Genomic DNA, 72,089 nt, shown 5'->3' on the forward strand with positions numbered 1-72,089 from the left:
ACTTGACACTCACACGATGTAATTCTTGTTTTCTCTGATTAGAGAAAACACATTCTCTCTGAAGCTACTCTCTGAAGGATTTTAGGCCAAATTGGTGAACTTGTGCTATGTGGAAACGGTTTTGTACCAACTGTTTAAAAATAACCAAAACAGATACTCACCTCTCAAAGTAGGAGATTAACAATAATGTCTCAAACTGATAAGCAAAAATAAGGTTTATTGTTTAGTGAGATGGAAGTATCTTTAACATAAGAAATGAGGTGACCAATTAATAATACATGTTTGTCTGAGACTGTCTTGGTTTTGCCACCAACAGTCCCCAGTCTCAGGAAACCCCTCAGTTCTGGGGAAACAGGAACTTCTGGTCACCTTTGAAATAGGTAGGAAGTTTAAAAGTAGTTTTTCAAGTATTTTTGGAAGACAGAAATCTTAGCATGGCTTATTTGATTTAGGGTAGGTTTGACAGATAAAATGCAGGATACCTAGTTAAATTTGAATTTCAGATAAAGAATCATTATTTAGTATAAGTACATTGCAAACATTGTCCCAACTATTGCATGGAACATGTTTATATTTAAAGGTATTTATTGTTTACCTGCAATTCAAATTTAACTGAGCACCTTGTATCTTTATTTGCCAAATCTGGCTACCCTAATTTAGGTTCCTCAAAAGAACCTAGAGGTGGGGAAAAGGACTAGAGCTTTTCTTTCTAAGCTTTTCAGTACTCTTTGAGTTTTAAATTACCTAAATGTATGGCTTTGACTTAAAATTTACAACTTAAATATAATACAATTTTAGCAGAGAAGAAGGAAGGTAGCTGTATATGGCAGGGAAAGTAACATTGGAGCAGGAAGGAGAAGTGGCGAATGGGGGACAGCAGAAAAAGACAGTAGGTTGAACATTATTTTGTCAAGCTGATTCAGATAATGGAGAGAGCATTACCTTCTAGAGCGTTTGTTTTTTTCTGCCTTCCTCCTTTTCTTCTTTCTTCCTTATTCTTCTTAGGTTTCATTAACTTCATTTCTAGTCATTGATGATTTTCACCTGAGTTCTTCCTGGCTACTCAGGGTTTTTCTTTTCTTTCTTTTTTTTTTATTCTTCCACTTAAGCCAGATTCTAACTTGACACTTTCAAATATTTTTCAGAAGGTAGAAATTTGGCATTGCTTATTTGATTGGACGAGGTGCCAGGTGAAATACAGGATGCCCAGTTAAATTTGAATTTCAGATAAAAATAATTATTTAGTATAAATATGTTGCAAATGTCCCAACTATTGCATGGGACATGTTTATATTTTTAAAGTATTTCTTATTTAACTGAAATTCAAATTTAACTGGGCTTCCTGTAGTTTTATTTGCTAAATCTGGTAACCCTGGTTTAAGTGTCTCTCTCCCTCTCCCCACCCGATTATATTTAGGGTGGGGAAATGATCAGGGACTGGAATCTAGAAGCATTGGGTTTGTTATTTAACTTTCCTGAGCCTTGATTTTCATATTTGAAAAATGAGGGTGTAGATCTAGATGTTCTCTCCATTCATTTCCAACTCTAAAATGTATACATTAAACGTACCTTGTCTGAGAATGTTCTTGACATAGCCAAAGATACCTCATGAGTCACAGTTGAGAGATGCTAATCGGATCTGCCTCTTTTAAGAGAGTGGTAGCAGAGAGGTTGGGCGATGTCCACTCTGAGTCCTGTTTGTGGCCAGATTCTCTGAGGTAACGGAGAGATTCCTTAGAGGCTAAGAGTGCAAATCACATTTTATGGCTGTTTCGGAATTTGGCAGCCAAGAGAATCTGAACTAGACTTAGAAGTTATGAATATTCCCATAGTGTCTGCGTGCGGAGGAAAGACAAATCGAGTATTACATGGCAGCGTCAGCCACAAGATATGCTGGATAAGTCATGTTTACTTCCAGAAACATGCGCCCAGCTTCCATGGCCCAACGGAGATGACTCACCTCATGTGACTGGCTTTGGAGATTTCATATTTTAATACATAGAGCAATTTCCATGCATGAGTTGAATACCACCACTTCAAATTTATAGCTGGGAGGCAGTGCAATGCAGTAGCAAGTTCACAAGCTTTGAAGTCAGTCGGGGTGGAGTGCCAATCCTAATTCCACCCATACTACTATGTGACCTTCAGCAAGTCACTTTATCATTATGTGTAGCACATGGAATGGCTCAGGTTTAATGAGTGCTTACCATGTTCCAGTGCTACATGCTTTTTTTGCTCACCTCAAAAACCCTTACTATGTCTCTAAAAGATAGGTAATATTATAAATTACAATTACAACATAATTTTCTCATATAATTTTATATTTTCAATTATGAATGAGGAAACTCAAGAGAGGTATAAAATCTGGCCAAGGTCACATGGAATGGAGGAGTGAAGCCAGGACTTGAAATCAAGTCTTATCTGTCCAAAATTCTTTCCATTGCACTCATTGTCTCACACCTATAAATTTTCTTTTTCCCATGAGGGTTTTCTATCTCTACATATTCATCTTTTCTGGTGGTGTTGTAAGTACTCAAGGATGTCATATAAATAAAGCAGACAGCATGGTTCTGGCACATGTTAAATTGTTATTTTTATACTCTCTTCATTTGACAATGATTAGTAATCATAGTTAACACTAACTGGAAGACATAAGATGTATGATTCAAGATATTTGCTTTCTTCTCCAAGTCAAATGGTCTGGCCACATAAAACCACTCCAACTTAGGAAGCAAGAATCTCAAGGTTTGAGGAAACTTCTCAACACATCTAAAATAGTACAATGTTGTTATTTTAGATAAGGTGTAGACAGACCATGGCCTCTGAGCCAAACCTGGCCAGCCACCTGTTTTTGGAAATAAGCATTCTTTGGAGAACAGCCATGCTTGCTTGTTCATGTGTTGCCTATGGTTGCTTTCAGGCTACAACAATGGAGTTGAGTGGTTGCAACATGACCCATGAAGCATAAACTATTTACTATGTGGGCCTGTAGAGAAAATATTTTCCAACTCCTGTTGTAGATCATACCAAATCAGCAACTGCAATAATTGGAAAGCTTAGAAAGAAACTGGGCTTCAGCATCAGCTGGGGAGGGAATATCACAGTTATTTAATGCCCTGAGGATCCATATGTAAGTTAAGCATAACTGTGAACTGAGCCAGTACATCCTTATGTGACTAATTTCCAAATGTACATAAATGCTATTGTGATAGATAAAATTAAAAATTACTTAAAGACTTTATTAAATTCATAAGCACTTTGGGTCATTTGACCAACAAATAATAATTTCTGCCATGAAAGGGTCTCTAGAATTATTGTTTTTTTTTTACAAAGAAGGCCTAATGATGTAACAGAATGCATCTTAGCCATCCTAAGAAGTAAACCCAGCAAATTTTCAAACAGTGCTTGAACAGTGTTTCTTGTATTCTAACAATGACTAAAGGTGACAGAAATAATTCTTAGCCATTTGCTTTTTTTAAAAAGGTATAACAAGTTATTTAAGATCTACAGGGTGCCTCCCTTTGCAATTGAATACATTTTTAGAGATTTCTCGAAGTTGATGAAATGGAGTTGCTGTTTTGTTATTTGTCTTGCTGTTTAATAATGTTGGATTCAGTCATTTTGATAATTCAGATTGATCTTCACCCCTTAAGCAGAAATGAATAGTTTGTATCTCTCGTAGATTGTTGTGTGTTTTATTGTTGCTCTTGTTCATTTTTACTTTTCCATAGGTTCAGATTTTTTTTTTTTTTTTTTTGCTGTAAATGACAGGAAAACGAACTCAAAATGGATTAAGGTAAAAAGAGAAATTAATTGGCTCATAAAACTCAAAAGTACACAGGTACAGCTGCCTTCAGGTGTGGCTTGATTCAGGGTTCAAACAGTGACAGTAGCATCTGGCTCTTGGCTTTGCTTCCTGTGGGTTGGTTCCATTTCAAGCTCTGTGAATTTCCATCATGTCCCTCAGAGCTTTAAGGTGGCTACAGATGCAGGCTTCACACTCACACTTTGCTAATTACAATGGTAGAGAAAGAAACCTTCCTTTCCCTAGAAACACCAGCTAACCTCTCATCACACTGACTCTAATCCCCAAACCAATCCAACAGAGAAAACAGCCTGGCTGGTTTAAGGCAATCCAGATGTATCCTTAGAGCAGGACTTGTGTCAACCCATCCAAGCCATGTTGGCTGAAAGTGGAGGAGAGAGAATTACTCAAAGGAATCAGAGTACTATTTCTGGATGCAAAGGGGCAGGGAGGAGAGAGATGACTTGTATGAGGAGGAGGTGAGTAATCTATATTCTCTGTAACTCTGAAGCAGCTTTTGAGCTCCCGGAATTGGTTTAAGTTTTGAATTACACAGAGGAAGCAGAACTTTGTAGTCAAAGATATGCATTTGGGAATCAGACTCCTGAAGTTCAAATTCCAGCTCCCCTTGCTTATTAGCTGTATGATCTTGGGCAATTTAATCTCTCTGTGCTTAGTTTCCTTCTCTATAAAAGGAAGATAAAAATACCTTCTTTATAGGGTTGTCATGAGGACTAAATGAGTAAATATTCATAAAACATTTTGAACAGCAGCCTATAGTAAACACTGGATATGTGTTTTACTATTGTTATCATATTTTGGTTGGAAGTTGAAAGATAAGTCAATTATGGACAGTTGATTTTGTGTTTCTGGTCAGCCTATCTGCAACTATTTCATTTTCTATTGCAATAAATGATATGACAGGACTGCCTCCCCTTAGCATTGGTTCCTTTCATATGAATCAGGATAGATTAGGTTATGCTGTAATAACAAGCAATACCCAAATCCTCAAAGTCTTCAAACAACAAAGGATTATTTCACAATACTAGATGTTTGCCACAGGTCATCTAAGAGCTTTGCTCTACATTGTTGTTATTCTCACTTTGGAGCCCCAGATGACAGAGCAGTCACAATCCGGAGTGCTATTGATCTCCATGGGAGAGGGAAAGATATGTAGCAGAGAAATAGAGTCTTAATGCTTCTTCTGTTAAATAACACACATCACTTCTGATTCACATTCTATTGAAAAAAGCAAGTCACATGGTCATAAGTAGGCGGTACAGTACAGTCGTATCATGTGCCAGAAAAAAAAGAGAATATCTGTGAACAGTCCTAATGCCCACCACACAATGTATTGATATGTATACTTATAAGTGCCATGTCCTCATGGCATGTACAAACTTCATGAGAAATTTAAGTCTTGCGGCTCTTCTCATAGTATCTAGTCCTCTGAACAGTGGGTCTTTAATCAATATTGTTCAACGTTAACCAATCATATTCTGAGTCAATGGACCACTCAGATTCTTTTCTTGTCTAGAAAAGGGAATGAGAGAATAGGAATTCAGGTAAAACAAAACTGTGCTAAAAAAAAAATACAGTTATGTAATCTTTGTTTCTTTATCTTTAAAATTAGAATATAATAATATCTACATACAAAGGTTCTGTAAGAATTAAATGAGACAATGTTTATGAAGTTCTTAGTTCAGTTTCTGGTGCATAGTAAATGCTCAGCATATGATAGCTAGCCTAGACCTTGGGAAATATATCAGCTTTAGACTATTTTCCTTCTTCGTTTCCTATTATTAACCATGGAAACAAAGATCATGGGTATTTGTACAGCCAATCATTCACTGCCCATGAAGTGGTCCTTGTGAATGAGGATGGAGAGATTTTATCCTTTGAGGTATCTGGCTGGTAGGTGAAGGTAGGTTAGAGGGACTATTTTTGAGGAGGCAAGAGAACTTACCACAGCTGAGGAAGTAGGCTAGGTGCCAGAGCCAGCTTCATAGATGTGTGACCCATGTAGTCACACAGGTCTCCACAATTGGTTTGTAAACAAAAAACTCCACATTTTAATTTTGCACGGGGCCCCACAAATTATGTAACCAGGGCTGTCAGGTGCAAATAGTTCCACAGAACCTCTAGTTTCTCCTATCCTTCCCCTGACCCCCCCCTCACTTCCCTGATGGGAACTAGCAGTGATGACAACAGAGGTGGGAAGCCACAGCCTCAAGGAACACCTAAAAGTAGAGAAGAACCAGTACTCACTTGCCCACAGTGAGAATAGGGTCATTTCAGGGATCTTGGGGTCATGGCAGTTGAGAGGGTATGGCTGATTTCAGGCTCATTGCATTGCTACTGAAGCTGTTCCACAATGGCAGGAAGGGAGAAGGGTAGACCTATATGTTACATAGAACAGGTCCATCGTACTTGGGGCCTGAAACAATGAGTTTTGGCTATAAGTTGCTCATCTAGGAGTGAAACTGAGGGATGCCTGTCTTCCTCCCACCTAGGAAAACTATCGCAGGGCTCCATAAAAGCAGCAAGGATCAGGACCAACAGGCTTTCGGTTTAGAGACCTCAGCAGCTGCTAGTCGAGGGTGGGAGGTGAGAACCAAAGAGCCCAGGAAACCTACAGAATGATTGAGGTCAGCACACTTGCAGCTTTAGAGTCTGGCTCCCTCATGTGGGACATTAGACAAACCACTGGAAAATTCTTGGGGTTCTAGAACTTGTCACAGACTGGGGACATCAGAGACAAAAGATATTCTTGAGGTTTTTACCCTTATGAAATAGGTGAAACATTTTAGAGTGTGCAAAATAGAACACAAAACAGAATCATGTACTCATAATCAGATTTGACACATTCTGACATTTTGACATATTTGCTGTAGTCTCTTTTTTTTTTAAGATAAGTATTTCTAAACAGTAGAAGCCTTCTTGTATCCCTCATCTATCTCCTTTCCTTCCTTCTTTTTCTAGATGAAGTGGTAGTATGGCTTCTATGTTTATTACAAATTCAGGTGTTAATAAATAGTATATAGTAGTAGTTTCAAGGTTTTCACATTTACATCAGTGGCAATATACAGTATATTTCCTTTGGCTACTCAGTATTTTAATATATGTTCAACATATATCAGTGTTGATAGGTAAAGATCTAGTGCATTCATTTAACATTTTAATTGATCGATAGCATATCACCAAATGAATGAATATGCTATAATTTATTTGTCTATATTTGTGTATCATATATGTATACAAGTACATATATATAACATGTAATTATATTTTAGTGTATTTATCAGATATAATGGTATCCTCCTTTTGTTTCTTACTTTAAAGATAATATTTCTAAAGTTTCAGCGCTAAGTAATGTTTGCCAGAAGTTTTTCATATATGCTGTCTATTGTGTTGACAAAATTTCCTGAAATTTCTAGTTTGTTAGTAGTTATTGTTTTACTAAATGCTTTTTTTTTGCATCTAATGAGATGGTCATATCAATTTGCTCTTTTAATCTGTTAACATAGTGAATTTCTCTGCTGGGTTTTTAATGCAGACACTACTTGTTGACTATAAAATAGTTATTCTTCCCCATTTCTCTTGCTAACAGAATGTTGATTTTGTTCAGGGCATCAGTGGTGGAAGCTAATTATAATTATATTTTCACTGCTTTTACAACCTCCCTTTCAGCTACAGGTGTCATTCTGGCCAGTCTGGCCGATGATCTGCTAAGTGGAATTCTGCCAGGAAGACTCCAGGAAAAATAAAAGAGAAAAACATGGCAGATGGAACCCTTCACCCATCCTCCTTTTTCCTTTTTCTAACCTTTGTCTAACATCAGAGCTGCCAGCAGTCCCTGTATAAGCATGGGTAAAAGAGTAAAGAATCATCACTCCTGTTACTGGTGAGCCACTGAACCAATACCGGCCACTGACTACCTCCAGATTTCTTTTTATGTGAGTAAAATAAATGCCTACCTGTGCAAGCCATTTTAAACAAGTTTCTTGTTGCTTGAACTTGAACATCTTTCTAACTGACAACATTTCCATGATAACCACGTTTTTATATTGTTGAAATAGATACTACTTGATCACCATGTATTTAAATACAATATTGTATTTATTCTGCTAATATATTATTTAAGTTTTTGCACCTGTATTCATTGGTGAGCGAGGTCCATAATCTTCCTATTAAATGCTTTTTTGTCTAGTTTTGATAGACTCATAACAGTGGATGGGCAGCTTTTCTTCTCTGTCTAATTTCTGGAATAATTCATATAAAGCTTATGTGTCAATGTTAAAGACACCTGTCTGGGTCTGATACTTTCTTTTGGTGAATAAAGTTCTCATTATTAATTTAGGTTCTTCAATTGTTAGACGTACATTGCAATAATCTGTTTCTTCTTGATTTAACTTTGGTAATAACACATGGTTTTTTTTAAAGGAAATTATCTGCTTTATTAAGATTGCAATAGTACTGGAATAGGGTTGCTCATATTTTCTTATGGTCTTACCATCTTCAATGCATCTAAAGTTATCCTCTTTTTTCATTCCTAATGTTGTTTGTCTATGTACTGTTTCTTTTTCCCATGATCAATCTTGTCAGTTTATATATTGCATTAGTCTTTACAAAGACCCAGCTTTTAACGTTCATTTCTTCTCTTCTTTTTTTGTTTTCTATGTTATTATTTTCTGTACTTACTGTTTCTTTCCATTTACTTCAAGTGTGCAATACTGTTTTCATCTACCTCCTTGAGCTGCTTGCTTTACTCATTTTCAATATTTCCTGTTTTAAAATGTATGCATTTAAGACTACAACATTCCCTTTAAGTCCTTTTCTAGCTGCATTCTGACAGTTTAGATATGTAGTGATTTCACTGTTATTCAGTTCCAAGCATGTCACAAATTCCCTTAAGATTTCTATATTAACCCATGAATTATTTACAAGAAGGACTTTGTGTTTCCAACTATTTGGGATTCTTCCTTGTTTTTGTAGTTGATTGTTGATGTTTTTGCATCATACAATGTGGACTACAGGATAATGATTCTTCAGTATCTGTTGAGATTCCTTTGCCAAGGATACTGCTCAATTTTTATATATGCAAGTGGTCTCAAGAAGAAAACATATTCTCTGTTGAGTACAGGGTTATATATGTCAATTAGATCAAAGTTGTTGGTTGTGTTGTTCACATTTTCTATATGCCTAATTGATTTTTGTTCACTCCACTTACCAATTTCTAGAGGGTATAATTCAAACATCTTTATTATGATAGCGTATTTGTCTAGTTCTTTCTTTATGTATTTTGAAACTGCATTTTTAGAGCACTCAGAAACAAGATGGTTCTCTCTATTGTAAAAAAGAATTTAATGATCAAAAAATGATCATCTTCGTTTTCTTCCTGAAAGTCTATTTTATCCAATGATAATATCATAGTACCAGACTGCTTTTTTAAGTGTATTTTTTAAAGTGTATGCTGTAAAAATCCGAACATTTTATTAAAAGATAGTGTGTGCATAATGTAAGTTTCTGCCCTACTCCTGTCCCCTTTCCCTTGGTTTCCCTTCTCAGAAGTGAATTGTTGTGTTTGTATGTACCCTTTTGCAAATATTCTATGAGTTTTTAATTTCAATGAAAATGTAATTATATTGGAGTTTTTGTGAATTTATCTGTTCATTTTTCAGAAGTGCCCATTCTTTTGTTTGCTGCATTTACTGGCTCTATGATACTTTCATTTCATTAAAAAAATTTTATTGTGAGCTCATCTTTTTATGGGATTCTTGTTGCTTGATTTTGTAAGTAGAAATCTGTGAGTACTGTGTGGTAAAAGTGTTTCTAAAGAACTCATCACAAATGACAAGCTATTTGTGACTGCCATGGTCTCAGGAAAGCTCTCTTGGAAATCTTTTCCTTCAACAGGCATTTTCTACTAGAATGTTGCTGTTCTCAACTTCTAACCCTCGACCTGCCACTTTGATCTTGCCAAAAAAGCAGGGTCTTAAATTCTTCGTAAATGATAATTAAACTGGGCATAGAGTTCTAGGTTCATAGCTATTTTCCTTTAGCACTTTGAATATATTATTCCACTGTCCCCTATGGAATTTACCCTTCAGAAACTTTTTTTTTTTTTGGAAAAACAAAATTCTCCTAATTTCCCTGTGATTTTTTTTTTTTTTTTTTTTGACAGGGTCTTCCTCTGTCACCCAGGCTGCAGTGCAGTGGCACAATCTTGGCTCACTGCAGTCTCGACCTCCTGGGCTCAAGTGATCCTCCCACCTCAGCCTTCCAAGTAGCTGGGACTACAGGTGCACACAACCATGCCTGGCTAATTTTTTGTATTTTTGGTAGAGTTGGGGTTGGCCAGGCTGGTCTTGAACTCCTGAGCTCAGGCGATCCACCCTCCTTAGCCTCCCAAAGTGCTGAGATTACAGGAGTCTATGTTATCTTTTCTGAATCTCAGAGTCTCTCAAAATCCTCTAAATGCTAAGATCTTTGAGTCTATGATTGACAAAACTATATTTTTAACAGATGTACAAAATTAGTTGGGAAGCAATAATATTATCATTTTCCAAGCCAGTTTAGAGACTCCACTTTCAGCACCTAGGGACTGTATCTCACTTTTTAAAAAAAGTAGTAATGGTGCCAACATCTTGGTCTTTTTAGAAGTTTTTCAAGTTGCAGTCAGGAAAAGCTCTTATCAATGAGATAGATGGTCAAGTTGTGTTCAAAGATGACTGCAAAGTACTGAAACATTATTTTGTGAGCTCCATAAATAGCCTCCAAGGACATGACTTAAAGATAACTTCAAAAAATATTCTAAGCAATGGCATAACTATTAGAAGAAGCATATAAATTCTCATTTGGTGAGCTAGTTCTTTGTTAGGCAAGCATTGTCCTATAGTAACAGGGTTTGATAACATTAGTTTCAACATTGATAACAAGCTATGAACAGTTAGACAGTTTATACTCCAACTTCATCATATGTATGTCCTTGGGCAGATCATTAAACTTGTTGATATTAGTTTCTTATATAGTAAAATGAGAATAATTATACTTAGAGTTTGTGCCTGAAAATACCTTAAAGAATTAATTATGAGAAATAAGTGGAATCCCTAAAAATTTCAAAAAATTAAATTTTATGTATTCTGAATGCTAACATTGACTTATCCCAAAAGAACACCAAAATCCATAATAATGGACATCATTTCTTCAATAGTTAATATTGATTAGCATTATACAACTAACAAGTTATTGCTTTCATTAATTGTTTTAAAATTTTGCCATTTTTTCTAGTTAAATTCTTTCATAGCCATTGTACACTATATTTATAAGATTACACTCATACAAAACACACATAGTAATGTTTAAGTAATTCACATTTAGTGCATAAAAAATAAAGGCATAGCTGTACAAAAAGAAATCATGAACCAAATTATGTTTATGGGTTTATGGAATTGCCTGGTATACTAAGCCAGAGCTTTCTGGAAGGAGAACTTCATGTGATCCAACTTTAGAAGAGTACAGATGTGATGGTAGTTTCCCTTCCATCCCTCAGCACTTTGTGGGCTACACAGCATTCAGGTCAGTCTTTGTCAATGCAAATAACATACATACTTCACATACTAGAGCAAGGATATTAAATGAAATGGATCCAGAAGTTGAGATATTATTATACATCCCAAATGGGCTTATCTCTGGGTATACCCGTAATGAGATAAATACTGTATTTAGCTACTATATTTAGCACACGCCTAACACATTGAAAGTGTTCAGTAAATAACAATGGTGTTATCATATTGCCATGCTTTTACTAACACATCTTTCCTATTATTCTAGTCAAGTTTTTATATTTGATTCTGTAAAAGATAAAACACCTCTTTTTTTATACCTTGTCACTTACAATTGAGTTCATGTTTAAATGGTTCTTATTCTGTTTTCCCAATGAATTTTTAATTTTATTTCTATCTTCTTCTACATGTTCCCATCCTCATCACTCCATGAAAAAAAATCTATTTGGAAAGATAAGTAATTGGCTTGTGGCTTCAGCAAGAGTCAATATGTCATTAAGTGCTTACATTTCCAAAAGAAGATAAATCAGTAAGAAGTTAAAAGACAGTATTTTGTGGAATGAAAGTTTACTGGTTAAGAAATTTTCTTTAATGGCTTGAGTTTTTGTCTAGAGAAAAAGTAGTCAAAACTCATTATATTTACAACAGATTTATAGTTGTTGCCATATTCAAATTTTCTTTCCAAGCTTTCTTTAACATGATTTTCTCTTCTTTAAGTGACCTTTGTCCCAAAACTCAGAGCCAGCATATAATGAGCATGAGACCCTGTTGTCAGTGGAAAGTATGACAAAGCAGCATCAGAGATTTTAATGAGAAGAGAAAATACCAGGAGAAAAAAAATAAGGGTAGAGTCCAATGTTCATTTAGATCAAATTAAGTAAAAATATTTACCTTATGAGCAGTGCAGGATCAAATCTTCATTTCCCTGGTACAAGAGCTACCCTTTAAACATGCCTGAGTCAAATCACATGGAAATGAGAACAATAACTCTTTTTATTCTTCTGCCTCTCCAATCTACCAAACAGAATAATGAATAAGCCACCAAGTGCCACCAACGGTGCATGCTTCGTGATTTTTACATACAGGCACCATTCTTCTTGAAGGAAGCAAATTCAGGCTGATTCACTGGTAAATCACATGTTGATGATTTTGGCTTTGCATGCTGGGTTTTAACATTTGGGTGCTGCCACCAGACACATGCTGTCTGATATAGAGCAGCCACAGGTGTCACAAGGTGAACTAAAAGCATATGAGCGTCACTAAGAAAACATGCATGTGTCTTTGCTTTCTTATGGAACCCCTCTGCAAAACTTTACTCTTCAATTTTCCCTTTTGCTCAGCGGTGAGAACATAGGCACTAGAATCTTTCTAAAACAATCTTCAGAATATAACTTTCCCCCAGGGACAAGTGGCCCTGGATATTAACCAGAGATTTAGATTAAATATAATTGATGATTGTAGTGAATAGGAAAAAATACAGATTTGCCTATAAAGAACAAATAATATTCCTGTTTTCAAACACCCCAAGTTTTTAAAAAGAACCATTCCTTACTGTATCTTATTCATATGTGTGGAAAGCTTTTTTTAAGTTTAAAATAAGGGAATAATACATATTTTATTATTGTGTTGGTTTAGATGATTTATGTTCAAAATACGTTAAAATGATGTTTTTAAAGCTGCTGGTAATTTCTAAAAGGTCACAGAGAGATATATACAAAAAGATACAATTTGCCATTAGGGAATTAGTACATCAAAAAGGAAACTGTATACATTCAGTTATTTTTAAGACACAATCACCGTCTCAATTGAATTACCTGGTGATTAACAGAGAAATATTTTAGAGGGCAGATAAGGCAGTCTTGAAACTGATTGCATCAAGCAGATTGTTAGAGAGGTGGGAGATAAAAGTGAATATGGAGTTTCAACATTGTGACCCTAACGTTTGATAGTCAGATAAGACTGTCCACTCTACAGGAAGTGAAATACAACAAAGAATGATTAGATCACAATGTTCAAGGAGAGATCTCACTTTTGTTTTTTTTTATGATGCAAGAATAAAAGCACTGTTTGCTCTCTCAGATGATAGGTACTTCACTAAGTGTGAAAATAAAGAACTAAAGCTGAGTCTACTTCTATGTCTTACCTAATTTGTTCCATGGAATATCAAAACAAATCAAGAGAGACTGAAAAAGCTATAACTTTACTCATGTAATTTTGTAAACACTTGTAATTTACAAAATCTTTTTATGTTCATCATCTGGTTTGATTCTCATCACAACCCTAATAGATAAACTGGCTAAGATTTTTATTATTTCCACTTTATAAAATGAGGAAAGCTGCTTAAAGAGGTTAGGTGATTTGTCCAAAATCAAATTATCAGTGTTTGAGCCAAGACTCTGACTTTGTCTTGTAAATGTGCAGCAAGGACATTTTCTCCCCCAACTCACATTCTCTTTTCTTTCTCTTCTTCACTTGACTCAGTTTTTTTTTTCTTTTTTTTTTTGCTGTTTTTGTTTTTGTTTTTTTTTTTCTTTTTTGAGATGGAGTCCTGCTCTGTCGCCCAGGATAAGGCTAAAGTGCAGTGGCACAATCTCGGCTCACAGCAACCTCCACCTGCTAGGTTCAAGCGATTCTCCTGCCTCAGCCTCTCGAGTAGCTGGGATTATAGGCGCCCGCCACTGTGGCAGGCTGATTTTTTTTTTTTTTTTTTTTTTTTTTTTTTAGTAGAAACAGGATTTCACCATCTTGGCCAGGCTGGTCTCGAACTCCTGACCTTGTGATCCACCTGCTTCAGCCTCCCAAAGTGCTAGGATTACAGGCGTGAGCCACCGTGCCCAGCCTTGACTCAGTTTTTCACTCAGTCACTGTGGTGAGCATCAGGTCCTATGTTAGCAAACAATTTTTTTATTGCAGCAGATTCAGGAAGCTTTTAGCCAATATAACTAATGTCAGTCTGGTTTAAGATTTACATCAAAGGAATAGTAAAAACTTCTCTTTCCCATTTCTATTTTTGTCTCGGACACGGATATATCCAATGTATGTGATAATTTGTGATATGTACGTATGGTCTGGCAAGAAAAGCATCAAATGTGCTGTCATTTGTGCATATAGAAAAACAATTTGAAATACTTATGATAGTCCTTTGCAAAATGCAGCAAATTCCTTATTTCCTGATGAAGTCTGCTTTAGAGTAACAACTTGACTATGCTATAGGCCTAATAACCACACAGCCAAAAAGATAAGAGAGAGGAAAGGAGGATCTCTGAATTTCTCTATGCTCTAATTATCATGTTGGGAAATCAGGATGTCGCTTTCTTGTTTTGTTTTCTTTGTTTGTTTTAGCTTAACAATGCATTTAAATGAAAATCCATTAAATAAACCAATTTTCATAGCAGAAATAATAGCATTTTTTCAGCAGAGTGCATGATCTTACTAGTCAAGACACACAAGATTTCACTCTTTAAAAACAAACTGTGTGTCACCCTGCAGAAAGATAGAAATGAATGATGCAAATTCATAGCACATAGTTGTGGGAGAATAGTTAAGGGCAATTTATTCCCACAGTTTCTTGTCAAATAAATTCCCATTCTTTATGTAAACACCCAAGAGGCAAGGTTAATTGATAAGTTACAGAAAGGGAACCACTTCTCCTCCAATCAAAATGGGAAGGCATTTCTGAAGCCCTGAATGATATGGGGTTGCATTAGGTAATTGAAGAATTGATAAGCAGAGAGCCCTGGCAGATAAATTGTAAAGGTTTGGTGCACTTTCATTTGTTTCTTATAAAGTCTAAAGCAAAGATATTGTGGAAATGGAAATAATCAAGATAACAATAATGAAAATAGCTAATGTGTACAGAGCACCTGCTCTGGGTCAGAAACAGCTTTCAGAGGAAGCACCTATATGAATTACATAATTATTCACTGCATGGATTAGGGTATTGAGGCTTAGCAAGGTGAGGTGACTTTCAAGATCGCAGTGGTAAATAACTTAGCTCAAGCTTGTCCAACCCATAGCCAGCAGGCCACATGCAGCCCAGGACAGCTTTGAATGTGGCCCAATAGAAATTTGTAAACTTTTCTTGAAGCATTATGAGATTTTTCATTTTTTGCAATTTTTTAAGCTTAACAGCTATTGTTAGTGTTAGTGTATTTTATGTGTGACACAAGGCAAATCTTCTTCTCCTAATGTAGCCCAGGGAAGCCAAAAGATTGGACACCCTTAGTTTAGCTGTAGTCCCAACCCAGCTCAGGAAAGAGCTTTAGCAGAAAAATCGGGTGCTCTGGCTCCAGTTTTAGCTTCTTTGCTAATTCTATGGTTTGGATAATTCACATGACTTTCATGCACTTTAGTTTCCTCACTGCTAATATTACAAGCTCAGTAATTCCTAATCTGTAGTAGACAAACTCCTGAAGTGGGGAAGGAGCAAGCAATGTGCTTGGAGTTCATTGCAAGTGATCCACTGACTAAATACATGACGTATTTTGCTTTTATATGTGTTCCTATTTTATAGGTGTGTAGGTTTGTTTTGGGGATATCAAAATAAGCTTAAAAATTATTTCTGGATTCATAGATTCATTGTCATGATTATGTTCTCAAACAATAAACTAAAAAAGTTTATTATTAAGTTGGGACTCTCAAAAATATTTTTACATCAAAATTGGGCCTCTGTTTCTTCAAAGGTAAGAAATCATAAGTCAAGATGATATCTCAAAACCCTTCCAGCTGTAAATGTCAATGATTACAAGAGACAATTTAAATGACTTATTAACTTTTACAAGTTGCAGGAGCAATGCATTTCGATTACCTTTTCCCCAGTCATACAACATATTTATGTGTTGCTTTTTTTTTTTCCCTGGCAAAAATGGTGACTGCCCTGAATGTTTTGTTGAGATAGTCATTGAAAAGCAGAAGCTGGTAGATTTAGCAATGGCTGTTCCTTTGAAGTCTGAAGTCTCAGTGATTTTTCGCATAAATTGTCCATTTCCTATTGAAATTGGTGATCAGTTTGGTAAACCTTAGGAACTCTTAGATTTTTTTCTAGGTTAGATGCTTGAAGACCATTGATAGTTAAATCAGAAATCAGCCATGTCATGTTTCAGTAGATGGAAATCCTCTCATTCTGCCCACTGAGAATAGTGTGGATGATTTTTAACTACTTCAAATGGGTAAGGGCTTCACCTATAGTCCTGATGATTGTAGAAACAACTGCTACTGGAATGTTGTCCTTGAAGTTTTCAGATGGCTGTTCCAACCAAGTTGGTGGACTTTCTTGGGAATAAGTTGCACGATTCTCCTTTTGTTCATATGATACAAAACAAGCTAATTCTAATTAGGCATCTAACCTCCACTTGCTCATGGTGGGATAGTAAATGGTTACAAACCTTCTCAGGACAAATAGGTCATGTGGATGAAAAATATTTGACTCAGCAGTTTTTCTCCTAAGAATTTGTCACACATGCCAAAAAATCATGTATTTACAAAGTATTTACAGTTAAAGATGTTTACCTTCCTGTTACTTATGAGAAATTGAAAATGATATAAACGGGCAAAAATAGAGGTTTGATTACCTAAACTATATTACATCTATGTAGAAATACTATATAGCTATTACAAATTTTTGTAGAACAACTTTAATGACAATAAAAGATATCAAGTTAATAAAGGCAAGTAGGTTACAGATATGTATGTAAAGTATGATTTCCCTGAAATTTCAAACTTGTTTAAAAACATATTGATGATTTTACTGGCTTTGATTTTTTTACAATATAAAACCTGACATGGCATTGGAAAATAGAGCCTAAGGTATATCATAGGCTTCTTCTTCTTTTTTTTTTTTTTTTTTTTTTTTTTTGAGACGAAGTCTCGCTCTGTTGCCCAGGCTGGAGTGCAATGGTGCCATCTCAGCTCACTGCAACCTCTGCCTCCTGGGTTCAAGCGATTCTCTTGTCTCAGCCTCCCGAGTAACTGGGATTACAGGTGCCTGCCACTATGTTTGGTTAATTTTTTTGTATTTTTAGTAGGGACGGGTTTTCACCATGTTGGCCAGGCTGGTCTCAAACTCCTGACTTCACGTGATCCACCTGCCTTGGCCTCCCAAAGTGCTGGGATCACAGGCGTGAGCCACCACACCCGGCCTAGGCTTCTTTTTTCCTTCCTTCCTTCCTTCCTTCCTTCCTTCCTTCCTTCCTTCCTTCCCTCCCTCCCTCCCTCCCTCCCTCCTTCCCTGCCTTCTCTTTCTTTCTTTCTTTCTTTCTTTCTTTCTTTCTTTCTTTCTTTCTTTCTTTCTTTCTTTCTTTTTCTTTCTTTCTTTCTTTCTTCTTTCTTTCTTTCTTCTTTCTTTCTTTCTTTTTCTTTCTTTCTTTCTTTCTTTCTTTCTTTCTTTCTTTCTTTCTTTCTTTCTTTCCTTCCTTCCTTCCTTCCTTCCTTCCTTCCTTCCTTCCTTCCTTCCTTCTCTTTCTTTCTTTCTCTTTCTTTCTTTCTTTCTTTCTTTCTTTCTTTCTTTCTTTCATTTCAACTCTGGGACTTGTAGTTAGAGTGTCTGCCTGAAAAGTTTTCTCTCCTGTTATTATGTTACTGGTTAATAGATCTCTTCTCTAAGCACCTTTCAGAGACCCCCACTCAGACTCAATCAGGTTATCCTGTTTTATTGTGGTCACAGCTATGTGAAGTTACCTTATTCACTTTTTTGTACATTTAATTATCATTTGTTTCTCTCAAAAGAATGTAATATCCATGAGAATTGTGGCCTGTCCACCCTATTTCCTGCTATGTCTCTGACACTTGGAACCATGACACATAATAGGTGCTCAGTATTTGTCAAATGAATGATTTCATAAGTGTATGAATAATATTTCTGTCTTTTCTGGTGGGCCTTTGGGATTCTTTGATTCTAACTTAGAGAGAAATCATGATATCTTGATATTCATCAGAAATAAGTCTATCTACCAATAACTGTCAAACACTTCCAGTCACCTCTGTTATCTCTGTTATTCACTTGACAATCATTAATTGAGTCTCTACCATGTGCTTATGATTATGCTAGGAGGAGACAGAGATATCACATAAGAATTAGATGAGTTTTTGGCTCTCAGGAGGCCCGTGGTTAATGAGACATAGAGACATACAACATATGGTGGGACGGATCACTAACATATGGTGAGATAAGAAGAAAGAAAGGGGTCAGCAGGATGCTATGAGAACAAAGTAGGGGAAGTGATGAAACACCTCGTTCATATGGAAGCCTCCATGGAGGTGAGCTGGAAAGATATTCCAGGCACAGGGAAGGGGATGTGTTTTGTCATCATGCCATGTTCCCAGAAGAATGAGCAGCTCAGCGTGATAGTTGTAGGTGAAGAGATGAGGCTGGCTGTTCAGGCAAAAGACTTATTGAGGCCATCCCTGTGTCAAGCTAAGTAGCATAGCCATTATAATAGGGAATGACAAAGAGTTCTAAGCTTGAAGATTTCACAATGGATAAAGCTCATTTAAAATTAATAGGAGTTTCAATTACGTAGGAAAGAATATTCTGCATTTAGTGGGCATTATCCTTGATTCTTTCTTTTTTCTTACTCCTATACCCCACATATAATGACTAAGCCCTATAACTTGAGCTCCAACATATATCTCTAATAGTCTATCTATTTCCTTTCATCTTAATTCCCTCTATTAAGGCAATAATATCTCTTGCTTGGACTATTGCAGTAGTCTCCTAGTTGGTCTTCTCATTTAAATCTTGTTTCTCTTCAATCTATTGTCCACATGGCAGCCAGGGTCATCTTCCAAAATCACAAAAAAAGGCATGCCATTCCCCTGCTTAAAACACCACCTACTGCCCTTTGTATAAAATTCAAACTCCCTCAAATGGGGAGGGATCCGGCCTCTGGTGATAATTCCAGTCTATTTTGAATCTCTCTCTCCTTTACCCAACAGAGAATAGCCAAGTTTGGCCTCCTTCCCATGCCTCAAACACACCAAACTTTTCTTGGCCGTAAAGTCTTTACAAGGTGTTTCATCTGCCTGAAATGCTTTTTCACCTACTTCACCTAGTTGGCTCTTCATCATTTTCAGTAATCAGCTTAAACTTTATCACATTCCCTAATTACTCCATCAAAGTAAGTTCCCCCTCCTGTGGTAGCCAGCCTCCAAGATGGTCCTCAGTGATCCCCACCTCCTGGTATTCATGCCATTATTTAGTCCCCGTATCAGTGTCCAAGGGCTGCCATAACAAGTTACCACAAACCAAATGGCTCAAAACAACAGAAATTTATTTTATCACAGTTCTGGAAGCTAGAAGCGCAAAATAAAAGTGTTGGCAAGACCATACTTCCTCCAATGGCTCTAGGGAAGTGTCCTTCCTTGCTGCTTGTAGCTAATGGCCGCCTATAATCCTTGACACTCTTTGGCTGGTAGATGCATGACTGTAGTCTCTGCCTCTGTCTTCACATGGCTCTCTTCCCTGTGTGTCTGTCTCCAAGTCTCTCTCTTCTTATAAGAAAACCAACCATTGGACTTAAGGCCCACCATATCCAGTATGACCTCATCTTAACTTGATTACGTCTGCAAACACTTTGTTTCCAAATAAGATCATATTCACAGGTCCTGGGGAGAAACCTCCTGTCAACATCTGGCACCAACTTGCTAGTCACATAAGTGAGCCACCCAAGCTGATCCTCCAGTTTCAGTTAAGCCTTCAGTTGATGGTAGCTCAAACCAGCATCTTCACTGCAACTTCATAATAGATCTTGAGCCAGAATCATCAACCAAAGCAAGTTCTGAATTCCTGGCCCATAGAAATTTTGATATAATAAATGCTTATTCTTTTAAGCCAGTGGAAAATTAATACACCTCTTATTCTCTGTTTTATGCTTGTTATAAAACATGTATTTAATAAATATTGGTTATTATTGTTAAATTATTTAGAAAAAATTATGTTAAGTATCATATCATTTAAATCTATTTATGATTCATCCTTCCTCAGTTATAACTGCAAAATACGACAATGTCTAAAGGCCCCTAGAAAGAAATAACTTTCTTGCTAGATTAGTGAAAGAAGACCTACCACTTATTACAAAAAACAAACCACAGATACACACAAAAACATGAATGAATCTCAAAAATGCTCAGCAACACAAGCCAGACACAAAAGAGCACATGCTACATGAGTCTATATAAAACTCTAGAAAGAGACACATCTAGAGTGACAGATGGCAGATCAGTGCTTACTTGGAGCTGGGGGTGAAGGGGTAGATTGGCTGCAAGGAGGTACAAGAGAACCTTTCAAGGTGACAGAGATGTTCTATACATTGATTGGTGTGGTCATATGGGTGTACACATTTTCCAAAACTCATCAAATTGTGTCCTTAAAATGCATGCATTTATAATATGTAAATTATATCTCAATTCAGTTGATGAAAAAAATGTACAATTTTTTGATCATTCATTGAGCCAAGTGCTTTACATAATTTTCTATAGTAAAAAAGCAACAGCCTCATTTTTGGAAAATGGAAATTGATCCTCAGATTAAATGACTTCTTCAAAGCCACACAGTCTTAGGTCCAAACATTTTGCTTCTTTAAAAATGCTTTGTTAAAGTTAAAAAAATTATATGTTATCTAATTCAGGAATGGCAAACCCTAATATTTTCAGGAGTTTAGTATTAAAAGTATATAGGAGGGGGCCAGAGAAAAAGTAATAGTGGAAAGTTGGGACTTTTTTTCCTTGGAAGTTGAGGGACTAGCCAAATAAATCATGTCCCAGAGTCACAGTCAAACTTTGAACATTCTACAGGTATGGAACCTGAAACTAAAGAGACTAGTTAACTTGCCTATGGTCACCCAGCTACCAAGTAGCAGATCTCTTGGGAAGAGAACCAAGTTGATGTAGGTGAAATAGGAAAAAAGATGAAAAGTAGAAAGTCAAATACTTAAAACCCCACTATGTAAGAGATGATTATACTTATGTATTTATTTAATTCAAAAATTTGGTAGAATACGTAGTGTAGCTCATCTGAGTTTTCATGACTGACTCATTTTCCTGTTCATTTCTCATTTCTCAAAGTATTTATTGAGCCATCACTGCACGCAGAATAGTAGGCTTGGAGACCTGCCATCCTGTGTGCTAAGTGTACCATCCTCCTTGAGTTATCCACCTCAGCTCCCACGAGCGTCTGCAAGTCAAGCAACCGTTTTTATGACTTTTGTCCCGACTGTACATGTAGAACCCTGTTCCACTTTCCTTGTCTTCAATTATCTATAATACACACTTTAGACTTTATTATATCCCTGTATAATGCTGTCTGGTCCACTAATTGTTTTAAATGTGTATGTCTTATCTTCCAACGTAATTTATAAAGAACTTATCCATGTAACCAAATACCACCTGTACCCCAACAACCATTGAAATAGAAATTAACAAAATGAGAAATTTCTGAGCAGTGTAAATGTAAATATTTTAAATGCCTTAATAGTCCCATAGTGCATAGCACAAGCTTAGGCACATAGAAAACTTTCTATCAGTTCTTATCAATTCATTATCCTGGTGTCAGAAGATGTCTTAGGTTGTATTCCCCAAAAGCCCAACCTGAGATAAGGATTTGAGTGCAAGTAGTTAATTTGGGATGTGATCCCTGGAAGTGCTGATGGGGACACGAGGAAGTGAGACAAGGAAGGAAAGAAAGTGAAGACCAGGACTGTTCATTCCTCTATGGGTAAATGGAGTTCAGTTCCACTGGGGGCTTCTGGAAAAAGTCTGTTGAATACCCCATTGAGTTGTCTGGCCTGAGGGATATTTATCTACCAATTTCCATTCGTCACTGGTTGAGAGCTGTTCTTTGGGCATTAATTTCCCAGGGCCCCCTGTGCAAGTGGAGCCTGCTGTAGTGGTCAGGGAAAGCACCTTCAGTAAGTACCAGGTGCCTCAGTCAGACTTCACTGGTGTGCACGGGAGCGAGGAGTTCTAACACGACATGTCAGGGCACTAACAGCTTCTGCTACATAGCACATTTCCATCAAAGGAAAGTTTTTTTCATGGAAACATTTATTTAGTGCCAACATTGTGATATACTCTGGAATACAAAAATAAATGAAACATGTTCCTTGTCTGCTAGAAACTTAGATCTGTTACTTCTCATTGAAGAATAAGGACAAAAGAAGAGTAAGAAGAAGGAAGAAGGAAGGGAAAATAGCCCAGCCTCCATTCCCATTCACTCTATACTCTTTGATGAAAATTTGATGCTGCTCTGCCTACCAATTAATTATAGTCATCATTACTAAATAGCCATCATGTTTAATGGCTGATAGTCACTATGAGAGTGGCATGGAGTCAGACAAGAGTTTAGAAGAGCGAGGAGGTATCTTTGTTCACCTCTGGTCCCTAGTGTGTTCCAGGCCTGCTTCATTGAAATTTCTGCATCAATATTTCATTAACTCATACCAAGCATGCAACATGACTTTCTGTGCAAATTAAAATAATATTTGAAATGAAGAAAAACAATCATGGGAGGGGTAGTCACTTACCACAAGGACTCTGCAAAGGAGTGACACAGAAAAGGCAGCTGTATTTTTGTGCTTTTGCCATAAAATGGAGCAGGCAGTCTGTTCTGTAAAGTACTATAATTATAAAGCAATTTGCCACCTCTAATGGGAGGACTTTCTTTCATAAAATATTAACTAAATATAATATCGGTGCAATAGGTTAGAAACAGTCTTAGTTTCTCCATAAAAAGTCAATTTGTAACCACTGTGAATGTCTTCTTCAAGATGATGGTAACCAGAAACATCCTCTGTGCCCATCGTCACTTGGCCTTGAATTAAGCACAACACATTTCTCCCGTCCTCCCTCGCTAATTTGAGGCTAAGTGCTTTTCCCTGTAAACATGTTAATTTGCAATGCTGTTCTGTCTTTTTGCCGAGTACTTCTAAACGGAATGCACTGCTGTTGCCGGGGCAGTTTTGTTGTGATGATGGTGGCCCCCAAAGTCTAAACTGTCAACAAATGAAAAAACTCAAAGCTAAGTTGAAGACACAAGTTTGCAAAACTCAAACCTCTTTGTACTGTTGAATTACTTGTGCCTTTTGAAATCATGGAAAGAGATAGTTCTTGTGAGATTGATATTCTCCAGGCAGGGTTGTTGTCCAGACTGCAAATTTAGGCAGAGATGCCTGGAGTTACCAACGCAGATTTTGCAGGCAAAGGCAAAGGCTCTGGTTGCAAGGAGACAAACAAACAAACACACAAAAACAGTTGTTGTTTTTTTTTCTATTTATATATTTCCTTATATTCAGGAACTGTTTTTCCAATGCAACTTGGTTATTATCCTTTTCCATCCGGAGGCAGCAAACACTCTCTAACTATTAGCCAATTTGTTTTCTAGGGAAAAGAGGCAATCCAAAGTGAAAAGTGAAGATGTTTGTCTCCCAGTATTATTTCAAGCCACTGTGCTATTTTTCACTGACTTCTCAAATTACAGAGAGAAAAAAAAAAAAAAAAAACCAAAACAAAACAAAACAAAAATAAAATCCCCAAACACTATTGTTTTTAAAACCATCTTCATTAGACCTAATGTATAGAAAAATCCATATTTGCTTATTTGGAAATTGCCTAAGGGCTGCATCCATTTCCATACATTCCTTTGTTGATCTACAAGTCTTAAATGGATCATCAAACTCTATTAATTGTAATCAGCAAAATCCTTTTAGTTTTCTCATTCTTAGGAGTCTTGAAATTTAGCCAGAAAGTTTTCAAAGAGGATATTTGTTATAGTAAGACCCAGGAACAGAAACATTTATTAGATAAATTCTGAATGAAAGCTGGAAGTAGAACTCTGGCCCTATGTTCCCCTCCAGGAATGTGAATATTTTGCTATAGGTTGGTTGACAGTTGCTATATGTTCTGAATGAATGAATGAATGAATGAATGGGTCCATGAATTTAATCAAATATTCATATTTAAATCTTGGAATTTTTTAAAGCATGTTGCAAACTGGTATTATAGCATAATCTAATATTTAATATATATTTTATGTATTCAATTATTATTATATTGAATATATTTTTCTTTACTATATATGCCACAAGTGTTTATTTGTGTCTATATATGTGTGTGTGCATGTGTGTGTGTGTGTGTGTGTATATATATATAGTGAAAAAATAATCTAGAGGGATATACAGAAATACACAACATGATAAAAGTGATTCTTTCTGAGAGATAGGATTCAGTGGTGGGCTTCCTTTTAGATGTGAAAATGGAAAAAACATTTAGTTGTGAACTATTTCAGATTGCCAGGAATAGAATACAGACCACCATAAGAAACACAGAACCACCTCTCAGCTTTATCAAATTTTAACATTATGCCATATTTTGTGTCATGTCATTTTAAAAGGAAATTAACATTTTAGACATAATAGAGAAGCTTTTCATTTTTTCATATCATGTGTTTCTATAATATTTGAATTTTAAGTGATAAACATATTTATGATCAGCAAAAAAGCAGTAACAACTTTAAAATACATGTCAGCCAAGTCAAACTGAAGAGAAGAGGTTCTCTCTCTTTCCAAAAAGTTTTTCCAAATCCGTTAACAAGAAATAAGTGATCTTGTTTCCATCTGTCTTTCAGCTCACAGCTGTCTGGCAATTGTAAGTGGCAGGTTGGGACTGAAGAAACACAATGTCATCGTAGGTGTTGGTGGGTTGGCAAGCCACATGTTCCGATTTATCCCTGTCAGCCACAGGCCCTATTAACTATTTTTAATGAATCACCACTGCTTTTACTTTTGCCATCAGCCATGACCTTCACCATTTAGAAACACATGGTCTCTCATAAACGATAGCCCATGACATATAAACTTGAGAAGGATTCTATCACAGCTCAAACTACAATATCTATCACTAAAACAAACGGCTCATTCTAGCTGAAGAGACACTCATATATATCACGGAACCAACCTTCCATATTTCGAAATTTACTGCCCCATGTTGGCTGATTTTTTTTTAAGGAGGCCAGGCAACCTTGCTCACTTAATACTTTTGATAAACTTCTGCTGACAAGGAGTGTGATTAATGATGGTTAAAAGAATTGAATCAAGAGTAGGAAAGACAGAGCCAAAAAAGCAGACTGCTGGGCTGATGGAAACTAACGTCTCTACAGAAATATATGATGGACCCTCCTTTTTTACCATGCCAAGTAATTACTTGCACAGGCCTGTTGTAATAATTCCTATTACAGCCAAAACGGAAAAGTCAGTAACTCACCGCCCTGGGACAAGGTGAAGGCAAGGCCAGAGTAGCATGGATCAATATTTCATTTACTCACTGAGGTTAGCTTCTATCCCTGTATCAAATTCTTTTACAGAAAGCCATGAAAGAAATGAGGTTTGCTGCAAAACACCAATACAGAGGCCTTGTTTCCTTGGGGTGCTTATGAAGGAAGCAGAGCAACAAACCCTTTCAGGAAAACAATATGCACTCAAGGTCACTCATTACTTGCTACTGTTGGAAAATAAAGTGCCATTAGCCTGATATGAGTAATGTACATCAATCAGCTGCAGACCAGAAAAAGTATGTTTTCAACTTGGTGGTGCTGCTAATAATGAATGATCCATTTGAACACTCTCTACACAATTTGACAATTGTGAAAAAATTTTCTCTTGACAGTGCATCATTTGCTTAAAAAAAAATCCCATTAACATTTATCCCTGATTACCTTCTGCCTTAAAAAAAAAAAAAAAAAAAAAAGAACAGGGAAAAAAAACGCCATAACAATTCCTCTGCCACCGAGAAGTTTTGTACTTTTCTTGCACTTAAATTATAGTTCAACTACAAAATACCCTATAAAACAAAAAAATGAAATATATCTTATTGTTTCTTGACAGGTTTCCTTTTACAGAGTTTAAAATGCATGTATCCCATTCTAAGTATCCTATGTTGCTTTCTTGGGAAAGGATTCAGTACTAACCAATTTTAGATCATATATGGATATACTGAACTAGGTTGTCCTTGATACTGAATTCTTTCAATTTCACCCTAAAATCAAATTTAAATAGTCCCAACATCTGTGAATCCTATGCTGAATGCAAAATCTAAATGTTTTTTTCTCACTACATTTATTGTTTAGTGTTTTGGGTTAGAATAGACCACAATGTTGCACTGATCTCTTTCTTAAGATTTTATAGGAACCTCTATTTACAAAGAATATTTTCACTATGCCACATGTTTCCATGCAGAATGGTCTTCGGGAAATATTCTTGTATTTGCTTTTTTCCCCACATCTATATAGTTTCCAAGTTGCTTTTCTTATAATTCCAGGAAGGAAGAAAACACAGAAAGACTGATTTGCTTGCTTAAAAACATAGTCTACTGGCAATAATAACTGGTAACCTTGAACATTTCTTATGGTTTGTGTTTTCAAAGCCATTCTCTACCAGATCTCCCTATTTTCGCGCCATGGAATGAAGTTTAGATCAAGGGTAGGGAAGTCCTTGACTGTTATATGGGCCTTAGATCCATCCTCATCTCCAGAAAGCAAAGGTCAGCTGGGCTCAGCATTGATTCAGGCCAGCAGGACTTGCAGCATAGCCAGTCAACATCTTGGAATTATTTTCAAGCATTTGGGGACTGCAGATTTTCCTAAGAATTTTCGCCCCTCCTCCACTCCACCCCTTAAACTTGGACCCCAGGAGTATTTCAAGGGAAATTCAATCCATATGTGCCTGATACGTGTTCACTTAACTCATTGACATGTTGTTTTCCAAGAGCTGATTGATGTACAAGGAGTCTTCTGACCTTTTTTCCTGAACCTTGCAGAACTGCCATTCTTTGAGCTAGAAAATTGCCTTTTACTTGGGGTAAGTAGCACTTTTGAGAGTTGAAAGTTTTAAACTCAGCTTGAAACATAGTTCCCAAATCTGCGTGGGATTCTGGGTTTGACAAATGTGGCCTCAATACCTTTGTATAAAGTCCTTTCTTGCCTCATATTTTTTTTTCATGTGTGACACCCGTAGCTAGAGAAAAAAAAATACAAAGATTATGATAACTTTCAGAGCATCCAAGCAGGTATCTTTGGAAGTTGTAGCATCACTCCAATGGTTTAAGATGTCCAAGTCCATCTGTTCTCTTGAACCACCCTTCACCTGCCTTGATTTCTTTCATGTGGTCTCAACCCAAAGAACTTCCTTTGCCAAGTTTTAAATGTGTAATAAAGGCAGCAGCTGACTTTAAACCCTGCTTTGATTCTGTTGGGCAACATCTCAGCTTGGGTTAGGTTCCCTGGCAAAGTATTCCAGTAGACTTTCATAATACTGCCCCTTGGAACTCATCCTAAATTATGCCCCTAAATCATAAAAGTTATAAAGACAAGCTACTCCCTCTATCACTTCTGCTAAGCTAAGAGGGAGCTGTGATGGGGGCTGTGCCTCTGCCCATGGACAACTGTTAATTGATCTAGAATAGCTAGAATAAAACATGAAAGAATAGTCTCTTAGCTTTTCTAAAACTCTGGATAGAGAGGCTTAATTAGGGCATACGACAGAAATCTACAAACCCAAATGCCTACAGGAACCAAACAAGAAGTGTAGATCGGTGAAGCAGATGGAGTGAGGACTGTTTTAAATGGAGAACCCACGGCTAAAGGAACAGCCAATGTCCAGACACAGCCACTGTAATTGTTTCTAGTTTGGTGTTGCTAGGTCTCTTCGTTTTTCAAGAGAAGCTAGAAATCCCCTAATTGCAAATATGTGTGTCTAATTCACATATGGAAAGTCCTGTTTATCAGCCAAATTTAGTGTAACGACTACAAATACGTGCTATCCAAAGTTACACAGGGAAAGAGGAATAGCACCTAATATTTACCGGGCAATTGTTGTATGCTAGAAACTATGCTAAGTGCTTTATAGACATTATTTCATTTGCTTCTCACCATTTTCCCACCACATGGATATTATTACTTGTCTCAGTCATAGCAAGAGAAAACTAAGATTTGGTGTCTTTTTTAAGACATACAGATTCTTGGGTCGTTCTCCCAGACCTACTGAATTAGAATTTCTAGGCATGAAACCCCAGGTGACTGGAATGTTCACCAAAGCTGGAGAACCACTGCATCATTCTATGTCAAAAAATGTATGCACTGAGCTTTAGAAAGGATCTGGTGCACCTCCTCAGTTTATAAATGAGGCACTATCTCTCTCTCTCTCTCTCTTTTTTTTTTTTTTTGGACAATGTCACTCTTTCACCCGTCTAGCGCCATCTTGGCTCACTGCACCTCTGCCTCCCAGGCTCAAGTGATCCTCCCACCTCAGCTTCCCAAGTAGCTGGGACTACAGGCACATGCCATCACACCTTGCTAATTTTTCTATTTTTTGTAGAGACAGGATCTCAATATGTTGCTCAGGCTGGTCTCGAACTCCTAGGCTCAAGTGAAAGTGATCGTACCACCTTGTCCTCCCAAAGTGCTGGGATTACAGATGTGAGCCACCTGGCCTGGCCAAGAGAGAAACTAACTTGCTCAAGCTTAGACAATTGAGTCAGGACTAAGTTTGAGAGCATCTGTGATAACTTTCAGAGCATCTCTTCAAATACAAGAAGCCAAGCCTCTGGGAAATAATAGCAATACTAGTATCCCAGGTACCCATCTACTGAGGACCTATCCTGTACAGGCAGTAGACAATAATGATAACATCTTCACTTCAGCTTCATAGAAACTCTAAAGCAGACATTATTGCCTTCATATTATAAATGAGGAAACAAGCTCAGAGGAATAAAATGGCTGTCAAGGTCATGCAAATGAAAGTAAAGAGTTAGGTCTGTTTTTAAATTCAAGTGTGTCTGCTTCCGAATCCAGAACTCTTTTCATTATGCAACAAAGACAAATGCTGCTGGGTCCTTCACACTGAATGCTGATGGAATTGTAGCTATTAAGCAGAAGATATGGAGAGCACATTCAAGGAATCTCAAGATGATGATGATGGCGATGACAGTGGTGATAACTGGGAGAGGAGGAAGAAGAGGAGGAGCCATTGTCAGGAATCCTCAAATTGTCCAGAGGGAAATCGATTGGTAAAATCACTAACGAGGTGAATGACCTAGCGGCAGAGGCCACTCCTTCCACTTTGGAGATTGGCATCCTCATCTTCCAAGTGAAGGAGATTTTGATAAGTAATCTTTATGCTCATTTCCAGTTTGAAAAATCCGTAACTCTAAGTGGAGGAGCAAGTTGAGTCATATGTACTTATGCAAACCTAAAAGGAGACATGAGTGCTTTGACCTGCCAAGGCAGTCCAGGCTGCTCATGCCACAGAACCAGCCCCAGCGGGGTCTGGCAACGCCACTGTGAGAAGACTTGCTTTTAGCCTTAGAATCCTCCACCAAACATCTGGCAAGAAAACTGCAGGTGAGGTCAGCTTATCAGGTCCCCTATCAAGGAGGCAGCCTTGTCTGGCCCTTGAGTGTGTCTTTTGACCCTCAGGCCTGGGGATTGTCTTCTATTGCTTTCTCTGGCCTTCTCTTCCTCCCAATCTCTATGCCACCAACCTTTCTTCAAATACAGGAAGCTAGCTCCTTCTGTGATGGAGTAAACATTCCATTTGAGGTCAAGGCACTCGGACCTCTGCTGTACTTAGTTCAAGCTCCAGCCAAAGGCCAGAATCAATACCACAAATCACTGCTGAAAATGACAACAAGGAGGCTCCTGTCCATTTGCTCCCCTTGTGGAAATGCTATTTCTAATGCCTAGCAATTTCATTAAGTCAGTTTCATTAGCCTGTGTTTCCTTAAGAGGTCTGCACTAAAGGCTCTCTTTGGCACCAGACAGAACAGGTCCCTGCAACAATTACCTGAGTAATACATAGCTCCTCAGGGGTGTCTACGTGTTTACAAGTGGCTGTGCCTCAGGACAAACAACCCCCTCAATATTCAAAAGCATTCTGCACAGAAAAGAGATCAAAGGCATTATAGAGGAAACATCTATCTCTGCCGAATGTATCAAGCTATATGAATCTGTTCTTACACAATGTCAAAGCAGTTCAATATAAATGTAACTTATCATAAAGTTATCTTTTGTGGAAAAGAAATGTTGCCATTCAAAAACACATAAAGCCCCAGCTTGCCTCAAATGATGCATACATATTACATCTTCAGAATCCTGCAACTAAATCAAATCAGTGTGAGGCAAAAAGACTGAGTCTGAAAAGTTTAATTTCTGTGCCTACTGAATACCCGAATAAAGAGAGAGGGCTTTAATCTCTGCAAGCTTCTGAGTTTAAAGAGTAAAAGAGGTTTATTCGTCCCTCCCATTTTCTCAAAAGGCTATATTGTTTTGGTTTTTAATAGTTCTGCTGCTAAGTGTGCACACAATACATAGAGTTCAAGAAGGAATTTCTGATCTCAAGTCTAGGATTTAAAATACATGAAGAATTTCATTACATTGTTTGGATATTTTAGTTATTATAAGTTGTACAAAAATATTCATTAAAAGGTGGTTGATAATATTGAAAAACTGGAAACAACCTATGTGTCTATCTAGCAATAGAAGAACAACTAGATGAGCTATGGTGTAGCTATGTTATTTATGTAAACAGGGCAGAGAGTGGCCACAAACAGGTGTACAGGCTGTTTACTAAACAACTCCACAGGGTACCATGTGTGAATGATGGCTCCGTTGTGGCCACTATTGCAACATTTTAAAGAATGAACTAGATTGAAATGTACTAATATGCACACATATACATATATACGTATATATGTACATATATATATGCACATATATACATATATGTACATAAATATGTAAATAAATATACATATATTTATATATATATATACGTATATATATAATATATACATATATATAAAATATATATACGTATATATAAAATATATATACGTATATATAAAATATATATACGTATATATAAAATATATATACGTATATATAAAATATATATACGTATATATAAAATATACACGTATATATAAAATATATATATAAAATATATATAAAATATTTTATATATATATATGTATATATATTTTATATATATATATACACACACACACACACGTATATATAGATATATATTCTGCTCCTGGAATATATATCTGTATATACGTATATATATAGAGAGAGATATATATTCTGCTCCTGGAGAGCAGAAACTGTCTCTATAGAATTCTTTCACCTCTAACAACTAGCACAATGAATACCACAGAAAATTGTGAATTAATGATCTCATTAATTCATCAGTTCATTTGATCCACGAATAGTTAATGAGCACCTACTCTGTACTCTCATAATAAGTTAGAGAACACAACCTAAAGAGCTTACATTCTATGAATGGATGAATGAATGAATATAAGCTGAGAGAAATCATCTAGAGATCATAAAATCCATTTCAAAAACTCTCCCAAATATTTAATTAATCTATTTTAAAGAATTTCATGCCTTAGAAATTCCACTATTTTGCTAATCATTTCCATAGTTAGCATGACTTTTTTCGATTTTGTGATCTTTTTCTTTTCCTTTTTTAAAAGTATGGTCTACATTTATATTTTAAACTCAGTAACAATCTAGTAGATTCTCTCCTGGATTTTATCCTTTCATTATAAATCAATTCTTTAAAATACCTGTCCTTTAATGACACTTTGCATTGCTGCAAAATTCTACTTCATCACAGTAATAATTTCTCACAACAGCATTGCTCTTTATATTTTACCAAATGCTTCTATATATTATTTTTATGTGATCCTAAATATAATTTTCATTTGCTTCTAACAGAAAATCAGTGAGGTGAGCAGTATTTATTTAATAGAACTATGGGCCAAGGCTCAGTGGAGTTAAGCAACTTGCCCAAGGTTAAAGAGCTAGGAACTGGTAGCATCAGAACTAGAACCCAGATCTTTTGAGTTCTAAGACAAGACTCACTCATTTTATCATGTCTACACACTTAGTTCAAGAGTTCTGGGGCAAAAAGACCTAATTATTTTAAGAAACCATGTTTATTTGAAAGATGAGACAAATACAACTCAAGGAAGAGCATATAGGGTTGTAAACGTGCATGCTTTCTCCAAGCCAAGGTGTGTTAAACATCTAAATTGGAGTTATGCACGCTCAGTTAATATATATGGCTTCTTTATGCTTACCACTGAGATTTCAATTCATGAAGGCAGTAACGACAACAGCGAAGACAGTTTCTTAAGGCTTTTCCTGCACTTCTGTGCCCTCTATTTGATCATCTGCCAAGGTTTGTGAATAGTGCCAAATCAAACAGCACAGCATCTCTATGAGACTCCTCCTGGGAGTTGAGGAATTCTGCAGTTGGAGCACGGGGTAAGATATAAAAGGCACAATTATGTTTTTCTTTGAAGAGTTTAGAGGCAGACAATGTTAATCTATTCTTTTGGAATTTCTGGTGCTAAACTCCCTTCATTAAACAGACTCTTCACTTCCCTTTGCTTTTCTGGCCAGGTTATCCTGCATTAACATAAACATCCTAAAATAAGGAGGAATACAGTGATCTGATTCTTTTGAGCTTTCTCAATAAGAAGATCATACATAAGCATCAAAGGAATAAGAACTTGATTTCCATTTGCATTCTAAATTACCTAAGAAAAAATGTTAGAGTTTTCTCAAACTCATTTTGTGCATTGATTTCTAGTGATCTCTTTTCCCTTGCTTATGTTTGTCTGAATTCAATACCTGGAAGATTGTATTAGTGTGTTAAGTGTGATGTTATTCTTTTTTATTTAATGGTAATTAATTATAAAAATTGTTTTGAAATATATTTGAATTTTCTCTTCAAAGATGCTTTCTTTTCTTGCTATTTAATCTACTAATTTTCTATTTGGCTTCATGATCTAATTTTTGTTAATCTTGAGAAAATTAGCAAAATTAATGCAAATTTTGGATATCGTTATAATCGCATGGGATTAGTTACAAATGCAAGCAGATACACCTTTTATGTGTAAAGAACCAAAAAGCAAAGTGTTTATAGTTTTATCATGGGCTCTTTGGTTTTTCTTATAAAGTATGTGTTTTATATTAGTAATCATCAGCTAAAATGTTTTTAAAGAAAACATAATTATAAGAGGCCGAGGCAAGAGGATCACTTGAAGTCAGGAGTTTGAGACCAGCCTGACCAACATAGTGAGACCCTGTCTCTGCAAAAATGTTTAAAAATCAGCTGGGTGTGGTAATTCATACCTGTAGTCTGAGCTAGTTAGGAGGCTGAAACAGGAGGATCACTTGAGCCCAGAGTTCAAGGCTTCATTGAGCTATGATTGTGCCATTGCACTCCAGCCTGGGCAACAGAGTGAGACTCTGTCAGAAAGAAAGAAAGGAAAGAAAGAGAGAGAGAGAGAAAGAAAGAAAAAGAAAGAAAGAAAGAAAGAAAGAAAGAAAGAAAGAAAGAAAGAAAGAAAGAAAGAAAGAAAGGAGGGAGGGGGGAAGGGAAGGGAAGGGAAGGGAAGGGAAGGGAAGGGAAGGGAAGGGAAGGGACGGGACGGGACGGAGGAAGGGAGGAAGGGAGGGAAAGAAAAAAATAAAAAATAAATAGGCCAGGCATGGTGGCTCACGCCTATAATCCCAGCACTTTAAGAGGCCAAGGTGGGTGGATCACTTAAGGCCAGGAGTTCGAGACTAGCCTGGCCAACATGGTGAAACCCCATCTGTACTAAAAATACAAAAACTGCACTCCAGTCTGGGTAACAGAGAAGACTCCGAAAAAAAAAAAAAAGAAAGAAAGAAAAAAGCAAGCATGCCTAGCTTTGCTTTCTTTAAAATAAGTTTACTTTTAATTATTATGGGTACATCATAGTTATATATATTTATGGAGTACTTGTGATGTTTTCATGCAAGCATACAATATGTAATGATCAAATCAGGGTAATTGGGGTAGCCATCACCTCAAGGATTGATCATTTCATTAGGTTAGGAATATTCCAATTTTATTATTTATTTTAAAATATACAATAAATTATTGTTAACTATAGTCATATAGTCACCCTACTGTGCTACTGAATACTAAATCTTATTCATTCTAACTGCATTTTTGTACCTATTGACCATCCTTTTGTTTTTTTATCTCCCCCTCTTTGCTACCTTTCCCAGCCTCCAGTAACCATCTTTCTAGTCTCTATCTCCATTAGCTCAATTGTTATTGCTTTTTTTTTTTTTTTTTAGCTCGCATATTTGAGTGTGAACATGCAATATTTGTTTTTTTATGCCTGGCCTATTTCACTTAACATAACGACCTTCCATTCCCTCCGTGTTGCTGCAAATGACAGGATTTCATTCTTTTTATAGCTGAATAATATTCCATTGTGTATATATGCCACCTTTTCTTCATTCAGTCATCCATTGATGAACACTTAGGTTGACTTTATATTTTGGCTATTGTAAATAGGGCTGCAAACAAACATGGGAGTGCAGATATCTCTTTGATACACTAATTTCTTTTCTTCTTGATATATACCTAGCAGTGGGACGATTGGATCATATGGGGGGTCTATTTTTAGTTTTTGAAGAAACTCCATACTATTTTCCATAGTGGATTAGTGGCTAGAGTAATTTATATTCCTACTAACAGTGTATGAGGGTTCCCCTTGCTCCACATCCATGCCAGCATTCATTATTGTCTGTCTTTTGGATAAAAGCCGTTTTAACTGGAGTAAGATGATACCTTATTGTAGTTTTTATTTACGTTTCTCCATTAGCCAAATTTTTTTTAATACAATGATACTAGTCTTTGCCATAAATATTAGAAGAACTAAAAAAAAAAAAAAACAAAGTCCTGAAATCTAGTATTTAAATTTTAATTTTGTGACAAGATGGGCTAGATGCTCACCAAACCCATTTCCTCTTCCTGGATGTAGGAAAAGGAAAACTCTTCCTTACTATAGAAATATAGTTAATAAAGGTACAAGAGAAAGGAAATAGACAATTATAATTAAGCAAACACCATAGTAATAATTGTGTGTCATAAAACCAAGATCCGTCAATGAATACCAAAATTAGTAGGTGAAAGTTTGAAGAGAAACACATTCTATAGCTTCAAAATGTGTCCGCTAAGATCTTTACTAACTACAAAGAGAAAGATAGTAAGTTTACAGTGGTGAAATGCAGCAGACACCAACTTAACCGAGCAATCAAAGTCAACATCACTGGTAATAAAGACATTAATATTATGAACCCAGATATAATGCACTGAGAAAGACACAACATCATTTCTCCCACTTGGGTAAGGTCATGTGATGAATTATCACCAGCAGGAGATGAGTGAAGGTTCTGTGTCACTTTCAGGCTCAAACAGTCAAGCAAGGCCCATCTCCTCCACAGAGTGGTTTCCAAACTGCAAGCTGTATTCCCATGTGCAGGGACAAAATGTGATGAGGATGGCAGAGCTTTGTCATCCTCAGTCATTGGATGACATCATATAGCAGAGTCACCAAAAACTATGTTGAAGTGTATCATGAGTGAGAAATAACCTTTTATTATATTAAAGTCTTGAGAATCAGGGATTGAGATTAACTCTTATAACAGTTAATTCACTCAGATTAATTCTATCCATTTATATTCAACCTCTGGTTGCATCTCCCTTAAATTTAGTGTTATAATGGATTTTTAATAATGAATTTTAAGAAAATTAAAAGACATGAAACAAAAATCACCTATATGTCACAAAACATTTTGAACATACAGAAAATAAATATACAATATGCAGGAACATTGTAAACATGGTAATAAAACAACAAGTCCAAATAGTGAAATACCACTAATTTGTTTCTGTCAAATCAATTCATTAAAATGGTTATAGTCCATGTTGGTGAATGCATGGCAAAATAAGGAAATTTATATTCAGTAAGAAGTATAATTGTTGCATTATTTTGGGAAACAAATTTAATAATGTATATTAAGATCTTTAAAAACGTGCATCCCTATTCACCCATAATTCCATTACTAAGAATTTATTCTAGAGAAATAATTATTGATGTCATGTACAAGAATGTTAACTTAGCATTGCCTGTTTCAAAGGTGGACAAATTACAGTTTATAGGCCAAATCTCATCTGCCATCTGTGTTTGTAAATAAAGTTTTATTGGAAGACAACCACAACCATTCATTTACATATTGTCTATGCATCAGAGCTGGATTTATAGTTCTTTGTCAGAAAGGGTGTTGCAGACACAAGGCTATCTATTTACTAGCTTGCCAATGTCTGAGCTTTGCATAATCACATTTGGACAGAAACTCCCATAACAGCCACTAGCTCCCTGAGGGCACTTCTGTTGCCCTGGACATGCTTTGGAGAGGCCAAGTGTGCTTTAGAGTAACTTTGTTTCCTCCTTGGATTCCTATGTCTAGATCCATTTAAATCTTTCTGCTTAGCTATGTTACATTTGCAAATATGTCTTTCTGATTCGTCTACCCACAGATCACCTGTAAGGATCTGTCAATGGTTAAATTTTATTAGTCTAGATATGCTACTTCAATTCAACAAGTAGGTTATGTAACCTCCATGTAATTGCTGAGGAGGGAAAATGTATGTTCAATGTCATGGCTACAGAGAGAGGAAGGAGACTGTTTTCATGTGAACTTCTTGCAGCTGCCTAAACAGAAGGAAGCAATTATGAATCTCAGGTGTGGAGCCAAGAATTCTAAATCCTAGAAACGGAGTTGATGGGGGAAAGATTGAGGATGATAGTAAGTGCATTAAAATGAGATATGTGACCAAAAGAGAAAATATGGTTATTCAAACTGACACAGCATCTTCACTATTTTATTTTAGAAGGTCAGCTTTTATCTCAGAATAGCCAAATCAGATAAGGCAATAAATGCCAAAATGCTTTGCACACCATAAAGTGCTAAATAAAATAGGTTAAAATTCATGAAGCCTGGTTTTAAAAACAGCTATGGGTGCATTTTCTAACATTTTTAGAGTAGTCTGTATGATAAATTAAAATATAGAGATTAAGAGCTAGAAACTGATTCACTAATCTAATTAAAAGTACATTTTACATGGTTTACTCCATTTTCACAGACTTTTAGGAGAACTACTCTAAGCATAAATTCTATTACTTCCTTTTTGCCTCCTTAGCCACGAAGGAAATGACACGTATAAGAACACCCTAAAGAACACCTGAACAGTGGGGTTGAATAAGTTGGTAAAAGCTTTATGTCAGTTCCCACTTGGAAATAGTTTAGAGCTTTAGAGCCTAGTTATTTGTTATAATCTGAATGTTTGTGTACCCCCTAAATTCATTGGTTGAAATCCCAACCCCCAACGTGATGGTACTAGGGCTTGGGGCCTTTTGGGAGGTGATTGGGTGATGAAAGTGGAGCCCTCTTGAATGGGGTTAGTGCTTTTATAAAAGAGATCCCAGGGAATGGCTTGTCCGTTCCACCATGTGAGGACACAGCGAGAAGGTGAGGCCCTCACCAGACACTGAATCTTCCAGCCCTGTAAATTTGAACTTCCCAGCTCCAGAACTGTAAGAAACACATTTCTGTTGTTTATAAGCGCCACAGTTTATGGTATTTTGTTTAACAGCCTGAATGGACTAAGACACTATTCAAGGGGTTGTCTGCATGCCAGCAGAAATAGCACCACCTATGAGCTTGTTAGAAATGTAATATCTTAGGCCCCATTCCAGTCTCACTCCATCAGAATCTCCATTCATTGTTTCTTTTCTTTTTTCTTTTTCTTTTCTTTTTTTTTTTTTTTTTTTTTTGAGACTGAGTCTCACTCTGTCACCCAAGCTGGAGTGCAGTGGTGTGATCTCAGTTCATTGCAACCTCCACCTTCTAGGCTCAAGTGGTTCTCTTGCCTCAGCCTCCCAAGTAGCTGGGATTACAGGTGTGTGCCACCACGGCCCAACTAATTTTTGTATTTTTAGTAGAGACAGGGTTTCACCATGTTGGCTAGGCTGGTCTTGAACTCCTGACCTCAAGTGATCCACCCACCTCAGCCTCCCAGAGTGTTGGGATTACAGGCTTGAGCCACCATGCCCAGCCAGAATCTGCATTGTCACAGGATCACAGGTAATTCACATGCACTTTCAAGTTTAGAGCACCCTACAACAAACCTCTCAGAAGAAAGAGTCTAGGCCGGGCGCGGTGGCTCACGCTTGTAATCCCAGCACGTTGGGAGGCCGAGGCGGGCAGATCACGAGGTCAGGAGATCAAGACCACGGTGAAACCCCGTCTCTACCAAAAAAAAAATACAAAAAATTAGCCGGGCGTGGTGGTGGGCACCTGTAGTCCCAGCTACTCGGAGAGGCTGAGGCAGGAGAATGGCGTGAACCCGGGAGGCGGAGCTTGCAGTGAGCCGAGATCACGCCACTGCACTCCAGCCTGGGTGACAGAGCGAGACTCCGTCTCAAAAAAAAAAAGAAGAAAGAGTCTATTGGGACAACAGACCAAGAAATAGTTATGTTCCTATTATAATGGCCATTGGATGAGAAGCACTTAGCAGGATTCCTAGCACATATTCACTCACTTGTCATGCATTTATGAACAGTGTTATGTGCCAACTACTGTGCTGGTACAGGGAATGAAAAGTTTAAGAAGAATTGGTCATGCTCTCATATTTCACATCCTTGGTTAGCTTTTAATCACCCAGATTCTCCCCTGGTGATATCTGCCTAAGGTCACTATCTATTTCCTTCTCCAGAAAATTGATGACATTAATAACAGCAAATATTCATGGATGGCTTGATCTTTGTCAAGCACTGTGCTGCACTTTAAATACATTCAGCTGTTGTTTTGCCCACTCTCAATTTTTTTTGTAGTGATGTAACATCACCTTTTTTGCTTGAAAGGTGCTTACCCTTCACCCTTTTTCTGTCCATACTATTTGAGTGAGGCTGACACAACCAACTTCCTCCAGGATCAAGCCAATCTGAGAATTCTTTCTCTCGGTCTCAGTCTAGAGTACATGACCCAGGAGTTACAAATGAGATTCAGTCCTGGGACTTTTTCTGGAACTATGAAAAAGAGGTACTGTTTTTTAGCTTCTGGTGGTCATCTTTGCCGACACATGAAGAGAAACTACTTGAGATTAAAGCCTATCCAAAGAACAGCGCAGCCAAGAGTTGGAGAAAAGTCAAATTTTGAATATATTTATTGAACATCTTTATCCAACCATATGTAAAGCCAGCCTTTCACTTTCAATTTCCTGTTGCATGAATTAATACATTTCCTTTGAATTTTTCTTAGAGTTGAATTTTTTGGGGGACCTTCAACTCATGATATCCTGACATTACACATACACGTTTTCATTTAATCTTAACAATGTGCCCCAAAATAGATAGTATTAGTGTAGTCGTTTTCCAGATGAAGAAACTGAGGCTCAGAGAGGTTAAGTATCTTGCTCAATAATACATAGCTGAGAGATGGCAGACTAAAAGTTAACTCTCACAATACCTCAGATAAAAATTTACAATTCTTCAGTACCATTGTGAGTATTGTTTACTGTCTGGAATCATTAAACTCTACATTTGAGAAAGATTGAAAAGAAGTAAATATTGTAGAAACTCACTCTAATGGTCTCTATGCTATGAAAATGTATCCCTGAAAGACTGCTGGAATAACTGGTCCATTGCTCACCTTTCTTAACTGAACCTTCTTGAGCAGAGTTTGTTACGGAACTCATCTGAATTCAGTCTGTGCAGTAATGGGTTGCAGGTTTATGGCAACAACTGTGGGTAATTTACCCTAAGGTCAAAGCCAGCTCAAGGTAAACTTGGGAAATTAAACCAACTTTTTAGCTTCATAGTTCTACTTCTCCCATGCTTTTCCATTTCCCATTTCCCAACAATGACACCCATCTCTAGCACATTTTTCTTGGGACCTAATTTAAAAATTGTAAAGAAAAGAATCAAACTATTTTTCATCTTAATTTTTTTTTAATTTAAGAGGAAAAGCAACCTTTAAATTGTGGGTTATCTAGTTTAAAGCTACAGTAATGAACTATTAATAGTGGAAATCTATGATCAGGGAAGGCAACATCTACCCTGATTTCTGCAGTCATAGCCCTGACTCCATCCATCCCTAAGGCTAAACAATGGGAGAAAATTTTTGCAACCTACTCATCTGACAAAGGGCTAATATCCAGAATCTACAATGAAATCAAACAAATTTACAAGAAAAAAACAAACAACCCCATCAAAAAGTGGGCAGTGGACATGAACAGACACTTCTCAAAAGAAGACATTTATGCAGCCAAAAAACACATGAAGAAATGCTCATCATCACTGGCCATCAGAGAAATGCAAATCAAAACCACAGTGAGATACCATCTCACACCAGTTAGAATGGCCATCATTAAAAAATCAGGAAACAACAGGTGCTGGAGAGGATGTGGAGAAATAGGAACACTTTTACACTGTTGGTGGGACTGTAAACTAGTTCAACCATTGTGGAAGTCAGTGTGGCGATTCCTCAGGGATCTCGAACTAGAAATACCATTTGACCCAGCCATCCCATTACTGGGTATATACCCAAAGGACTATAAATCATGCTGCTATAAAGACACATGCACACGTATGTTTATTGCGGCACTATTCACAATAGCAAAGAGTTGGAACCAACCCAAATGTCCAACAACGATAGACTGGATTAAGAAAATGTGGCACATATACACCATGGAATACTATGCAGCCATAAAAAATGATGAGTTCGTGTCCTTTGTAGGGACATGGATGAAACTGGAAAACATCATTCTCAGTAAACTATCGCAAGGACAAAAAACCAAACACTGCATGTTCTCACTCATAGGTGGGAATTGAACAATGAGAACTCATGGACACAGGAAGGGGAACATCACACTCCGGGGACTGTTGTGGGGTGGGGGGAGGGGGGAGGGACAGCATTAGGAGATACACCTAATGCTAAATGACGAGTTAATGGTGCAGGAAATCAACATGGCACATGGATACATATGTAACAAACCTGCACATTGTGCACATGTACCCTAAAACCCTAAAGTATAATAAAAAAAAATAAATAAAATAAAATCTAAAAAAAAAAAAAAAAAAAAAAAACTGAGCAGGTCTATGAATACTTTGAGACTGCAAACAGTCATGCTAAACAAAGCAAACCTTATTGGGTAATATTTAAATAAATTAGGTCATAATTTTGCCCTTTGGGGGAGGAAGTGGAAGTCCAAACAAAGAATTGATATGGAACTTTCCTAGATCCTATGAAAAAGAAAGATAGAGAATTTTGCAAGGAAGTACTATTTATTAAAATGAGCTATCAATAGAAGCTCTTACCAGTCAAAAGAAGGAAAAAGCACTTGCAACACGAGCGTGTCTGTGCTGTTTGTCGCCTATATCCCAACCCCTTTCAATCTCCCATCCTGCTGCTGCTCCACTTCCAAAACAATTTGTTAATATGTCTGTTCTGCAGACCTGCTCTGCATTTGCCAGACTGAATCCTCAAATGCTTTATTCATTTATAGGTGAGGTTAGCTGGAACTACATGAGAAAAATCAAATTTAATCTACTTCTTCCAAGTACACTAGGAGAAAAAGTCAATGCATAGAAATAGCCCTTCTTAATAAGGAAATCCTTTTTTCTTAGTTGTAGTCATAACCATTATCAAAATGTGTATATAAATATATGTATATATTTTTCATCTTTAATTTCATTCAATATAAATATGCATTCATTTATTTATTTAAAAAACATTTATCAGTGCCTGCTCTTAGTGAGATGTTGTATATGATGTACTGTATAAAAACATGGAAATTGAAGAGTTCCTTCCAGGCTGTGCCCTTCTTTTATCCAACAAACATTTATTGAGCACTTAAATATGAGCAAGGAACTATTGGACAGAGTGATGATTAACTTAGATAAATTATCTGCTTTCTTAGAATTTACATTCTGGTGGGAAAGACCAGTCATAAAAGGAAAGCTTAATGAAGTAAGATAATTCTAGAAAGTGATAAGAAAATAAAACAAACTAATAGAATATTAAGTAACCTGGGGAAGAGGGATAACTTTAGATGCAGGTGGTACAAGAAGGTTCCTCTGAGAAAGTTTCAAGGAGTCTTATAATAGATTATTTATTGTTCCCAAATCCTTGCTCTCTTTCCTGGAAGATTACACATCCTTACCATGTGACTTGCAGTGTCTTTCTATAGGAGAAGTTTCTTTCCCTATCAGGTCAACACCAGGCTTAGCCAGGTGACATGCTTCAACTAATGAAATGTGAGCACGAGCACCAGCCTGCCAGCTCCACCGAGAAGCCCTGAGAGCCATCATTTATTGTTGAAAGCTGGCTTATTCTCTTCCCTCGGCAAATTCCTTACTGGGTTTTCTCTTCGAGGCTGACTCCTGGAATGAAGAAGACATAGGGAGCAGATCCACAGCTGACTCGGAGTTAACGGATGGGCCATGATGCATACATGAGAAATAAAAGTATATTTTTGAGATACAGTATAACCTGGTCTGAGCTGACTGAGAAATTCTGCTAAACAATGAGAAGGAGCCAATTTTGAGAAGATCAGGGGAAGACACGTGTGTGTGTGTGTGTGTGTGTGTGTGTGTGTGGTTGAGAATTCATCTGACATGCTCAAGGAAAAGAAAAAAGCCAGCATGGGTGGCAGAGGGTTGGAGATGACATAGGAGTGGTAAGAGTGAGGTCATGGTGCCAATCTTTGCATTTCAGGGTAAAGAGTCTGAACTGTATCATTCCTTCAAAAACCTTTAAAAAGATCTAAAAGTTATCTTTAAAATAATTTTTTTTAACTTTTTATTTTGAACACATTTCAGACTTACAGAAAAGTTTCAACAATTGCGGAGAGACTTTCCATATAGCCCACATCCAGCTTCTCCTGTCCATATCCGACATAACCACAGTACAATGATCAGAACCAGGAAATTAACACTAATATGGTTTGGCTGTGTCCCCACCCAAATCTCATCTTGAATTGTAGTTCCCATAGTCCCCATGTGTCTTGGAAGGGAGCCGGTGGGAGGTAATTGAATGATCCGTTGGGGTGGTTACCCTCACGCTGCTGTTCTCGTGATAGTGAGTGAGTTTTCATGAGATCTGATGGTTTTATAAGGGGCTTTTCCCCCTTTTGCTTGGCACTTCTCCTTCCTGCTGCCATGTGAGGAAGAATACCTTTGCTTCCCCTTCCACCATCATAAGTTTCCTGAGGCCTCCCCAGCCCTGTGGAAATGTAAGTCAATTAAACCTCTTTCCTTTATAAATCACCCAGTCTCAGGTATAGCTTTATTAGCAGGGTCAGAACGGACTAATACAAACACTAACTCAACACTGTTAAATAAGCTACAGGTTTTATTTGAATCTTATTCCTTTTCCCATTCATGTTGTTTTTTTAAGTTCAGGATCTTGTCCAGGGTCTTACTTGGGATACTACACTGCATTTGGTTCTTCTTTTTCTTTAGTTGCTGCACTTCACATTTTTAAGGGTTTTTTTTTTTTTTTTGTCTTTTTAGATCTTGAAATTTTGAAAAATATTGATCAGATATTTTGTCAAATGTCTCCCAACTTGGGGTTGCCTGATGTTTTCTCATGATTGGAATGAAGTTATGGATTTTGGCACAAATACCACAGAAATAGGAAATGATAATTGGTATAGCCATTATGGAAAACAGTAGGGAGGTTCCTTTAAAAACTAAAAACAGAATTACCATATGACCAAGCAGTCTGGGTATATACCCCATGGACATGAATCAGACCTCAGAGATAGATAACTTTGCTTCCATGTTCACTGCAGCATTATGCATAATAGTCAAACTATGGAAAGAACCTAAGTGTCAACATTTCAATGAGTATATATATGCAATGGAATTTTATTCGGCCTTCAAAAAGGAAATCCTGCCATTTGCAACAAAATGGGAGACATTACACTAAATGAAATTAGCCAGACAGAGAATGAAAAACACTGTATGATCTCACTTATATGTGGAATCTAAAAAAGTCGAATATATAGAAACAGAGAAAAGAACAATGGTACCCGGGGTGGAATGTAGGGGGACTATATGAAGATGTAGGCCAAAGGATACAGAGTTATAGTTATGTAGGATGAGTAAGTCTAGAAATCTAATGAACAGCATGGTGACTGTAATGAACAGCATGGTGACTATAGCTAATAATATTATATCTTATACTGGAAATTTGCTAAAGGAGTGGATTTTAGGTGTTCTTACTACAAGAAAAAAGTAACTATGTAAGGTGATGTATAAGTTAATTTGCTTGGTGGTAGTAATCACTTCACTATATATGTGTATATCAAAATATCATGTTGTACACCTTAAATATATACAATTTAAATATATATATGTGTGTGTGTATATATATATATATTTCACTCTGTATCCTTTGACCTACATCTCCCCATATTCCCCCTACATTCCACCCCTGATAACCATTATTCTCTTCTATTTTTCTATATATTTGACTTTTTTAGATTCCATATATATATATATATATATATGATTTTGACTTTGATTACTTGGTTAAGTTGGTGTCTGCTGCATTTCACCACTGTAAACTTACTATCATTCCTTTGTAGTTAGTAAAGATCTTAGGGGACATATTTTGAAGCTATAGAAAGTGTTTCTCTTCAAACTTTCACCTATGAATTTTGGCATTCATTGATGGATCGTGTTTTTATGACACACAATTATTACTATGGTGTTTGCTTAACTGTAATTGTCTATTTCCTTTATCTTGTACCTTTATTAACTATATTTCTACAGTAAGGAAGAGTTTTCTTTATTTCTCATTTATTTATTTAACCAAGCATTTATTTATGTTAGTGTGGACTTAGATATTTAGGGTATTCCACAGGTTATAATCCAATATTGTCATTTATTTCTTTACTCAAATTGTTCTAGATTTGGCTCTCATTTTTTCAGTCGGCCCCCATCTTTTAGTGAACATGTCCTTACATTCTGCTAGCACAAGATATTCAGGTTCATTTTGTATTTTTCTGACCTTAGCCCTGGAACTAACCATTTCTCCTGGGGGCCCTGGTTCCTTTCATTGGGGAATGGTGTTTAGAAACCAAGATCTGAGTGCTGCATGTGCATTACTACTGGGATGCCATTATTTCTAAGCCCCCTTAGCAGACAGAGTTAGGAAAGATATTTGTGTACTTTAACCCACATACATACCATATCTGTAGTTCTCTATGTATCTATGTATATATGTATGTATGTATGTATCTATCTATATCTATATGTTAGAAAAGATATTTGTGTACTTTAAGCCATATACATACCATATCTGTAGTTCTCTATATATCTATCTATCATATCTATATCTATCTATCTACATCTACATCTCTATCTATCTATCTAGCCATGAGTTTATGCTGATACCTCAGATTCCAGTACAACACTACAGTGTTCTTTGTAGTCCAGGGGTCCCCAAGCCCTGGGCCTTTGATGGGTACCCTGTCCATGGCCTGTTAGGAACTGAGCCGCACAGTAGGAGGTGAGGGAGCATTACCACCTGAGCTCCATGTCCTGTCAAATTAGGGGTGGCATTAGCTTCTCATAGCAGCACGAACCCTATTGTGAACTGCACATGTGAGGGATCTAGGTTGTGTGCTCCTTATGGGAATCTAATGCCTGATGATCTGAGCTGGGACAGTTTCATCCCAAAACCATCCCCCTACCCCACCCCATTCATGGAAAAATTGTCTTCCAGGAAACCGGTCCCTGGTGCCAAAATGGTTGGGGACTACTGCTTTAGTTTTTACTCTTTCCTTATTTTTAAATTCTTTCCCTAACAGTGAGAAACCCATTTCTTATTATCTTCAGTATATTTACCTATTTGTTCAATTTTAGCATACCCATTGTTTCAGAATTGTCAAACCATAAACCTTTGAGAAACACATTTACTTGTAATATTACAGAATTTATGCATGCATAAATGCTATTTATGCATGCATAATAGTTCTTTGTGTCTTTAGCCTTACAATACCCATCAAGACAGTGTTCTCCAAACCTAGTTCTTTTCTTCCCCATTCCCTTGAATATGGTTATATTATTTATTTGCACTATGGGCAGATCATGTGTTCTTGTTTCTGCTCCAGTTTGGGCTCCCCCTGGATCCTGCTTGGTTTTTATTGTTTATTATTTTGGGTATGAGATGGATACATAAAACATTACTATGATTCTAAGGGTAAGAGCTCTTAAATATATATACTTAGAAAAATGTCATGGCCTCCTCATCCATGCTAACCTGTTTTGATTTCTCCATTCTTTCAATCCTTTTCTCACCTTACTGCATCACATAACCAATCTCTTTAGTTTCTGCTTTACCCTCTCTGTATCTCTTCTACACAAAGAAGTTGATATTTTTTCAAATTTCTTTTTTTCTTATTTGAAGAGTAGCGTATTATAGATATTCTTTTGTGCTTTGCTTTTTAGTGTAACAATATGTACTTGAAATCAAAGTGTAATACTCTTTGCACCTACAATTAAAATATATGATATCTCTGGAATAAAAAAAAGTTTCAAAATAATGTGTTCTTTAAAGAACACTGTTTAAATTTAAACCTTTAAAATGTTCCTATTTTTACATCCATCTGTATTTCTGGCAAAGGAACAAATATTTTAACTTTGTGTACTCTGGGCAATGTTCACCATTGTCAAGCTCAGCTTTCCTTGAAGGTCAGCAGGCCTGACATCTGACATGAAGTCACGAAAATTGTCTCTCTGTTTCCGCAGTTGGAAACTATGCACACTGTTGGAAAAAACTGGAATTGACTGGCTGTGTTTGGTTTGGACAACTCATCCAAACGAGAGGGAGCCCAGCACGAGTTCTGCTTGAGTGATGTCTGAAAATCTGGCCTCTCAGTCTATCTTAAAAGCCTACCTATTTGACTTTCACTAGAGTTCAGATACATAAACCAAATATCTTTGCTTTGGCTTCTCTTGAGTCATATCAATCTACACTTCATCAAGAGTATGAAGTTTGGAAGAACAAAGAAGCAATTGAGCATCCCAAACCCAACTGTTAGTTTTGGTTTTTGGGAATGTCAATGAAAAGACTTAAGGTTGTTTTATTAATCATGTTTTGTTGGTATTTTCTGTGGTTAGTAGGAATTTGAGTAGAAAAAGTTGTCTTTTCTGTTGTCAATATGAAAAATTTATACCTACCAATGCCAACTTTAAAATTTAGGATTTTTAAAATTACACTGTTATAAAAGAAAACACTTATCCAGGAAAGTAGATGTCAATTAACATTTTAAAAGATTGATGTGTTTGAATATTAAGAAAGCCAATTATATTTTGGTCTGTCAGAGATTTTTCTGTGTTTATAATATAATATTTTAAAACCTAGTTAAGTGATATATTTGTATATAGAAAGATTAACAGCTTGAAAATTATATCTTCATGAAGAAAGAAAGGAGTGCTTTATTTAAAAGTTATAGCTTTTCAACCAAATCTGGAAATACTATATCTTTGTCCACCTCCATCAAGAATGAAGGAAATTCTCTGGGTAGAAAGGCCTTACAAAAATTTCATAATCTCTAAGTTAAGAGTATGGGGAATTAGAGAACCAAATTATCAAGATGGTCACCTTCACTATCTACTTGCTCTTTATGTGTAAGTACTTTGATGTCAAAATTTCTACTTCTAAACTTATTTTAAGATACTTGTATGGTCCTAGAACAAATTTCTTGTACAAAAGAAGCATCTGTGAAGCATTAAAAGGGCAATTGCCAAGGCCCTATCCCCAGAGACTTTGATTTTGGTCCTGAAGTCTGTATTGTTAACAAGGGCTGGTAGTTAAGAAACAGTGTAGACTGGAAGGGGACGTGAAGATCATCTAGCCTAACCCACTTATTTTACAAATGAAGTGATTGAGATCAAGACAGAAGTCAAAGCCAAAACATTGTTACTTATTCATTCAAAAAATATTTAAGGGGCACCCATACTCGATGCACGAGGCACTGAGAACACAGTGGCAAATACGACAGAGTGAGCCTTGCCTTTATAATCTCACGGGGAGTCAGGGTTCATGGCAGAAGTAAGATTATGCAAACTGAACTATGTCCTAAATCAGAGTTCCTGCTATTCTAATACGCAGCTTTTGCCTTAGTTTGGGTTATCATTAGAATCCTTGAGAAAGACATATCATCACTACAACGTTTGAAACTGCAGGCAAGGGGAAAGTCATAGAGGTAAATTTTACCATGGGGTGGCCCTCACGGTTTACTTTTAATTTTTATAAATAATTTTACAAGTGAAATATATGAATTGTATATTCTTTTAAAATAATACTTATCCTTCAGATTTTTCCCATGTTCTTGAAAAGTCTGTTACATTTGCAATAGTTATAATTCCTTACTGGCTTCCACCTCTGAAAAGTTTTGGGGTTATTTTGAAATGTTGACAAGTGGGAAGCACTTGCCCCTTAACCATCCCCAACTTCTAAAACTCACACTGGGGCTAACTCACATTGTGAGCCCTAAGCACTGTCAAGGGCAATCTTTTGCTTATGTTGCTTATGATGGGTAAGGCAAGCTCACCTGTGGTCAAGCTTATGTAACTTTACTTACAAAAAATGCATTGTTTTGTTTTGCATACAGTACGGCAAGTAACATGGACATTAATACACCAAGTTCCTTCTTGTTTTTCCTTGAAAGTTGGCTTGATGAATGTATTCTGCATGGATTTTAAAGGTGTGGAAATGAAGCAGACATCAAGGTAATGATTTCAGTATATTAAGCCTCTGTATGATGTGAAAAGACAGAGTTCATAAGTAAAAGCTGAGAGTTTGGAGTTTAATTTAAATTCCAGAACAATATATAGTCTCACCATTGCTAACTCTAAAATCTGGATTCAATAAACTTCTGCTTTCCGAGTCTTTACCAAGATTCCTTTCTTAACTTGTATTCCTGTCTTAGAAGCATTCGGTCCCAATCAAATTCTACTGGGTGAATGAATAGTGAATTATAGTAACATAGTTTTCAAGCAAAATGTAAACAAAATGTTAAAGAATTTTAGTAAATGATTAGTTTTAATATCTATCATTTATGTTGTAGATTTCATTTTAGGCTTATAGTGGGGATTTCTCAAACATATTAATAGTAGTATTAACCTTTCATTTTGTATTAACTTGATAGATGATACAATATATTAAAATAAATTTTAAACTTCAAATTTCTTCACTCTTTCCAATTAAATTGTCACTTATATTTGGATAGAATTTGGATGGAATTTTGTGCAAAATTTTTAAAAGGCCAAAGGCATGAAAAATTATTCCATTGGATATCATAAAGTTTGCATATTTATTCAGACCTTCTTAACCTTGCAAGTCTGTTAAAAGTGGTATGGAAATTGTTCACGAACAGGCTTCCTCATTAGATTTTTGGCACCTTTATATTAGTCCCAGCCAGAACCCTGAAGAGCAAAGGCAAAATTGGAACACATTTATCTGAATATTTCAGAATCTCCAATGAGATTACTTCTAAAAGCCCGCAAAGGGTCATGGGGATTCTTTTATTCCTGCCGCTGCTTCTATGAAAATCTATCATTATCCAAATTCATTATGGAAAAAAATTGCTACCTCCAAATATGCTTTCTTTGTAGAATGTCTGTGCACAAACTTTTTGGTTGAGTTTCAGGTCTAGAAAACAATCTTATTAAACACGGCGGCCATCCAAGTGCAATTTAAAGATCCCATGGCAATTTTCAAAAGGAGCAAGGATTAATCCCAAATCCTGGCCAATATCAATAAAACTGCTTCTAATTTCCACAGTCCCGTTTGAGCTACTGTCAAGAGCACAATGGTTTTCTCCATTAGCATACATAGTTTCTCACTACCAATGTTTAACTCATTACTTTGTAAAGCACTTTAAAGTACTTTAAAATACTCCAAGTATGAAAACTGCTCTTTAAAAACAGTCCTGTGCTGTTCTGCTCCATATCAGAATAACCTACCTAATCCACCTGAAATAACATTAATGATTCCTAAACTCAAAGCTTTACAAAGGCATTTTTCTCCACCAATTCTAAATAAAATACATGGCACCGTGTAGTTTACTTTCAACCCATATCTAATTAACATGCTATGGTTTATACTTATTTTTTGAAAATGGCCATGAGTGATCTAAGTCCCCTACTTAACTACCAACATCTTGATAACAGAATCCACTTTTGAGTTATCTCTCTGAGAGCCAGTCACATTATATATTTTAAGGTAGCTACTTAATTAATATTTGGGATAAAAATTGTCATTTATTGATTTTTTCAAATATCCATCCCATCCATCTATCTTTCACATGTGACAGTCATGAGCCAGACACTAACGATAAAGAGATACATTTAAATTTCTTTTTTTCAACTTTTATTTTTAAGTTCAGGGGCACATGTGCCAGATGTGGAGGTTTGTTACATAGGTAAATGTGTGCCATGGTAGTTTGCTGCACAGATCATCCCATCACCTAGATATTAAGCCAGCAGCCATTAGCTATTCTTCCTGATGCTCTCCCTCCCTCCACTGCCCCCTCAAAAAAACGGGTTCCAGTCTGTGTTGCTCCTCTGCAATGTGTCCATGTGTTCTCATCATTCAGCTCCCACTTACAGGGGAGAACATGTGGTGTTTGGTTTTCTGTTCCTAAGGATAGTGATGTCCAACTTTATCCATGTCCCAACAAAGGACATGATCTTATTCTTTTATGGCTGCATAGTATTCCATGACATATATGTACCACATTTTCTTTACCCAGTCTATTATTGTTGGACATTTGGGTTGATTCCATGTCTTTGCTATTGTAAGCAGTGTGGCAGTGAACACATGTGTGTATGTGTCTTTATAATAAAATGATTTATATTCCTTTGGATATATACCTAATAATGGGATTGCTGGGTCAAATGGTATTTCTGCCTCTAGGTCTTTGATGAATTGCCACGCTGCCTTCCACAATGATTGAACTAATTTACACTCACACCAACAGTATAAAAGTGTTCCTTTTTCACCACAATCTCACCAGCATCTGTTGTTTTTTGAGTTTTTAATAATACCCATTCTGACTGGTGTGAGATGGTATCTTCTTGTGGTTCTGATTTGCATTTCTTTAATGATCAGTGATGTTGAGCTTTTTTTCATATGTTTGTTGGCTGCATGTATGTCTTCTTTTGAGAAGTGTCTGTCAATGTCCTTTACCTACTTTTTAATGAGGTTGTTTGTTTTTTCTTGTAAATTCTTGTAATTCTTGTAAGTTCCTTGTGGACTCTGGATATTAGACCTTTGTCAGATAGATAGACTACAAAAATTTTCTCCCATCACTCTGATGGTTGTTTCTTTTGCTGTGCAGAAGCTCTTTAGTTTAATTAGATCACATTTGTCAATTTTTGCTTTTGTTGCAATTGCTTTTGGCATCTTCATCATGAAATCTTTGGCTGTGCCTATGTCTTGAATGGTATTACCTAGATTTTCTTCTAGGGTTCTTATAGTTTTGAATTTTACATTTAAGTGTTTAATTCATCTTGAGTTAATTTTTGTATATGGTGTAAGGAATTGGTCCAGTTTTAATTTTCTGCATATGGCCAGCCAGTTCTCCCAGCACCATTTATTAAACAAGGAATATTTTTCCCATTGCTTGTTTTTGTCAGGTTTGTTGCAGATCAGATGGTTGTAGATGTGTGGTCTTCTTTCTGAGTTCTGTATTCTTTTTTTTTTTTTTTTTTGAGATGGAGTCTCGCTCTGTCACCCAGGCTGGAGTGCGGTGGCGCGATCTCGGCTCACTGCAAGCTCCGCCTCCCGGGTTCACGCCATTCTCCTGCCTCAGCCTCTCCGAGTAGCTGGGACTACAGGCGCCCGCCACCACGCCCGGCTAATTTTTTGTATTTTTAGTAGAGACGGGGTTTCACCGTGGTCTCGATCTCCTGACCTCGTGATCTGCCCACCTCGGCCTCCCAAAGTGCTGGGATTACAAGCGTGAGCCACCACGCCCAGCCCTGTATTCTGTTACATTGGTCTATGCATCTGTTTTTGTACCCGTACCATGCTGTTTTGGTTACTGTAGACGTATAGTATAGTTTGAAGTTGGGTATCATGATGCCTCCAGCTTTGTTCTTTTTGCTTAGGCTTGTCGTGGCTATTCAGGCTCTTTACTTATTCCATATGAATTTTAAAATAGCTTTTTCTAATTCTGTGAAGAATTTCAATGGTAGTTTAATGGGAATAGCGTTGAATCTATGAATTACTTTGAGCCATATGGCAATTTTAACAATATTTATTCTTCCTATCCATGAGCACGGAATGTTTTTCCATTTGTTTGTGTCCTCTCTGACTCTCTGATTTCTTTGAGCAGTGTTTTGTAGTTCTCCTTGAAGAGGTCCTTCACTTCCCTTGTTAGCTGTATTCCTAGGTACTTTATTCTTTTTGTAACAATTGTGAATGGGAGTTCATTTATGATTCCACTCTCTGCTTGTCTGTTGTTGGTGTATAGGAATGCTAGCGATTTTTGCACATTGATTTTGTATCTTTAAACTTTGTTGAAGTCGCTTATCAACTTAAGAAGCTTTGGGGCTGAGATGATGAGGGTTTCTAGATATAGGGTTATGTCAGTTGCAAACAAAGACAATTTGACTTCCTCTCTTCCTATTTGAATACTCTTTATTTCTTCTCTTGCCTGATTGCCCTGGTCAGAAACTCCAATACTATGTTGAATAGCAGTGTTGAGAGAGGGCATCCTTGTCTTGTGCAAGTTTTGAAAAAGAATACTTCCAGTTTTTGCCCATTCAGTATAATATTGGCTATGGGGTTGTAATATATGGCTTTTATTATTTTGAGGTATGTTTCTTCAATCCCTACTTTATTTAGAGTCTTTAACATGAAAAGATGTGGAATTTTACAAAAGGCCTTTTCTGCATCTATTGAGATAATCATGTAGTTTTTGTCTTTAGTTCTGCTAATGTGATGGAATCACATTTATTGATTTGCGTATGTTGAACCAACCTTGCATCCCACAGATAAAGGCTGCTTTGTTGTGGTAGATAAGCTTTTTGATGTGCTGTTGGATTTGGTTTGCCAGTATTTTATTGAGAATTTTTGGCATTGATGTTCAAGAATATTGGCTTGAAGTTTTCTTTTTTTGTTGTATTTCTGCCAGGTTTTAGTAACAGGATAATGCTGGCCTCATAGAATGAGTTAGAAAGGAGTCTCTCCTTTTCAATTTTCTAGAAGGGTTTCAGTAGAAATGGTACCAGCTCTTCTTTGTACCTCTGGTAGAATTCAGCTGTGAATCCATTTGGTCCTGGCCTTTTTTTGATTGGTAGGCTATTTATTACTGCCTCAATGTCAGAACTTGTTATTGGTCTATTCGCAATTCAATTTCTTTGTGGTTTGGTCTTGAGAGGGTGTATGTGTTCAGGAATCTCTGCATTTCTTCTAGATTTTCTAGTTTATGTGCATAGAGGGGTTTATAGTATTCTCTGAGGGTTGTGTGTATTTTTGTGGAGTCAGCGGTGATATCCCCCTTATCATTTCTGATTGTGTTTATTTTTCTCTCTTTTCTTCTTTATTAATCTAGCTAGCAATCTATCTTTTTTTTTTCTTTTTGACAGAGTTTTGCTCTTGTCACCCAGGCTGGAGTGCAATGGCACAATCTTGGCTCACTGCAACCTCCACCTCCCTGGTTCAAGTGATTCTCCTGCCTCAGCCTCCTGAGTAGCTGGGATTATAGGTGCCCACCACTACATCCAGCTAATTTTTGTATTTTTAGTAGAGACAGGATTTCACCACTTTGGCCAGGGTGGTCTCAAACTCCTGACCTCAGGTGATCAGGCTGCCTCTGCCTCTCAAAGTGCTGGGATTACAGGTGTGAGCCACAACACCCGGCCTATTTTATTAATTTTTTTCAAAAAACCAGCTCCTGGATTTGTTGATTTTTTTGAAGGGTTTTTCACATCTTTATCTCCTTCAGTTCAGCTCTGATCTTGGTTATTTCTTGTCTTCTGCTGGTTTTGGGTTTTGTTTGCTCTTAGCTCCTAGTTATTTTAGTTGAAATGTCAAGCTGTTAACTTGAAATCTTTCTAGCTTTTTGATGTGGGCATTTGGTGCTATAAGTTTCCCTCTTTACACTGCTTTAGCAGCATCCCAGAGATTCTGGTACATTGTCTGTTCTCATTAGTTTCAAAGAACTTACTGATTTCTGCCTTAATTTCATTATTTGCCCAAGAGTCATTCAGGAGCAGGTTGTTCAATTTCCATGTAGTTGTGTGGTTTTGAGTGAATTTCTTAATCTTGAGTTCTAATTTGATTGCATCGGTTGGAGAGACTGTTATGATTTCAGTTCTTTTGCATTTGCTGAGGACCATTTTACTTCCAATGTGATCAATTTTAGACTTAGTGCCATGTGGCAATGAGAAGAATGTATATTCTGTTGTTTTGGGGTGGAGAGTTCTGTAGATATCTGTGAGGTCCACTTGATCCAGAACTGCATTCAGGTCCTGAATATCTTTATTAATTTTCTGTCTATTTTCTCACAGTGGGGTGTCCCACTATTATTGTGTGGGAGTCTAATGCCTAATATCTCTTCGTAGGTCTCTAAGAAAACACGCTTTATGAATCTGGGTGCTCCTGTATTGGGTATATATATATTTAGGATAGTTAGCTCTACTTGTTGAATTGACCCTTTACCATTATGTAATGTCCTTCTTTGTCCTTTAAAATCTTTATTGGTTTAAAGTCTGTCTTCTCAGAAACTAGGATTGCAACCCCTGCTTTTTTCTGTTTTCTATTTGCTTGGTAAATTTTCCTCCATCCCTTTATTTTGAGCTTATGTGTGTCTTTGAACATGATGGGTCTCTGAAGCAGGAGAATTACTTAAACCTGGGAGGTGGAGGTGGCAGTGAACCGAAATCATGCCACTGCACTCCAGCCTAGGTAATACAGCAAGCCTCTGTCTTAAAAAAAAAAAACTGAAGATTGGCCACAGTCTCTTCTGGCTTGTAGGGTTTCCGCTGAGAGGTCTTCTGTTAGTTTGATGGGTTTCCCTTTGTAGGTGACCTGGCCTTTCTCACTGGCTGCCTTTAACATTTTTTCTTTCATTTTGACCTTGGAGAATCTTATTATGTTGTGTCTTGAGGTTGAATTTCTCATGGAGTATCTCACTGGGGTTCTCTGCATTTCCTCAATTTGAATGTGGGCCTATCTTGCTAGGTTGGGGAAGTTCTTCTAGATGATATCCAGAAGTATGTTTTCCAACTTGCTTCTATCTCCCTATCTCTTTCAGGTATCCCAATCAGTAGTAAGTTTGGTCTTTTTATATAATCCCGTATTTCTCATAGGTTTTGTTCATTCCTTTTCATTCTTTTTTCTCTATTCTTATCTGCCTGTCTTATTTCAGAAAGACAGTCTTCAAGCTCTGAGATTCTTTCCTCTGCTTGGCCTATTCTGCTATTGATACTTGTGATTCCATTGTGAAGTTCTTGTGCTGTGTTTTTCACACCATCAGGTTGGTTATGTTCTTCTCTAAACTGGCTATTCTGGCTATCAGCTCCTGTATTGTTTTATCACGATTTTTGGTTTCTTTGCATTGGGTTACAACATGCTCCTTTAGCTCAGTGAAGTCATCATTACCCACCTTCCAAAGCCTACTTCTGTCAGTTCAGCCATCTCAGCCTTTGCTCAGTTCTGTGCCCTTACTGGAGAGATGTTGCTGTCATTTGGAGGAGAAGAGGCACTCTGGCTTTTTGAGTTTTCAGAATTTCTGCACTGATGCTTTCTTATTTTTGTGGGCTTATCTACTTTTGATCTTTGAGATTTGCTGTCCTTTGACTGGGGTTTTTGTGGGGTCCTTTTTGTTGATGTTGTTGTTTTCTGTTTGTTTTTCTTTCAACAGTTATGCTATTCTTCCATAGGGCTGCTGCAGTTTACTGGGGGTCCACTCCAGATCTTAGTTGCTTCAGTTTTTCCCTGTACTTGGAGGTATCACCAGTGAAGCCTGCAAAACAGCAAAGATGGCAGCCTGCTCCTTCCTCTGGAAGCTCCATCCCGGGATGCACTGAACAGTTGCCAGAAGGAACGTGCCTGTAGGAGGTGGCTGGAGACCCCTGCTGGGAGGTCCCGCCCACTCTGAAGGAATGGGATCAGGGACCCCCCCGCCAAGAAGCCCTCTGGCTGCCCTTTGGTAGAGTAGGTGCCAGGAGACCCTTCCTTGCCTGGACCGTTTGTATTTTCCAAAGTTGGCAGGCTGGCATGGCTGAGTTTACCAAACTGCAGAAATGACGGCTGCTCTTCCTTTGTGAGCTTCATTCTAGGGAGAGATCAGAACTTTGTCTGTAGAACCCTTGCTGGAGTGGCTGAAGCCCCTGCAGGGAGGACTTGCCCAGTGAGGAGGAATAGATTGAGGTACTGCTTAAAGAAGCAGTCTGGCCATGATCTGGCAAGGCAGCTATGCTGTGCTGCAGGGAGGCCCTCCTCACGCGAACTTCTTGTTTTCTTCAAAGCTAGCAGGCTGAAACCAATAAATGTAAATTTAAACAGGTAAAAATAAGTAAATAAAGATAAAGAAAAATAAATTGACTGATTTATTCTGCCTTCAGGAGCTCTTACATGATGTAGGAAAACAAATAATACTATACAATCAAAGTCGAAATTCCTTAAGCAGAGGGTCGTATGAGAACACAAAGGGAAGGCAACTGGAGCTTTACAGATGACCTCCTAGACTAGAGATACCTGATGTGGGTCTTTAGGGTTAAGTCATTAATAGCAAGGCCAAATAGAGGAAGAGCATCTCCTGCAGAGAAAAAAAGAATAAGCAAAGGCTGGCTGTTGAGAGAATTGCAAGTGCTTAGTATGACTATAGCTGTAGTCTCAACAGAAGCAGGACATCCCTAGGGGATGTTTTGAAAAATTATTGTGGAATTTTCTTGGTCCCAGTAATTAGTAAGCACTACTAGCCTTAAAATGATAAAGGGCCACTGAGCTAGATGTTCTGCAATGGGCAAGACAATTGCACACAATGAAAAATTGTCCCAAGTTCAAGTTTGGACAAGTTAGGGATGTCCCTCCAGGCATTTTTGTCAATGAAAAACCTCTTTGTAACTGTCTTGGCATAGAGCCTAACTCCATGTATACATATAACACAAAATATTTTTGCACAGTTTTAATACACACTAAATTTTCCAGGGACACAATTACATAAATTAAGGAAAGATCGTGCTTTGCTATGTTTGGAACTTATCAAGAGTCATTCACCATTTCAGAAAATAACATCAAAGATGCAATATAGCTCTTGGTGTCTGAGTTGCCAATTCAGCCATCTGTATCAATCTGTATTTGTAGATATTGCAGTCAAGGTGATATTATTTTTAAGCAAAAGTGCCTGACAACTTTATTAAGTTCCCCAATGTAGTTGTGCCATAGCATTTTAGATTATTTTATTGTATATTACTGTCCTTTTATTTTTCATTTAATGATAGATACTTAGGGCATTTTTTTTTAAAAACCCAATGAGAAGATAGGTTATTTTATCTATGAGTTTCATTTCAGGATGATAAAAGTGTATTATAAAATGCTGGTTATAACAACGGGGACATTAGGCTGCAGAGGACAGAATGGGCTGGTATGTCAGTAGCATCTCTTTCCCCAAAGACCTCAGTTGTGACATGTGAAACTCTAATTGCTATGTGATGTTTCCAGTTATAAGGGCCTGATTATGGTTTAATGCTTGCTGGAAAAATAAATGAGCAAAATCAAGTTAGGAGACCACTTATTTTTCCCTGCATGAAACATTTTAATGTGACTTTACACTTATATTTCCCTGGCTATTTTGGCAACATAAAAGGCCCAGTCTATATCAAGGCCCAAGTGAATAAATTCAAGAGCTGTTTTTATCTTAACTTTTCTAACTAGTCCTTTGGCACCATTCAGGGACGGTAATGATAATAGCAATGATATTAATGAACTAGCATTTAGTAAGCACCTACTACATGCTAAAGACTGGGCAAAGTATTTTCCATAGCAAATCTCCTAGCCTTACAATTAACAAGTAAATTGTATAACTACTTTATAACTACTTTATTTATGAACAAATGGAATCAAGTGACACTCCTGAGGCCACACCAGCTTTAAGTGGTAGAGGAAGGATCCAAGGCCAATTGTACTTGGATCCTCTTTCTATGACACCAAACTTTGCATATGTAAAAATAGTGTTCTCTTCTGGGTTTCTGTGATTTCACACATTCTGGGCAGGTAAGATTGTAAATGGACAAACTGCAGCACATGGGTGAAATCTGTTCCCACTTGAAACTGTGGTAGAAAAATAGCTAAGAAGCAAACAATTTAGTATTCATTGGCTACTATACAGCATCATGACAAAATGGCAAGATCATAGGCCTCTCCATGAATTATAATGAAAGCATATAAGATATGAACATACTGATGTCTGATTTATCCATGGATAACTAATATTGCTTCAAATTTGGAATTACTTGAATAGATGTTTTGGGTTTAACTCTGACATCGCCCAACATTGGTTGAAACATGGGGTGTGATTATGACATATTAAAGGAAGAATTAGTACCTGACCATATTGTCCTTGGGAAGAAATTACTTTTGTTTCTAGTCTCTCTTTTTAAAAAATAAAGGAAGAAGACAAGATATTGAAATGTTCACTTCAAGATATTGAAGTGAGGGATTTCCTTATGGCAAAGACGAGTGACTTATCCCATTGTTGTCACTGTGGTAAATGAATATCTCTTATCAAAAACACAGAATAAAGATTTCAAGTAAGTTATGAAAAAAATTGTTAGAGCTGAACAAGATGTGCTTTAAATTTGCTTTACTATACAGAATTTAAGCACCTGTTGAGATTTTACACTGATTTCATATTATTTCCCTTCTCCCCACCCCCGTTCATCTTCATCATCATCACCACAACCCACATGTGGAGATTATTGAGTAGAAAAATGGTTGACTTCAGAACCAGAGAAACTTAGATTGACATTCTGGGTCTGGATGGGAGACCTGGAGCAAGCTGCTTTTCTTCCATTAGCTGCATTTTTTCTGGAAAGTGAGAATAATTCCATGTGTAAGCAGAACTATGCCTGGCACATGGCATGTGCTCAATAAATGGCAGCTATCACTGAACGTGGTAAATACCAAGGAGAAGAAGGGGTATAAGCCATGGTTCCTGGGCTCAAACAACTTAAAATTTATTTGGAATAAAAGGACTCATACATAAAAGATAAATGCTAATAGATCACAGACTATACTAATTGCATAATGAGTCAGACAGACTAAATAAATATCAAAGGCATTCCCACAGGCAGGATCAGTCAAGCAGGGCTCCATGGAGAAACGGTCTGGCAGTGGGACTCAAGCACGGTCAGGAAAAGCAGAAAGGTGTTCCTAGCAACAGGGCTGGCACCCAGGGGCCAAACAGGCACAGCAGGCCAGCACCAACAATACTTTTAGGCATCCACAAAAATCTTTTGTTATTTCTCTCACAGAAGAAAAACAATGAGTCTAATAATGAATATGTAATAATCAACCCAGCCTGGATTAGATTTGCCTTTATACTAACACAGTTGTAAAGAATAATTTTTGTATTTTTTTCATGGCAGAAGAGGCTCATGAAGGCAGATGTTTCTGGGGTCCGCCTAAGTCGTAAGGCAGCCCTGCCAGAGAGGAATCAGGGAAGCTTTTTCCAGAAATGTATGCCACTCGCTCTGTTAGCTTATTCTTCAAAGTTTGTGAATCAAACCAAGATGCAACAGTATGCCATAAGATGAAATCATGTTATTTTAAAGAAAGGTTTTCATGGCATGTGAAATTCTCTTTCTTTCAATTCGTCCAAACTTGCCTGCCATTTTACCTCATAAAAATCTTCCAAGCTAATTCTGACTCCCAAGGCCTTCAGAGGCAAGCTCTTCAATCCAAACGGATTCAGAAGGATGTGGTCCCTCTCGGTGCCTGTGTGTTCTTGGGCTGTCACCAGATGCTCACTGAGACAGATGTCACCAATTCCCTTCCTACAGAAGAAACAGACAAGCAGTCAGAGCTGCTAACTGGAGTCCCTGAATTCCTAGCATTTTATTTACTACCACTGGAGAACAAGCAGTCATGCCATTCCTCATTGGAGAAGCAGGGAAGAAATACTAAATTTGAGGATATTTTTGTTTTACATAAAAAGCTCAGAATTACCGATCATATTTCTTTCTTGGTTTCAGAAGGGAATATTATGTTTCTATGCCTGCTCTCCGCAAATCCATTACTGATATCAGTAAATTAATAAGTGGGTTAGATGAATTAAATCTTTCTTTCTGAACTCTTTCTAGGTAAGAATCATACAATATCAGAGCCAGAGGAGATCATAGATACTATCTTATTCTTTCCCTCCACCTTTATTCTCTTACATGGGGATTGACCTGTTTTAGGATATTTTGTCGTTTTTCTTCTTTTGCCTGCCTTGTAATGTGTTGTTCATCAGGTTTTTGTATTCTTCCTTTTTCTCTTTTTTTATCCTATCAACTTTTGAGGAGTAACTTCCAAATTGTTCCTGCTTGTGCATCTATATGAGTTCTGCTCCTCTAAATAATCCTGACCCATCCACCCACAAACAAGAATGGCAAAGCTCTACAGTGGGCGCCGGCCATGTCTTCAAGCCAGCGTCACTCAGACCACCTCTGCCTGATATTATAAACTCTTCTTCCTTTATCTCAATTTCTTAGCCCTCCAATTTTTATTTAGCTTCACACTTCCTCTTTCAATACTCATTTCAGACCCTTCTTGAATTTTTTTTTCACTTTTAGCCCATATCCAATGACCTATTATCTTCTCAACTTTTATAAACTACTTTAGACTTAACTCTTCCACCAGGCCTTGCTATTCTCTGATCTTAGTTTCCATTCTGGTCCAATGACTCATGTTCCACTGCTTCTGCTAAGGGCTGTTTCTATGTCCTGGCCTAGTTCCATGAACTCACACATGCCCACTTTCGTCATCCTCTCTGTAAAGAGAAGAAAATCAGAAAAATGGCTCCATCTATCATATCTATACTATGATATATTAGTCTGTTCTCACACTGCTAATAAAGACATACCCGAGACTGAGTAATTATAAAAGAAAGAGGTTTAACTGACTCACAGTTCTACATGGCTGGGGAGGCCTCACAATCATGGCGGAAGGCAAGGAGGAGCAAGTCACATCTTAAATGGCAGCAGGCGAGAAGGCTTATGCAGGAGAACTCCCATTTATGAAACCATCAGCTCTTATGAGACTTATCTACTGTCATGAGAACAGCACGGGAAAGACCCAACCCCATGATTCAATTACCTTCTACTAGGTTCCTCCCATGACACGTGGGAATTATGGGAGCTAGAATTCAAGATGAGATTTGGGTGGGGACACAGCCATACCATATTGTATGACTTCTAAATCATTAGGTCAAACTTATCTTCTGAGCTTCACATTCTTTCATTCAGCTCTTGATGGACAATTTCCTCCTAGTGATCCCACGATTACTTCAGTTGCAAGACGTGAATAGTAGAACTGACCTTCCTCCATGTCCCCTCTATATTTGGTTATTTGACCTCACCATCCTCCAAGACAACCAAATTTGACACTTTCCTCCTACTTGTCAGTTTTAACTCAGCAAATTCTTCTTCATATACAGTAGTCCCCCTTATCCTTAAGGGATACATTCCAAGGCCTCCAGTGGATGCCTGAAACTTTGGATGTATGTACTATGTTTTCTCCTATACATATATACCTATGATAAATTTTAATTTATAAATAAGGCATAGTAAGATATTAACAACACAATAATAAAATAGAACAATTCTAACAACATATTGTGAAAAAACATTATGTGAATGTGTTCTGTCTCTCAAAATATCTTACTGTACTATACCACCCTTCTTCTTGTGATGATGTGAGCTGATACAATGCTGATGTGATGAGATGATGTGAGGTGAATGAGGTAGGCATTGTGATGTAGCGTGAGGCTCCAGTTGGCCTTCTGTATTACTGAATCTGTGTAACCATCTCTTAATTGCAGCAGATGGCTTGGTGTCACTCATTTCAGGGGATCCCTTGCTTAAGTCTTCACAGAGGCCCAATGCTTTCTAGCACAACATGTTGCCATCAATCAGAACACATTTCTGTTCATATCTTCCACCCACAAATTTAATGCCTTTTCTATATTAACTAAATACTTCTCACACACCATAACTGTAACTTTTGCAGTTTGAGATGTGATAACAAAGCTGGAATAAATTTCTTTTTCCTTCTTCACAACTTTTTATGGATAAGAGATTCATTCTTGCTGTAGATCTTAGCAACCTCAGCATACAATTTTTTTTTCTTTCCTTAAGTCGAGAACTTTCACTTTTTCACTTATAGGAAACACTTAATGGCTTCTCTTTGGCAAAGCTGAATTGCCAGGGTCATTACTCTTGTGCTTTGGGGCCACTATAGAGCAAAATAAAGGTGACTTGAAAACAAACACTGCAATACTGCAAAAGTCCATCTGATAATCAAGTCAGGCTACTAAGTGACTAATGGATAGGCAGCATCTACAGCATGGATTCACTGAACAAAGGCATGATTTATGTTATAGGAAAGGTGGAGCAGGACAGATTTCATCACGCTACTCTGAACAGCACACAATTGAAAACTTAACGAATTGGTTGTTTCTGGAATTTTCCATTCAATAGTTTTGGATTGATGGTTGATGGTATGTAACCAAAACCTTGGAAAGCAAAACTTCAGATGAGGAGGGGACTACTATAAAACCTCCTTTTGGATCCAGTTCCCCACCCCATCTCTCAGATGATAAAAAATTGTTTTGCACATGGATTCTCCTGTTCCTAAAGTTTCTATCTCCCACTAAATTGTACATGATACCATTAGAGTAGCAGTTCTCCAGGGAGGCAAGAAGAGGAAGGGTAGTCAAGGCAGAAGGAGCAGTATGAATTGAAGACACAAACATAAAGCAACTCTGTGTGCGTAGGGAACTCCAAGCAATTCTCCTCCACTTTGGCTATATATAACATGGTTGGGTGAAACTGTTGTTACTGGAAAGGTAAAGGGATTGCAGACCCAGGCAGGACAAGACTTTTGTGTTCTCTTAAGATTAGACTTCATGTTTTAGTGAATGAAGAACTATACTATGTTTGCAAATCTGGAGGATAGTCTGATTAGGACTTGGTGACTGTTGGATCCAGAAGGTGAAAGAAGCTAAGAGAGAAGATAGTAAATCCAATGAACATGGGAATTGGCTTTTAACCACAGTGGCAGTCACTGTCCTATCCCTACCCAATAGCCAAGCATCCCACCCCTTCTTACTCATAAAATCCTCACAGAGAAAAAGTGCTCAATAAAGACAAGCACTCCCCAAGACCCAAGGGTTAGCCCTAATTGGTCTAAGCAAAATTATAATCTCATTCTCCTTTGTTAGTGACTGGCTTAAGGATGGACATATAACCCAGTTTTGACCAGTCTCTTGGAGGCGTCTGGCAAAGATTTCCTCCCTAATAAAAATAGCATGTGGTGCCTACAGTTACAGCAGCTATCCTTTGAACAGAAAGAGTCAAGCTTGGGAGACAAGAGCCAACATGCTGAGGGAAGCAGAGTGGAAGACGGAATAGTCCAGGTCCTTGATGATATCATGGAACCATTAAGTCAACCCTGGTACCACCAGCCTTTGGAATCTCAGTCTTGTAAGATAATAAATATTCTAATTGTAAACTTTCTTCTGGCTGAGTTTCCTATTTTTTGCAGCTGTACCCACCCTAACCGACACATAATGAGGTGGTTAACTGAAGAGATGCTGGAGCTGAACTTCTTAGGCTCAAATCTTAGTTGTAGCACTTGTACTAGCTGTGTGAGTTTGGGCAAGTGGCTTAATCTTTCTGGGCATCAGTTTCCTCATCTGTAAATTTGAAATGATAATAACAGCTCATAACTGACAGTGTTTTGGAAATCAAAATATATATACATCAAGCACTTAGAATATTCTGGTACTTAGTAAGAGCTCAATAAGGGTCATGCAAAGGCTCAATAAATATGTTCTCAATGAATTAAATTCTAGATAAAGAGACTGAGTCCCAGACATATTAAGTAACTCATTCACGGTCACATGGCTAAATTGGGACTGAGATTAGACTAAGACCTAGAGCTAGCAACTGACAAAGTAGGGGTTTTCCCAGAGTTCTCCAGGGAGGAAAACATCACAAGCGTAACACTTCCTTCAGCAGGGTCAGAGGATGTCTGCAGATGACCAGTGTTGAGAACTCATCTCAGAGTAAAATTTAAATTTTTGGAAAAGCTTTTACATTTTAAAATTTACAATTTTTAATGTTATGAATCTATCAGTCCATCTTATGCAGAAGTTTTAAGTATACACTTTTTTTCTCATAAAATTTTTCTTTCTTCAATATAATCAATGAAGACTGAAATTAGAAAACTTTTGACATTGAGAATGGTTGCTCGCAGGTCCTGTCTTACCAGTGGCTTTTACGTTTTCAGTCTTTTAATGGTAGGCTTGGAATTTATTATTTGACATAGGACAATCCACACTTCTGCAGTCTGGAAGATTTTATATAGGAAAACTTTGAAATTGTCCTTCCACCCAATGAAAGAGCATCTGTTATCAATTATATGTGGAAAGGTAAACTCTTTTGTATTTAAAACTAATTATAGTGCTCCAGTCTATGTAAAAACTACTACCAAACACATAATGGCTACTGAATGAACTATGAACATAAATTCAACAGCTTATAAAAAATATAAAATACAATACATAATCAAATTCACATTTATTTAGTAATCTGGTATATGATATAGTAATATGGTATGGCAAAATACTCGTCTAATTTGAAGTTAAAGACATGAGTTCAAGCCCCAGCTTCAAATGACTCAGGTCAAAACATTTAACTTCTTTGAGATTCAGTTTTCTTAATTGCACGACTGGAAAAAAAAATAATAGCTCATAAATTTGGTAAGAGAGTACTCTGTATAGAATAAACTGTAAACCCTTATGCAGACATTTCACCTATATGTCATGTTGCATAAATAAATTATAATTGTCTTTATTAAAGAGCTATAAATTTTTTGAATGTGGCAAAAATGTTGGGATAAATAGCTCTATATCTCTTTTGACTATTTATATGATTATTTGTGCCATTTACAGGAATTCAGTAAGAAAAACAATTATCGTTGTTTACTTGACTTAGTAAATTAGCATGTGTCTCATCTCCACTGCCTACTTAACACTACACCTGGCACATAAGGGGTGTTCAACAAATGTAAATGTTTGCTAAATGTTGACAACTGTTATAAAATTCCAGTGGAATACCTAGGAAATTTTAGTAATGGGAATAAAGATTAGAAAGCTATGGAAAACGAATTAATGAAGAGAGGTAGAAAATCTGAGCAAAAAGATAAATATCAAGGCATTCATATGAATTGGCAGGAAGGGGGAGTCACTATTTCTAGAGGACACCCTGGAGAAGCCTACTTATCCTCAGCCGGGAGTTGTCTGGTTCTGGTTTGCACAGGCATCTCCGGGCAGCTGTTCAGCAGATCCTCACTCACTGACTTGCTTCTTTCTCTCTGTCCTGTTGAGCTGTCATCTCTCTAGTTCCTCCTGACTTCTGTCTTCTTTTCACTGCCTTGCTCTTACCTGTCCTTCCTCTCTCCTTCTTTCATTGTTTATGAGTATATGCACATTTGCACCTCTGTGTGTTGTACAGAAACACACATACACGTGTACAGTCCATTTTGAAAATGAAAATCATTGAATTCAATCAAAACAGTATTTTAGAGAATAACTGGCTGATATAATAAAATAATATTGTGTATCTATTAACTGGAGGATCTTTGTTTTGTTTTGCTTTTTTTTTTTTTTTATTTCTGGACACTTCTCCTATCCAAGCAGCAGCTAGGGCATTCCAAACTTTCTGACGTAGGGGAGGAAAATACAGCTAAAGAGGATTTTGCAGGGTCTTGGCATAGTTAGTATGTCTGAAAGAGTATGTAACTGGTCAGAGTTATTGTTTTTCCCCAGTCCAGAGTTGACAAAAATGGGTCTCAGTGAGCTAAAATCAAGGTATGGGCAGAGTTACATTCCTTTCGGGAGGTTCTAGGGGATAATTTGTTTTCTTGCCTTCTCCAGCTTCTAGTGGTTTCCATATTTCTTTGTTCATGTCGTCCTCTTTCCATCTTCAAAGTCAACCATAACCAGCCAGGTCTTTCTCACACTGAATCACTGTACCACTGACTTTTCTGCTTCCCTCTCCCACGTTTAAGTGCCCTTGTGATTACATGGGGCCCACTGGATAATCCAGGATGATCTTCCTGTTTTAAGGTTAGCTGATTAAATACCTTAATTCTATGTGCAACTTTAATTTCCTTCTGCCATGAAACATAGCATATTCACAGATTCCAGAGATCAAGACACAGGCATCTTCAGGAGTTCATTATTCTTACTACCACAGCTGTATGTGATGCCTGGCACAACTTCACAGAATGCCCAAGGCATCACAGGGAATAAGAAAATGTTTTTCCTCATGAAGTTGAGAATAGCAGAGCCGGGGCATGAGATACTGAAGGAGCCAGAGAGTTTATACTATCAAACTCAGGAAAATATAGCAGGAGATTTATACAGTGTGCAAGTGGGTAGGAATGAAAAACTAGGTACCAGGGAGGCCTATGTACATGTCAGCAGCTGCCAGCATGGAAATGTGACATCCAAGCACAAGACATCCTCTTTGCTTCTGACCCCAGTGACTTTGTGATATTTAACGCCTGGCTCCCTTTCCTTTCCCCCTATAAACTTAGATATAACATCAAGGAGAAAAGGAAACAGGAAACACCAGATCAACTGAGTTTCCCTAGAACTGACTAACACTAATTTTCCAATATCAGTAGTTGGGGGCCACACATAAAAATTAGGTATATTTATAGAAAAAATATCTGATATTTATATTCAACGCACATTAAGCTCTCATACTTTTTAAAAACAAACTAGCAAGAGCAGCTTTTTTCTCTAAACCCATTGCAAGTGTGTGATCTCTCCTGTGCTTACATTTCTCACATTCATACTTCAGAGACAGAAGGGGAGGATGATAGACTCCAGACCAGAGCCATGTCCCATGAAGTCATCATTTCCTTATCCCTTTCATTTCCACATGGAGGAGTTTCCCAAGCATATCTTTTTACCTTAAGCATATATTTCTATTTCTAATCCACTTAGGTTATCTTTGAATGTAAAGCAGAGACTCCCATCAGAAAACTCTTCAAAATCCCTGCCATTCCTAAGGCTCCCGTGAAAGAACATCTATATAGGGCCCTATTTTGCCATTGATGTGAAATTTTACCCTAACAAATGTCAAGGGAGACGATAATAATGGATACTAAAGATTTCTGCTAGGTGCTTTATACATTATCTCTAATTCCCACAATTCTTCAAAATAAATATTATTATCCCCAATTACACAAAAGAAAATTGATATCCTAATTTCTCAAGGTGCACTTTCCCAAGGTACATCAGCCTAGGTCCCCCTAAAGCAAAGCCTGACACACAAAGTTTGTGTGCAAGTAGTTTATTTGGGATGTGATCCAGGGAGCAGGACAAAGGGAAAGGAACCGGGAAGAAGGAAAAGCCAGTACATGGATGCATTATAAAGCTGCCCACTTCTGAAGGTGACAGAGCTTCATCCCTTCTTAGGAGTCTTGTGAAATGTTGCATATAACTGTGCACCTGGGTAAGAAAAGGGAGAAGCATTGATCTTTAGTCTTCTACCTCTGACTGGTCAAGGTGGCCCCACGCTTCTTACTGCCTTGCACGTTGAGATTTGCATGTACAAAAGCCAAAAGTGTTCCCATGGGCACCCCATGTCTAAACCCCAGGGCAGGAAGCTAGAAATATGAGTGGAGTCAGGCAGGCACTGACCTATTTGATCTGTGCAAAGCTGGTTGAAGCCTGTGCAGAAATGGCCAGAACAGCAGTGGCTGTAGTAAAAGGTGGGGCTAGGAAGACATACAGTGATACACAGAGGTGGCTAATACCCAAGGTCATATGACTATTCAATACTTCAAATCAAGCCTGCCTAACTGCAGGGCCTAGATGCCTTCCATAATTCACATGGGTTTCCAAGAAGGTATCTGGCTTTGTGGAACTTAAGGATGAGTTTATTATCCTCAGCAATTAGATGAGGATCTGGTATTGATTTTACACTATATCAGAATTGGAGCATTATACAAGCTCTCTTTGTGTATCAGAAGGTGTGAATTCTTCCCTCATTAACCTCCAAAATGGGTTTCAAAATAAATATGCTAAATATAGGACTGTACAACAGCACTATCAAGCAGAAAAATAATGTGAGCTACATGGGCAATTTTCACTTCTTTAGTATTCACATTATAAACGGAAAAAGAAGTAAGTGAAATTAATTTTAATAATCTATTTTATTTGACTCACTGTTTCTAAAGTATTATCTCTCATTTCAACATGTAATCAATACAAATGATTGAGATATTTTATGTTCTTTTTTGTCATAAGTCTTCAAAATATGGTGTGTATTTTTCACTTGTGAGCACATATCAGTTCAGATTAGCTATATTTCAATAGCCATGGGAGGCTAATGTTACCATCTTGGAGAGTGCAGTCCTAGAATATTTTCCTCTTATGAACTGAAGGAGTTAATCTGTGAAAGGTAATACTGTTGCACTTTTCCTTGGGATGAGATGGAGTAGGGGAAGATTTTTATACACTCTCCTGACATTATGACTTCAGTCTATATTATTTCTTTCTGAAATAAACAAAATGTCAAATTGACAAGGTTCATGGTCAGAAGTGATTAGAACAGTGATTTGAAGACAAAACCAAGCCATACATGAATCTAATATTTCAAGGTTTATTTCCCCTGTCCACTTGTCTTCAAACTGCAGGACAAGTGATTTTTAACTTAGAAAAAAAGAAGAAAGAAAGTTTTACACATTTGTGCTTAAACCACAGGGTGAGCAATTTAAGATAGTGATTCTAAAATTGAGTTACAAATAAGGTATCCTATGCAACCTGAATTATCATATGTAAATCTGTTTGCCTTTACTCCTCTAAAAAGCTATATTTTTACTTTCATGGATTTTTATTTCACATAAAGCACATGTGTAATTTACATAAAACTCAATAAAACATTTGGCAGGTATAGGTATTATAACACAGTGGTTAAGAGCATAGCATTTAGAGATGGATCTAGGTTCAAGTCCCCAGCTTTACTACCTACTGTGAGTAACTTTGAGCCAGTTACTTAACTTCTTAAGCCTCAGTTTTATCTTCTCCAAAATGGGAATAACAATTCTTATCTTGCAGGGTTATGGTAAGAATTAAATAAGACTGGATATGTGAGAAACTTGGCACAGTGTCTGGCACATGGTTAGTAGTCAGCATATGCAGCTTTTACTATTAGTGAAAAAATCTAACAATAAGACGGACTTTAAAGTATATACCTTGCCTCCAACATTTCTCATAATCTATTGGTTAAGAGACCCATGAATGGAACCACAAATTACTGTGAGTACCACTAAACCTTATGGTGTTAAGAAATTTAGCAATAAAAGGGGATTTTTTCCACTCAATGCTGTGGAAATTGTTCATAAAAATCCACAGGCTCAAAGCAACCTCTCTGGGAAGGTGGTGTGTGTGTGTGTGTGTGTGTGTGTGTGTGTTCTGTTCTTTTGTTTCTTAATCCCCATACTGCGGTGTGATTCCCGTAACAACTGAAATTAGCACTTTAATTTTCATATTATCTCCTTTATATTACAGATGAATAATGTGCAGGAATAAAGAGGAAGATCTTAGGGGGAATTACCAAAGATGAAAAAAAATATTATGCTTCATTCTGAACAGGCTTTTATATCCCACACTGACTTATCACTGGCATAGGAAAATAAGTCTCCATCCATTCAATGTAGAGAAAAATTAGAGAAGTTATCCCTTTGAGAGACACGAGTCTCCTGAGATAAATCTCCTGCATTACTTGTTCCATGTCCTCTATTCACTACCCACTTAAAGCTAAGTGCTTTAGGTACACTTGTTTCTGAATAAAAAAATCTATAGATTGCACAGTGTTAATAATAATAACTATGATGACGGTAATAGCTAAAATTTATCAAATACTGCCTGTGGGCCAGGTGCTAAACATTTCACATGTGTTAACTCATTTATTCAGCTCTATGAAGTTTCTCACAGATACAGAAACTGAAGAACAGTTTAATTACTTGCCCAATTTTAGTAAGTAGTAGAGCCAGGATTCCAGCAGAGACACTTGACACTAGTGTCCACATCCAGTAACACTGCACAAATCACAAAGGAGACCCAACACATGTATAATCTGCCGACAAGTTCTGCTGGCTCTACTTTCAAAACATGTTTCCAGCCCATTCATTTTTCTCCATCTCATCACCACCACCCTAGTCTAGGCCACCATCGTCCCTTCTCTGGAGAATGACAATCGTTCCAAATGGTCTATCTGCTTCCATTCTTATCCTCCAGCAACCCATGTTCCATGCAGCAGCCAAGTGAACACTTTAGAATATAAATCAGACTTTACTCTGATTTTGCTCCAATGCATAAATCCTTCCACTGGCTTCTCCATTCCTCTTAAAATAAATCCAAAGTCCTCACCATGGTCTTTCAAACTCTGAGAACTCTTGGCCACCTCAGCTCATCTCTTCCTACTCTCCTCACTCATCACATTATTCTTCTTTCTTTTTTCGAGTGAATCTGCTGTTCCCTTTTTGGCATACTCATCCCTTACATCTTCATGTAGCTGCATACTTCTTGTCATGCAGGCCAAAAACTTGATTGTCACCTCCTGAGAGAGGACTTTCCTCACCACCCAAGCTAAAGCCACCCACTCCCTTCCTACTTCCCCATTTGCTCTCATGACTCCTTGTTTTAGTCTCTTCATAACACTTATCTCTATACAAAATTATTCATCATTTATTTCTTAACTTCTTTGTTTTCTGCTTCCCCTCCATCACCAGCAGAATGCAAAGTTCCAAAAAGCAGAGATCTTGCCTGTCATATTCACCGCTGTATCTGCTGGACCTGCAACATGGCCTGGCACATAATAGGCACTTATTCTAAATGTATGAATAAATTACTTAATTAATGACATGACTAAAAAAAGTCTCTTTTAAGCACTTGGTTCTCTGGAATCTTCTCATGAATATTCACAAGGTAGTGAGAAATGGGCTATAATGGGAATATAGACCCAGAAGTTATAAATGATTAACTCCAAAACGAAACAGGGAACCAGGCAAAATGTGGTATGTATTGTTGACAGTTTTTCCATGCCTCCTGTTGTATCTGTCCACTTTATGATTTTTGTTCGTTTCTTATTTACTTCTCTTGAAGAGAGAATTTTGAGAGATTATATATGGGTATTCTGCTGGGTTCTTAACTACATAAATAAATAAGGAATTCTAGGGAGGACTCTATGTTCACACGAATAGTAATAAAACTAATGCCCTCTTTGAGGTCTGTGAAAAGAGTTTCTGAACAATGAGACATTAAGTTATCATTAAGAACAATCTACAGATTTTTAATAGCAAGGGAAAACAATTATACAGGTTTTTGAGAAAAATATGGCCTATCTCAAATATTTAAAATATGCAATAAGATTACTAATAGTAATTTAGTACTAATAGTAATAATAGCTTCTATTAGTAACTTAGTAAATTAACCAAATTACTAACAGTAATTTTTAATGAAGAA

At 37.1% G+C, this 72,089-nt stretch overlaps 1 long non-coding RNA gene across 1 annotated transcript; it reads left to right on the forward strand.

The window, feature by feature from the left end:
• The first annotated feature begins 7,693 nt into the window (after nucleotides 1-7,693).
• Nucleotides 7,694-58,060, forward strand: LOC134736993 (uncharacterized). The gene is made up of 4 exons (XR_010121506.1): nucleotides 7,694-7,761; nucleotides 47,071-47,358; nucleotides 48,939-49,056; nucleotides 56,221-58,060. It is a non-coding gene; the product is annotated as an uncharacterized lncRNA (long non-coding RNA).
• Nucleotides 58,061-72,089: the final 14,029 nt, after the last annotated feature.

This window comes from Symphalangus syndactylus, chromosome 6 (genome assembly GCF_028878055.3).
Source record: "Symphalangus syndactylus isolate Jambi chromosome 6, NHGRI_mSymSyn1-v2.1_pri, whole genome shotgun sequence".
In the NCBI taxonomy this organism is placed as follows: domain Eukaryota; kingdom Metazoa; phylum Chordata; class Mammalia; order Primates; family Hylobatidae; genus Symphalangus; species Symphalangus syndactylus.